We start from the raw sequence: 57,811 nt of genomic DNA, 5'->3' as shown, positions 1-57,811 counted from the left end.
AAATGACTAGTGATGATAAAGTAATGATTATAACAACGTGTTGTTCGTTTTATAACATTGATAGATGTAAATGTATAACAATAATACTACAAAAAGGAGGAACAAAGAATACAACTATACAGGAATAAAGTTTCTACATATCACTGGAATAAGCTAGTATCAGAATCTGAATTTGATTCTTTTTTTTGTGTGTGTGTGACGAAGATCAGCTCTGAGCTAACATCCATGCCAATCCTCCTCATTTTGCTGAGGAAGACTGGCCCTCGGCTCCGTGGCTTAGTGGTTAAGTGCGCGCGCTCTGATGCTGGCGGCCCGGGTTCGGATCCCGGGCACGCCCCAAGGCACCACTTCTCCGTCCAACCCGAGGCCGAGTCCCACGTACAGCAACTAGAAGGATGTGAACCTATGACATACAACTGTCTACTGGGGCTTTGGGGGGAAAAAAATGAATAAATAAAAATCTTTAAAAAAAAAAAAAAAAGACTGGCCCTGAGCTAATATCTGTGCCCATCTTCCTCTGCTTTATGTGGGATGCCGCCACAGCATGGCCTGACAAGCGGTGCGTCGGTGTGTGCCCGGGATCCAACCCTGGGCCGCCAGCAGCGGAGCGCACGCACTTAACCACTACACCACGGGGCCAGCCCCCTGAATTTGATTCTGATAAGTTAAGATGTATATGGTAGGGGCCAGCCCGGTGGCGCAAGCAGTTAAGTGTGCATGCTCCACTGTGGTGGCCCTGGGTTCACCGGTTCAGATCCCGGGCACGCACCAACGCACTGCTTGGCAAGCCATGCTATGGTGGCGTCCCATACAAGGTGGAGGAAGATGGGCACGGATGTTAGCCCAGGGCCAGTCTTCCTCAGCAACAAAAGAGAAGGATTGGCAGATGTTAGCACAGGGCTGATCTCCTCACAAAAAAAAAAAAAAAAAAGATGTATATGGTAAACCCTAGAGCAACCACTGGAAAAAAAAATAAAAAAATATAGTGGAAACATCAGTAAAGAAATTAAAATGCTACATTAGAAAATATTCATTTCAGGCCGGCCCCATGGCTTAGCGGTTAAGTGCAGCGCTCCGCTGCTGGCGGCCCGGGTTCGGATCCCAGGCGCGCACTGATGCAACGCTTCTCTGGCCATGCTGAGGCCGCATCCCATATACAGCAACTAGAAGGATGTGCAACTATGACATACAACTATCTACTGGGGCTTTGGGGGAAAAAAAAAAAAGAATATTAAAAAAAAAGAAAATATTCATTTCATAAGCAAAAGAAAGTAGTAAAAATGTAACAAAAGAACAAAAAAGACACAACACATATAAAAAATAAAAAGTAAAATGGCAGATGTAAATGCAAATATATCAATAATAACATTAAATGTTAATGAATTAAATAATCCAATAAACAGTCCGAGATTGTCAGACTGGATAAAAAATATGATCCAACTATATGCTAACTCTAGGAGACATACTTTATATTCAAATATACAAAGAAATGAAAGTAAAGAATGTGAAAAGATATATCATCCACACAATAACCACAAAAAAGCTGGAAAGGCTAGAATGAAATCATATAAAAACAAAAAAAGGTTACTAGAGACAAGAGGGATATTTTATAATGATAAAAAGATCAATACATCAGGAAGATATAATAGTTACAAACATATATGCATCTAATAACAGACCACCAAAATACATGAAGCAAAAACTGGCAGAAACAAAAGGAGAAATGCTCAACAATACAATTTGGAGAATCCAATACTCCACTTTCAATAATGGATAAGACAACTACATAGATGATCAACAAGGAAAAAGATGACCTGAACAACACTATAAGGCAACTACAGTCATGTGCTGCATAATGACGTTTCAGTCTACAACCGACCACGTGTTCAATGGTTGTCCCAAAAGATTAGTACCATATAGCCTAGGTGTGTAGTAGGCTATACCATCCAGGTTTGTGTAAGTACTGTAGAGAAGGAAGAAATTTTCTTCTACCCTTCTAGGTTCTTCTGGCTGGTCTAAGAATTAAATTGACATGAGACAGATTAACAGGAGAAAAAACTTTAACAACATGTGTACATGGGAGAAACCCAGGAAAACTGAGTAACTCGCCAAAACGGCCAAAGCCCTCACCTTAAATACCATTCTTAGCTAAAGACAAAAGAAGATGTTGGGGGTGGGGAGAGTCAGGGACTTCAAAGGGAAGAAAGGCAATTCACACGTAGGTGAAAAGGAAGAAATGTTTGGAAAACAAGTGTTTGGTCACACAGTAACAGAAGAACACAGAGGGGAGGTCAACAAACAGGCTTTTCTGGGTTCCTTCCTGTTTACCACCTAGTTCATGTTATGCTAAAGCAATAGCACGCTTCCTGAGACAGGTTTTTTTTTTCTGAATTCTTTTAGGCAGCCAAGGAGGAGGTAACAAGAAAAACTTTCTGAGTCTTTTGTTTCTTAAAAATAATCAGCCTAAAATCATCTTCCTATTGAAAAGACACATTTTGTGGTGGCAAATTTTGTTCCCCTTCAGTACACTCTATGATGTTTGCAGGACAATGAAATCGCCTAATGATGCATATCTCAGAATCTATCCCTGTCGTTAAGTGACGCGTAACTGTAGATCCAACAGACAAGTATCAAATACTCCACCCAACAACAAAAGAATATACATTCTTCTTAAGGGAAAATGGGACATTCTCCAAGATAGACCAAATGTAGGCCATAAAACAAACCTCAATACATTTAAAAGGATAGAAATAATTCAAAGTATGTTTTCCACCACAAAAGAAAGAAATTAGAAATCAATAACAGGAAAAAATTGGGGTAACCGGCAAATATGGGGAAATTAAACAGCATACTCCTAAATAATCAACGGGTCAAAGAAGAAATCAAAAGAAAAATCAGAAAATACTTTTAAGATGAATGAAAATCAAGATACAACATACCAAAATTTACAAAATGCAGCTAAAGAAGGGCTTAGAGAGAAATTTATATTTGTAATGCCAACATTAAGAAAGGAGAGAAATCACAGACCAATAACCTAACCTTCTACCTTAATACCCTGGGAAAAGAAGAGCACACTAAACCTAAAGCAAGCAGAAGGAAGGAAACAATAAAGAATAACAGCATCTAGAAGGATGTGCAACTATGACATACAACTATCTACTGGGGCTTTGAGGGAAAAAAAGGAGGAGGATTGGCAATAGATGTTAGCTCAGAGCCGGTCTTCCTCAGCAAAAAGAGGAGGATTTGCATGGATGTTAGCTCAGGGCTGATCTTCCTCACACACACACAAAAAAAGAATAGAGCAGGACCGGCCCCGTGGTGTAGCGGTTAAGTGAGCGCACTCCGCTGCTGGCGGCCCAGGTTTGGAACCCCGGGTACACACAGACACACCGCTTGTCAGGCCATGCTGTGGTGGCATCCCACATAAAGGGGAGGAAGATGGGCACAGATGTTAGCCCAGGGCCAGTCTTCCCCAGCAAAAAGAGGAGGATTGGCATGGATGTTAGCTCAGGGCTGATCTTCCTCACCAAAAAAAAAAAAAAAAATAGGGCAAAAATTAATAGAATAGAGAATACAAAAACAACAGAGAAAATCAATGAACCAAATGCTGGCTCTTTGAAAAGAGCTACACAATTGACAAGCCTTTAGCTAGATTGATCAAAATAAAAACAGAGATGACTTAAATTGCTGGAATCAGAAATGAAAGAGGGGACATTACTATTGATTTTACAGAAATAAAAAGATTATAAAGTGATACTATGAATAATTGTAGGCCAAAAATTTGATAAATTATATGAAATGGACAAATTACTAGAAAGACAGAAACTACCAAAACTGGGTAAAGGAGAAACAGACAACCTGAGTAGATCTGTAGCAAGTAAAGAGACTGCATTAGTAATCAAAAAACTTCTCACAAAGAAAAGCCCAAACCCAGATGGCTTCATCACTGAATTCTACCAAATATTTTAAAAAAGAAAAAAAAAAGGAATTAATAATGATTCTTCAAAAATTCTTCCAAAAAATAGAAGAGGAGGGGACACATCCCAACTCATCTTATGGGACCAGTATTACCTTTATACCAAAAACAGACAAAGATTTCTTTTTTAAAAAATATTTTTTATTTATTTATTTATTTTGAGGAAGATTGGCCCTGAGCTAACATCTGTTGCCAATCTTCCTCTTTTTCTTTTTTCTCCCCAAAGCCCCAGTACATAGATGTATGTCCTTCTAGTTCTTCTATGTGGGACGCCGCCTTAGCATGGCTTGATGAGCAGTGAGTAGGTCTGTGCCCAGGATCCGAACCGGCAAACCCTGGGCTGCAGCAGTGGAATGCGTGAACTTAACCGCTACGCCACCAGGCCAGCCCCAAAGATCTCTTAAGAAAAGAAAACTACAGACCAGTATCTCTTATAAATATGGTTGCAAAAATCTTCAACAAATGTAAACAGCTAAAACAATAAAACTCTTAGAAGAAAATATAAGACAAAAGCTTTACGACATTGGACATCATTAGATATGACACCTAAGGCACAGGTAACAAAAGGAAAAATAGACAAATTGGAATTCATGAAAATTTTTAAATTTTGTACATCAAAAGACCCTACACACAGAGTAAAAAGGCAACCCACGGAATGGGAGGAAATATTTGCAAATCACATGTCTGATAAGGGATTAATATCCAGAATACATAGAGAACTCTCAAAACTCAACAAGAAAAGAATCAACCCAATTCAAAATGGTCAAAGGACTTCAATAGACATTTCTCCAAAGAAGATATATGAATGGCCAATAAGCACATGAAAAGATGCTCAACATCACTAATCCCTAGGGAAAAGCAAATCAAAACTATGATGAGATACCACCTCACACCCATTTGGATGGCTACTATCAAAAAACAGAAAACAACAAGTATTGACAAGGATGTGGAGAAATTGGAACGCTTGTGCACTGTTGGTGGGAATGTAAAATGGTACAGCCCCTATGGAAAACAGTATGGGGCTTCCTCAAAAAATTAAAAATAGAATTACCATATGACCCAGCAATTCCACTTCTTGATATATGCCCAAAAGAATTGAAAGCAGGGTCTCAAAGAGGTATTTGTACACACATGTCATAGCAGCATTATTCATAATAGCTAAAACATGGAAGCAACCCAAGTGCCCACTGACAGATGAATGGATAAGCAAAATATGGCATATACATACAATGGAATATTATTCAGGCTTAAAAAAGAAAGAATTTTTGACATATGCATCAACCCGGATGAAGCTTGAGGACATTATGCTAAGTGAAATAAGCCAGTCACAAAAAGACAAATACTATATGATTCCACTTATGTGAGGTACTTAAAGTAGTCAAAATCATAGAAACATAAAAGTACAACAGTGGTTGCCAGGGGCTGGGGGAAGGTGGGGAACAAGGAGTTATTGTTTAATGGGTACAGCATTTCAATTCCGCAAGATGAAAAGAATTCTGGAGATGATGGTGGTGATGGTTGCACACAATACGAATTTACTCAATACTACTGACCTGGACACTTAAAAATGGTTAAGATGGTAAATTTTATGTTATGTGTATTTTAACACAACAAAAAAATTGGAAAAAAACACAAATTCATTATCTTCTCCTCAAAACCTTTATACCTAATATATTCCTTACCTCTGTGGACGGCATTACTATCCACCCATTCCCTCCAGCTAAAAGCCTCCTGGACCACACCACAGCCCCCTCCCCCCACCCGGGCACATTCAGTGGGTCATGGAGTCTTGATGACTTCAGAAAGACACTCAGATCCACCTCCTGCTCTGCTTCTGCTTGGTTCAGGCCCCTATCATGTCACACCTGGATTACTGCAATAGTTTCTGCACTACCACCTGAGTTATTTTTGTGAAAGGCTAATCAGATCCAGTATTTTTCTGCATAAAAACCTTTACTAGCTCACCACTGCCCACAGGATAAGCATAGCTCTCTTAAAGTATGCTCCATCTAACTTTCCAGGTTTAGCTCCTACCACCTCACACTAGGCTCCAGCTGCCATTCCCTATTGTCACACATCCTGACACCTTACCATCTGTTACACACAGTTTTCCCGTTGTCTAGAATTAACTTTTTCTGCTTCTCCATATAGAGAATTCTTTCTTTCTTTTTTGCTGAGGAAGATTTGCCCTGAGCTAACATCTGTTGCCCAACCTTTCTCTTTTTTTGTTTTTTTTTATGTGAGCACCACAGCGTGGCCACTGACAGATGAGTGGTATGGGTCTGCACCCGGGAACTGTACCTGGGCCACTGAAGCAGAGTGCACCAAACTTAACCACTAGGCCACTGGAGCTGTCCCTAGAGAATTCTTAACCATCCTCCAAAGCTCAGAACCGATGTCTCCTCCACTTATAGAACTTCTGTGAGTCTCCATTCTAAGACATTTGGTTGCTTCTTCCATCAGTCAATCATAATAATTGAGGGCAAACTATGTGCCCTAATACAAGATACTAAGGATGCAGTAAACAAGACAGGCCCTATCAGTCTAGTGGGGAATAAAAATTAATATACAAATAATTAGAAGCCTGTTGAATGCTATGAGGGTGAAGTATGGGAAACTATGGAATATAACCAAAGAACTTTGCCAGAAGCTATTAGGAAAGGCTCCCCTGAGGAAACATATTTAAACTTTAAGCTGAAAGATAAGTAGGAGCCTGGAGGCAAAGACCAGTGCTTATTCATCTTCACTTATGCAACTGATATTTATTGAGTGCCTATTCTGGGCCAGGTATTGTTTTAGACACTTGGGATAAATCAAGGAACCAGATTCAATATCCCCTACCTTCCTAAAGTTTATATATTTCAGTGATTACATTCTATTTCATTTATTCATTTACTCAATAAATATTTATTGAGCTTACTCTGTCAGGCACGATGCCAAATGGTAAGAATAAAATATGACTAATACACAAGTCCTTGCTTAAGGTTATTGTCAAGCTTATTCTAAATTTATACGGAATATAATTGCCAAGACAATCTTGAAGAAGAAGAAAATCAAAGCTTTAGGAAATACACTACTAGACTTTAAGATGTATTATAAAGCTATAGTAATTAAGACAGTATGGTTTGGGCACAAAGCTAGACAAGCAGCATTTTGGTACAGAATAGAGAATCCAGAAACAAACCCACACATTTATGGACACCTGATATATGACAAAGTTGATATCTCAGCGCAGTGGGGAAAGGATGGTCTTTTGTGTGTGTGTGTGTGTGTTTGTGTGTGTGTGTGTGAGGAAGACTGGCTCTGAGCTAATATCCATTTCCAATCCTCCTCTTTTTGCTGAGGAAGATTAGCTCTGAGCTAACATCTGTGCCTATCTTCCTCTATTCTGTATATGGGATGCCACCGCAGCATGGCTTGATGAGTGGTTTGTCGGTCCGCACGTGGGATTTGAACCTGCGAACCTCCGGGCTGCCAAAGCTGAGTGCGTGAACTTAACCACTATGCCACCGGGCTGGCCCCAAGGATGGTCTTTTCAATAAATTATGCAGGATCAAATTAATGTCCACGTGGGAAAAAAAATGGATCTTCATCTCTACCTCACACCACACCCAAAAGTCAATTCCAAATGGTTTTTAATGTGTAAAAAGTAAAACAATAAGTTTTCAGAAGAAAACATAAGAGACTATCTTCAAAACTTTGGAGTAAGCAAATATTTCTTAAACCAGATACAAAAAGAACTCGCCATAAAAAAAAAAATAGGAAAATGGACTATATTAAAATTAAGAACTTCTTTTCATCAGAATACATAATTAGAAGAGTGAAAAGTCAAGCAGCAGACTGGGAAATGATATTTTAGTATATGTATATATACTAAATATATATATATACATATATATACACACATACGTATATACACACACACAGAAAGGATTTGTATGCAGTGTCCTTTTGCTTGAAAGGAAAAAAAAGGTAGATAATCCAATAGAAAAATGGACAAAAGCATTAAACATACACTGCACAAAAGAGGATACCAAATGGCAAATAAACTTATGAAAGGGTACTCAACTGCATTAGTCTTTAGAGACATGCAAATTTAAACCACAGGTAATTTCATTACATATCCCCCATCTTGGCTAAAATGAAAAAGACAGACAATATCAAGTGTTGGTGAGGATGTAAAACAACTGCTGATGGCAGTGTAAATTGGTAGAACTATTTTGGGAAATTGGCAGTTTCTACTGAAGTTGAACATATGCATACCATATGACCCAGTGATTCCAATTCTAGGTGTATATGTATCTGAAATAAGTACCAAAGTTCATCAAAAGACATACAAGGGGCTGGCCTGGTGGCGAAAGCGGTTAAGTGCATGTGCTCTGCCTCCGCAGCTCGAGGGTTCGCAAGTTTGGATCCTGGGTGCACACCGATACACTGCTTGTCAAACCATGCTGTGGCAGTGTCCCATATAAAATAGAGGAAGATTGGGCCGGCCCTGTGGCTTAGTGGTTAAGTGCACGCGCTCCACTGCTGGCGGCCCCGGTTCGGATCCCGGGCGCGCACCGATGCACCGCTTCCCCAGCCGTGCTGAGGCCGTGTCCCACATACAGCAACTAGAAGGATGTGCAGCTATGACATACAACTATCTACTGGGGCTTTGGGGGGAAAAAATAAATAAATAAAATTATTAAAAAATAATAATAAAAAATAAAATAGAGGAAGATGGGCACGGATGTTAGCCCAGGGCCGGTCTTCCTCGGTAAAAAGAGGAGAATTGGCATGGATGTTAGCTCAGGGCTGATCTTCCTCACCAAAAAAAAAAAAAAGAGGTGGTCTAGAATGGTCTCACGATCTGGTTGTCCTCAGGAGAAGACAAGCCCCACTGCACAAGTACCTTTCAAGCCCCTGCTTGTGTCTTTTTGTTTTTTATTGAGAAATAATTGACATATAACATTGTCTCTGCTTGTGTCTTCTTTGCTAATGTCCCATTGCACACAGTAAGTTACATGGCCTAGAGTCAGTGAGGATAAAAGGGTATGTACATAAGCAGATGTACTTCTTTGAGGGACATTACTGCAACAATTTAGCCCAGCCACTTCCAGGTTATGTGACAATGGGCAAGTCGCCCCACTGAACTTCATTTTTTTTCTTATTTTTTATTGTGGCAAAATTCCCATAACATAAAATTTACCATCTTACCCATTTTTAAGTGTACAGTTCAGTGGTATTAAATACAGTAATAATCTTGTGCAGCCATCACCACCATCCATCTCCATAACTTTTGTCATCGTTTTTAAAAAAATTATTTTATTGAGGTCATATTGGCCTTTTTGAATACCATATCTACTCAGGCAAGGGAAACAAAAGAAAAAATAAACAAATGGGACTACATCAGACTAAAAGTCTTCTGCAAGGCAAAGGAAACCAAGAACAAAACGAAAAGACAACCCACCAACCAGGAGAAAATATTTGCAAATCATGTATCTGACAAGGAGTTAATTTCCAAAACATATAAACGCAACTCACGCAACTCAACAATAGCCTAGTTTTTATGCATCACCATACATACGTGCCCCTTTACCCCCTTCACCTTCCCCCACCTCCTTCCCCTCTGGTAACCACTAATCTGCTTTCGTTATCTATGTGTTTGCTTATATCTTTAAATGAAATTCTTTCGTCTGAAGGAAAATGAGCCAGATGGAGACATGGAACTGCAAAAGAGAACGGAGAACACCTGCAAGGGTGCTAAGCAGGTAAACGCACACCAATACTGACAGTTTAAGACAATAACAATAATGTCTTGTGGAGTTTAAAACATACACTGAAATAAAATATGTGACAACAATAGTGCAGAAAGCAGAAAACGTTAAACATTTTTAAGTTTCTAGCATTGTTCAGGAAGTGGAGAAAATACTAATTTAGGGTAGACTGCGATGAGTTAAGGATGCATATTATATAATCTCTAGAGTAACCACTAAAAGAATAATCAAATACCTAAATAATTAAATGATAGTTTAAAAATAAAGAATAAAAATAGAATAATAAAAAATAATTTTTCAAAAGAAGGTAAAAAAAGTAAGAGAATAAAGGAACAAAGAACAGATGGAACAAATAGAAAACAAAGAGCAGAATGGTAGAAATAAACATACTATATCAGTATTTAAATTAAATGGAAATGGACTAAACACTAAATAAAAGAAGAAGATTGTCAGACTGGATTTTATTTTATTATTTATTATTTTTTTTTTGTGAGGAAGATCAGCCCTGTGTTAACATCTGCCAACTCTCCTCTTTTTTTGCTGAGGAAGACTGGCCCTGGGCTAACATCCGTGCCCATCTTCCTCCACTTTATATGGGATGCTGCCACAGCATGGCTTGACAAGCGGTGCATCAGGTGCGCGCCCGGGATCCGAACCGGCGAACACCGGGCCCCCGCAGCGGAACACACGCACTTAACCGCTTATGCCACTGGGCCGGCCCCCCAGTTGGATTTTAAAATTCCAACCACATGCTATTTAATTACTAAATATACATGTTATTAAAGACGCTTTAAATATATGGTTATCGAGGTAAAAAGAACACAAAAGAAAAGGAAGGAAAAATATGTACCATGCAAATACAAACAGAAGAGAGCTGGCTTAGCTAAATTAATATCAGACAAAGTAGACTTTAAGATAATTAAGTATTATTAGGGATAAGGAGGGGTATTTCACACTGACAAATATCTAACTGAAAAATATGACCTTTCTATTATGTACATATTTAGAAATGAAATACATGAAGCAAAAAAATAACAGAATCAAAAAGAGAAGTAGACAAATCCACAATCATAGTTGGAGATTTGAACACACCCCTCCCTCAGTAATTGACAGAACTAGATAAAAATCAGTAAGGAGGGCCGGCCCTGTGGCTTGGTGGTTAAGTGCGCGCGCTGCGATGCTGGTGGCCTGGGTTCGGATCCCGGGTGCGCATCGAGGCACCACTTCTCCGTTCATCCTGAGGCCGAGTCCCACATACAGCAACTAGAAGGATGTGCAGCTACGACACACAACTATCCACTGGGGCTTTGGGGGGAAAAATAAAATAAATAAAATCTTTAAAAAAAAAAAAAAAAATCAGTAAGGATATAGAAGATCTGAATACACACTATCAACCATATTGACATAATTGAATATTTATACAACACTATATCCAACAACTGCAAAATACACATTCTTTTCAAATACAAATGGAGCTTTCACCAAATAGACCATACACTGGGCCATAAGACAAACCTCAAGAGAATTCAAGACTAAAATTTTACAGAATATGTTCTCTGATCACAATGGATTACATTAGAAATTAATAATAACAAGGAATCTAGAAAAGCCCCAAATATTTGGAAATTAAGCAATTCATTTATGCAAAGTTCAAGATCAGGAAAAATTAATCTATAATGATAGAGTTCAGGATAATGATTTCTTTTGAATAAGAGGCACAGTGAGCATTCTAGGACTCTGGAAATATTCTATATCTTAATATAGGTGGTTATTCAGGTGTATTTATATATAAAAATTCATTCAAGATTTGTATTTGTACACTTTATGTAAGTTATATCTCAATAAAACAGTAAATTAGAAAAAAAGAGACATTAAATTCCCTAGTACCTAACAAAATATCTAGTTCATGGAGGATGGTTAATAAATGTTTGATGGGGCCAGCCCGGTGGTGAAGTGGTTAAGTGCACACGCTCAGCTTCAGTGGCCCGGGGTTCACAGGTTCGGGTCCTGGGCGTGCACCAACGCACCGCTTGTCAAGCCATGCTGTGGTGGCGTCCCATATAAAGTGGAGGAAGATGGGCACAGATGTTAGCCCAGGACCAACCTTCCTCAACGAAAAGAGGAGGATTGGCATCAGATGTTAGCTCAGGGCTGATCTTCCTCACAAAAAAAATAAACAATAAAATAAATGTTTGATGAATTAAAAAAGGAGAGAGAGATAAAGGATAGAATGAAAAGGTCTAACATATATCAAATACCATTTATGCCCACTAGACTGGCACAAGATAAAGAAATCTGAGTACCAAGTGCTGGAGAGAATGAAATTCAATAGGAATTTTTATACTTTGCTGATGAGAATATAAATTGATACAACCACTTTGGAAAACAATTTAGCATTTAACTCACATACTCTACCACCCAGCAATTCAACTCCTCTGTGAATACTACAGAAACTCCTGCCTAAGTGCACTAGGAAATAAGCACAGGACTGTTAATAGTAGCCTTGTTCAAAATAGAAAAAACGGGAAACATCTCAAATGTCCATCAACAGTAGAAAAGATAAATTATGGTATATTCACACAATAAAATATTATCTCACAGTGAAAATCAATGAACTATAATGACTTAAAATAACATGGATATTAGAAACTTAATGTCAGGTGAAAAAGAGAAGTCACAGAAAAAATACAAACAGTATGATACCATGTTTATGAAGCTCAAATGCAAGCAAAATTAAACAATATATTGCTAAAGCACATATATAATTTTTTAAAGCAAGGAAATTATGAACATAAAATTCAGAATAATGCTTAGGAAAAGGTGGAGTGACAGGTAATGTTCTAGCTTAGTTTGGATGATGAGTTCATGGGTGTTCATTACATTATTATTCTTTATAATTTATATGTAATATTTTGTATGTATTGAATATGGTAATTTAAAATTTTTTTAAATAAGGAAAAAGGCAATAGATAGGCATAGGAGCATGGAGAAATGAGTTGTTACTTTTTCCCGGAAAAAGAGAAGGAATTAAGTAGAATTTCTTCTAGTAGGTGTGTCAGGGGTCCCCAAGCTCACCCCCAAGGTTTGGTGATTCACTAGAAGGACTCATAGGACTCAGCATATAGCGCACTCACAGCCATGATATATTACAGCCAAAGGATACAGAGCAAAATCAGCAAAGGGAAAGGGTGCATGGGCCAAGTCCAAAGGAAACCACGCACAAGCTTCTAAGCGTCCCTTTCCAGTGGTGTTACAAAGGACATGCTTACGTCCTCCAGCATGGAATTGTGACAACACTTGTGAAGTGCTGTCTACCAGGGAAGCTTGCCTGAACCTAGGAATCCAGGGTTTTTATCAGGGGTCAGCCATGTAGGCACTCATGTACCAAAGTTTCAGACTCCCAAAAGGAAAGCAGGTGTTTAGCATAAACTATATTGTTTGCACGATTTTGGTTCAGTGAGCCTCTTTTACATGTTAGAGAATCTAGGAACTCTCCTGAAATCCAAATTCCCAGATGCCAGCCAAAGGCCAACCTTGAAAGGAGGCCTTTCAAAGGACAGCAGTCTCAGGCTGGCCATGTTAACACTTTTCTGCAGAATAGGTAATACTGTGGTTGAAACTTGGGGTAAAACTTGAAGAAGTATGTCTAATGAACAAGACAAGATGGTAGAAGGGCATTCAAGGCAGTGGGAAAGGTATGTGTAGAGGCAAAGAGGTGTGAAAGGATGCCCCAGTCAGGGAACAAACCACAGTGCTGAAGCCCATTCATATGATTGGAGCACAAGGTGCTTGGGAGAGTGTCAGAAGAAGAGGGTGGAGAGGGAAGGAGTCAGACTATAAAGGGTCTCTTACACCACAGTAGGACATTTTAACCTCGTCCTGTAAACAATGGGGAGCCACTGAAGTACCGTAGGTAAGGGAGCAGTGTAATACAGTGCCTGGCTGCAACAGACTGAATGTGTCCCCCACAAATTCATACGTTGAAACCCTAACCCCCAATGTGATGGTATTAGGAGGTGGGGCCTTTGGGAGGTGAACAGGTCCCGAGGGTACAGCCGTCAAGAATGAGATCAGTGCCCTTATGAAAGAGACCCCAGAGATCTCCTTCACCACGTGAGGAAAGAGGGAGAAGAAGGCTGTCTATGAACCAGGAAGCAGGCCTTCACCAGACATCACATTTGCTGACGCCTTGATCTTGGACTTCCCAGCCTCCAGAACTGTGAGAAATAGTTGTTTAAGCCACTCAGTCAACGGTATTTTGTTATGGAAGCCCAAATACTACAGGCACATATGTAGTAGGCCCTAAATAAAGCCTGTTGATTTGATGTGACTCAAACTACTATGCCATTTCAAGATCTATACTGTTTCTTGGCAATCCTTCGGTAGAGATGACAAAGCTTCGTTGGATCATCTTAGTCCATTCTAGATTTCCTTGGATACATTAAACTAGACTAAATCACTCTGATCTATAATCAAATGCACAGATTATTAATTGAAACTGGTTCTAGAAATTATGGAGAAAAGTGGGATTTAGCTGATACAGTCTCTACTAAGATGGAGACTAGAATCTAACATCAATTTATTAAATTATCAGAAAAATATAGATTTCAGAATAAACTGGTAACAACCACAATTTACTATGTGCCAGGCAATATGCTAAGTAGTGTATGGAGATTATTTCAGTTCATCTTCACAACTACCATTTGAGGTGAGTATCATTTTCTCATTTTACAGATGAAGAAGTAGACTCACAAATGTTAAATAATTTACCTAAGGTCACATAGGTAATGAGTGCAGACTGGAGCAGCTGATGTCAAGCTGAGTACCTCAAGCTTTAACTGATGGCCTGTTTATCTCTCAGAGATTATTGTGGTTAATCCCCATCCTGCCTGCCTCAGACATCATTAGCATCTAAGACATTATGGCCATCCATCACACCTCATATGGTTCTGAACATCCACCCATCTGGCCCCAGGGGTGGCCCAGCAAGGTCTGGAATCACAGTCCCTGGGCTGCCACTAGGGTGATGAGAAGCAGCAGCCTTATCTGTTTTCTCTAATTTGCCAGACATGCTCATTTTCTAAGTAGACTGTGATATAGGAAAAGTTGGGAAGCTCTACTTGAATCTAGTCTAATCTTGAATCTAATCTACTTGAATCTAGTCTTCCTCCTTCCCCTCCTTCTCAAAATCCTCTGGACATCCCAATCTATGATCAGCAAATTCATCTGTCCTGGGAAAGTTGCTGAATTAAAACCTGGCACCCCCTGAAAACACTGCTTCCCTACAGCCCTGAAGACACTATAAAATGAACTAGCCTGAGAAGGATTGCAGCAAAGATGTGCTCTCTCAGAGTGTGGCTTTTCCACGGTTTTCCTCAGGAACACCCCTGCTGTTTTGGATCAATCTCAGGTTCTGAGTCAAGCAGCACTTGTTCACGTCCTGTTAGTAAAACCTAGTATATGGCCACTTCTAACAGCCAGAGATGTGTTCGTGGAGCTGAGAAGTAAAAAGCCTCATATGGAGTAACCCAGACACCATCACGATTCCCACAGCTGTGGCTTTGTTGTCCCACCCCATCCACACTAGCCTTAGTTGTTGTATTAATCATGTTTTTTATTTTCTGTATTTTATGATGCTTTGACATCTTGGGGCCTTGTAGACTGGGATGGAAATGCCCCTCTCAGGGTTAGCTAATTCCTAGAGATAGCAAACAACTTACCTTCAAGCATACCTTTCATATGCAAACCAACCAATCCAAAACCAGTAGCCCCCAACCACCTCCTTTATCTAACTCTCACACAACAAGCCAATATTCCCTCTGCCTTACATCATCACCCTAGGGCCAGGTACCAGACAGCTGGGGACTACCCTATAGCCTGGAGCCCCACTGAAATTATCCAAACTAGCCAATCCTAAACTGCTTACCTTACCTCACCCATCACTTCCTGCAGAAACCACAATAAAGGCTCTGGGCCATGCTCTCCCCTCACTCCTTCTGCCTCCTGACCAACACTGTTACTTCTCCATATGGCCCTGCATGGCGTGGCGTGACCCTTTCTTTTGGGAACTGTGCATAATGAAACTTTCAATGACATTGAACTCCGGTGTTATCACTCAGTCACCTCTATAAATTAAATCCTGGGTATAATCAAAACAGTTGTCACTTCTATTATAGTGGGTAACATACTCTCTGATATTACGTATACAGTAGATACTTTCATCTCTAGAGTTTAATCTCCCTGAGAGCAGGAACTGTATTTTACTAAGCTCTTAGCATGCTTTTGAGGGCACGCACACACACACACAGAGTCAGCGTTTATTCAACTGAAATGTCTGTTGAACTGTGGCCAATTCCTGCTCCTTGGCAAAGTCATTTCCCTGAGATTGTGCTTCTCCCATAGCAACAATACACAGTAAAGTATGTTGGAAAGTGGTTCTTATTTTCCACAGGGAAGAAATAAAAAGCCAGCCCCACAAATACAAGGCATCACCTGTACTGTCAGGTCTCAGCAAGGAGTCCAGGCCTGGGCCACTACTGGAAGCACTTACATGAAGACAAAAGCAGAAAACTAGTGACAACGAGGGCTGTTCAGACACTCAGTGCTGTGGCTCAGGACTCTGCCTCAGTGGCACAGGGGACAAACCATGACTGTATTCACTGGAGAATAAATGGAAATTATTTTGAGCATCTAATTGGATTGAGAGTGGGGGGAGAGACTGTTTTCCAGTAACATGTACAGTATCTTAAGTACATACTCCACTCCCAGGATTTGCTCCATTGTGTTAAAAAATATCCTTGTAAATTCTCGGATTTTAACAAAAATGCCCTCTATCCCTTCGGATTTCTTGCTGAATAATTCATGCTATGCAAATAAGGGTAACTAGAAATCTTCTTTGAGATAAATAGGTATAGTCATTGGCTTTTAGGATGGTCATCTGGTGTTTGCAAAAAGACATGGATTTGCAGTCTGAGGACCAGTGTTCAAGCATGGGCTCTGTCACTAATCACCTATACGACCCTGATAATACCTTTACCTGTCTCTGTTTCTTTTTTTTTTTTTTTTTGGTGAGGAAGATTACCCCTGAGCTAACATCTGTTGCCAATCCTCCTCTTTTTGCTGAGGAGGATTGGCTCTGGGCTAACATCCGTGCCCATCTTCCTCTACTATATGTGGGACGCCTGCCACAGCATAGCTTGATAAGCAGTGCATAGGTCCGCACCCGGGATCCGAACCTGCAAATCCCGGGCTGCCGAAGTGGAGCGCACGAACCCTACCACTTTGCCACCTGGCCGGACCTCTGTCTGTTTCTTTATTGTTAAATATGAAAGAATCCCTCATAGGAGAACTACCTTGAGAAATAAATGTTACAATGTCTGTTAAAGGTGCTTCATAAACTGTAAAGCACTACATAAACATTAGTCATCTATTGCATTGGAAGCTCCAGAGCCTGGCATAAGGCCTGACACAGAGCTGGTCCTCAATATTTGTAGTATAAGCTAGTAAATCCCACTGATGAGCCCTGTGATCTCAGGCAAGAAAAATCTCTGTCTCCATCTCTCTTTGGCCTTCTCTGATACCATTTTCTCCCACGTTTACTGGGTTTCAGCCATACTGTTCTTTTTCCTGTTCCTCCAACACAGCAAGCTCACTTCTGCCTCAGGGTTTTTGCACCTGCTGTTTCCTCTGCCTGGAACATTCTTCCCCAGCTCTTTGCATGGACATCCCCTTCTCATCAATCGGGGCTTAGGTCATATGTCTTTTCTTCAGAGGCTTTCTCTGACCACCCTACTGTTCCTTGCAAATCATTCATACAATATGTATTCCTGTTTTATTTTCTCCTTAGTACTTACTACTATCTATTGGCTTGTTTCTTACACTCTCCTCCACCAGAATAAAAACACTCTACTAGAGCTTCCCTGTTGGTCTTATTCATCACTGTATTCCAATGCCCAAATGACATCTAGCTCATAGTAAACTCTCAATAAACACTTGAATTAATGAGATTGAAATAAAATAATTATATTAAAAGCCTCATTTTATATATTACATATTTTGTATGTACCTATGAGGGTCCAGGCTCTACTTCAAGGTCCTGGGGATTCACCTGAGAACAAAATAGACAAAAATCCCTGCTTTCTTGGGACTTGCCTTCTAGTGGGGAGACAAACAATAAGCAAGATAAAAAGTAAAATATATGTCTGACAATGATAAGTGTTAAGGAGGAAAAAAAATAAAGTAGGAAAGGAGAACATGAAGTGTGTGTGGAGGGGTAAAATTTTAGATAGGGTAGCCAGAGAAGGAAATGAGAGACAGAGCCATGAGAATACTATATGGAGGAAATGCATTCCAGGAGGTCAGGGTAACTAGGACAGGAATGAAGGGGTTGGAGGCTAACACAATAGGAGATGAGGTCAGGGAGGTTAAGGGAAGTCAGATTGTGTAGGACCCTGTTGGCTAAACTAAGGACTTCGGCTTGTAGAACAGTGAGACAGTAAGGTGGGAGAATCTGAGCACCGGGGCGTCATGATACGGCTTGTCACAATAGGATTGCTGGGGCTGCTGTGCTGAGAATACCTGATGGGCAAGGGAAGGGACCAGCGAGGACTCTACTACAATAATCTTGGCAAGAGACAGTGGCTGGGGGAGAAGTAGTTACGTTGGAGAGAAGTTGAGGGGCAGGTCTGGGCTGGGGATTAGCACCTGGAACTCAAATGTTATTTATGATTAGCAGTAACAGAATCATAGAGATGGAGTCTCTGCTCTACCACTTACTAGTAGCAAACTCTTGAGTAAACCATTTCTAGGTTCTGGGCCTCAGTTTCCCTACCAGTGAAGTGGAGAAAATATTCCCACATAACAGGGCCTTCATGAGGGCAAAATGAGAAGTGTCAACGGCTGACTGTGAGAACTCTGTGCCAAAGAACGCACGAGCCGGTCCCGGAAGGAAGGGTCGGCTGTGGAACCACCGACTGACTTGCAAAACCACAACACACGCTCGGAGGTCCCCACAGCAGCGACGGAAAACAAACTCCCAGCCCGGCGCCGCAACGCGGTCTGAGAAGCCCAAACCTCGCGAGATTTGTTGGCTACGCTAAGTCCCTCTCCCACTCACATCTCGCGAGACCCAGACTCAAGAGTGGCCATCGGCCGGTTAGGGCTTGCGGGGAAGATGGAGTATCCCGCGTTGGGCACTGCGGAGGCTGCGGACAGCGGAGGGGCCCGGCTGTACAACAGCTCGGAGGAGCGGGAGGGCCGGGAACCGGACGGGCTGCGCTTCGACCGTGAGAGGGCGCGTCGCCTGTGGGAAGCAGTGTCCGGGGCTCAACCAGTGGGGAGAGAGGAAGGTGAGTCCGGGGGCCTCAGAGGCAGGAAGCCCCCTCGCCTGCCTGCCCGTTTCGCCCGGAGTGGGGGAGGCGCGGGGCGGGAACGCGGGCCAGCCGCCGGGCCTCGGGTCACACCCCCTGGCGCCCGGCCCGCCCCTTTGCGTGACGCGCCCCGGGACTCCCTGACTCGTGCAGCCTGTCAGGGCCTGGGCACCGTGGCCAGCTCCCCTGAAAATCGGGGCCGCGGGACCCCAAGATTCAGGCCTCCTCGCGCAGTGGGTCCAGGGCCTTCTCACGCTCAGGCCGCCTTCCTCACCCCCCGGAGAGCAGCTCTTCCTAAACGCGAGGACTGTCATCCCTGTCCACGCCTTCTCGGAGACCCACAGTGCCTTCCCCGCCAGACTTTCCCGGACTCGCCATCGTCCCAGTCTCCAGGTCCTCCCCACCGCTACTGCCTCTTGCCTCCCTTCTCTTATGCCCCACACATCCGAAGGGTCTGGAAAGCTTTCTCCTTACTCCCATGTTCCTCCTGGCCTAGGTGACTGAGCCCTGGTTCATCCCTGTTTCTAGGTGTCTGGTCTCTATTAGCTGGATCCCTTTTCTGAGATGGGGGTCAGGAACCTGAGAAACTGGCCAGGGTACTTGGGCTCCAGCTTCTTTGTATCCCACCCTTGACCCAAAGATGTGGAGAACAGGATACACAAGGCTGCCCTGGGGCGGGGCGGGGGTGGGGGGACACTTCTGGGCTGAAGCTTCCCAACTTGGTCCGCATTTGACCTGGCACTGGCTAAGATGGAGATCGAAAGAGGAGGATGGAAAGAGCTGGCCCGACTTGGTTGTGTGACCCCCTTCACAGTCCTTAGCAGAGCTAGCTGTTTAACTCCAACCCAGGAGTACACAAACTGTCTGGGCTTCTGTGCTAATCCTGTCAGGTAATCTGCAGGGAAATCAGATTTCTCTAAGGTTTATTTCCTTGCTGAACAGACTAATCTTGAAAAGTTTAATATGTTGCTTATGAATTCATTGCCCTGGGATAATATTGAATCTTTAACCACATCCAAGGAAGATATGTTTAAATTTTGGGTGGTACACAGACCTATACCGTGGTATAGGTAAACTTCTCCAGTTTAAAAACTAGTCTAATCTGACTCCTAAATTAATGTGGGGCCCTGTGTCCCTCATACTTTCAAACTTGTTTGGTACAAAGTTCCCTCCTGCTCTCACAATTTTCCTTTCATTAATTTAACGTTCACTGATGCCTGCTCTCTTCCCAGGACTGGCTGGGCATCAGAGCCATGGAGATGAGGAAGATACTGTCCTTGCCCTGGAGGGGCATGTAGTCTAGTCCAGCAAGCAGGCACTAAAACAGTTTCAGTATAATGTAGTGGGTGCGGTGAAGAGGAATGTCTGAGAGTTGGGGGTGCACAAAGAGGAAGTGACTTTTGTCCTTAGGGGACAGGGAAAGCATGCTCTGGACCTTGAAGTAGGGAACACAGCAGCTATGCTCTGAAGAGTGAATTGTTTATGTGTGTATGAATGTACAGTGTCACTTGCCACCCAGTTCATTTCCCTACCCTCCTCACTTCTCCAATGTTTATATGAGGTTTAGGTAGATACCTCTAACACCCAAGTTCTACTCATCTTGGTTTTTTTGTGTGTGTGTGAGGAAGATCAGCCCAGAGCTAACATCTGCCAATCCTCCTCTTTTTGCTGAGGAAGACTGGCCCTGGGCTAACATCCGTGCCCATCTTCCTCCACTTTATATGGGACGCCACCACAGCATGGCCTGACAAGCGGTGCATCGGTGTGCGCCCGGGATCCGAACTGGTGAACCCTGGGCCGCCGCACTTAACCGCTTGCGCCACCAGGCGGGCCCCCTCATCTTGGTTTTTTTTTTTTCCTCTAAGCACTTTCATTGAGTTAAAATTTACGTACCATAAAATTCACCCATGGTAACTGTACAATTCAATGATTTTTAGTAAAAGTGCAGAGTTGTGTAGCCACAATCCAGTTTTAGAATATTTTCATCATGGGGGCCAGCCCCGTGGAGTAGCAGTTAAGTGCGCGCGCTCCGCTGCTGGCGGCCTGGGTTTGGATCTCAGGCGCGCACTGAGGCGCCACTTGTCAGGGCATGCTGTGGCGGCGTCCCTTATAAAGTGGAGGAAGATAGGCGTAGATGTTAGCCCAGGGCCAGTCTTCTTCAGCAAAAAGAGGAGGATTAGCATGGGTGTTAGCTCAGGGCTGATCTTCCTCACACAGGCAAGAAAAAGAATATTTCCATCACTTTAGTTAGTTCCTTTATACTCCTTTACATTAAATCCCCACTCCTACCTTCTGCCCTAGGCAACCACTGATCTGTTTTCTGTCTCTATAAATTTACTTTTCCTGGACATTTTCATATAAACAGAATCATTCAGCATGTAGTCTTTTGCATTTGACTTCTCTGACTCAGCATGTTTTTGAAGTTCAGCCAAGTTGAAGTGTGTATTAGTGTAATGTAGTGTGTAGTGTGTATTCCATTGTATGCACCTTGGTTTTTTATCCCCTGACAGTCTCTGTCTTTTGAGTGGCTCTTTATACTATTCACACTTTAATTATTGACATGGCTAATTTGCATTTTCCATTTTGCTATTTATCTCCTTTCTGTTTTGTTCTTCTCATCCTCCTTTATTGGCTTCTTTTGTGTTAAGTATTTTTTAGTGTACCATTTTAGTTCCTCTGTTGACTTTTTTTTTTTTTTACTTTTTTTAAGTTATTTTCTTAGTGGTGCTCCAGGGACTACAAGATGCATCTTAACTCATCACAGTCTACTTCAAATTAATAATAACTTAATTCTGGTAAAATATAAAAACATTCCTCTACTATAGCTCCTTTCCTCCCCCTGCTTTGTGCTATTATTGTCTTATATATTACATCAGTATATGTTATAAAGCTAAGTATACACTGTCATAATTATTGCTTTATACAATATTGTGTGTTTTAAAGAAACTAAGAGAAGAAATTAGAAAAAAATATTTATAGCACCTTTTATATTAACTCACATATTTACCATTTCTGGTATTCTTTATTTCTTCCTCTGGATTCAGGTTACCATTTAGTGTCACCTCTTTTCACCCTAAAGGGCTTCCTTTAGTATTTCTTGGAAAGCAGACCTGCTAGCAGTGAATTCTCTCAGTCTTTACCTGGGAATATGTTTATTTTGCTTTCATTCTTAAAAGATATATTTTTTAATAACAGCTTTATTGAACCATAATTCATATACCATAAAATTCACTGTTTTATTTTTTTATTTATTTATTTTTTTTGTGAGGAAGATCAGCCGTGAGCTAACATCCGTGCTAATCCTCCTCTTTTTGCTGAGGAAGACCAGCTCTGAGCTAACATCCATTGCCTAATCCTCCTCCTTTTTTTCCCCCAAAACCCCCCAGTAGATAGTTGTATGTCATAGTTGCACATCCTTCTAGTTGCTGTATGTGGGACAGGGCCTCAGCATGGCCGGAGAAGCGGTGCGTCGGTGCGCGCCCGGCATCCGAACCCCGGGCCGCCAGTAGCGGAGTGCGTGCACTTAACCGCCAAGCCACGGGGCCAGCCCAAAATTCACCGTTTTAAAGTGTAAAATTTGTTGGTTTTTAGTATTTTCACAAAGTTGTGCAGCCATTACCACTGTCTAATTTCAGAACATTTTCATCACGCCAGAAAGAAACCCTTTACTCATTAGCAGTCATCCCTGGCAACTGCTTATCTCCTTACTGTTTCTATTCTTGACATCTTATATAAATGGAATTGTATAATATGTGGCCTTTGTGACTGTCTTGTGTCACTTAGCATAATGTTTGAAGGATAGTTTTGCTGGACCTAGAGTTCTTGGTTGACAATTTTCTTCTTTCTCACTACTTTGAATATGTCATTCCACTGCCTTCCAGCCTTCATTGTTTCAGATGAGAAGTTAATTGAATTATTCCACTATACCTGATGAGTCATTTTTCTCTTGCTGCTTTCAAGATTTTCTGTCTTTATCTTTCAATAGTTTTTCTTTCGATAGACGTGTGTAGGTGTAGATCTTTTGGTATTTATCCTACTTTGAGGGGCTTCAGATTTTTGGATGTGTAGACTGATGTTTTTCTTTGATCAAATATGGGGAGTTTTCAGACATTTTTTCAACTATTTTTTTCTGCTTCTTTGTTTCTCTTCTCTCCTTCTGAGATTCCCCTTACATATATGTTGGTATGCTGGATGTGTCCTACAGGTCCCTGAGGCTCTGTTCATTATTCTTCAATTTTCTTTCTCTCTGTTCTTCAGATTGAATATTTCTGTTGATCTATCTTCAAGTTCACTGATTCTTTCTTCTGCCATTTTGAAGCTGCTGTTGAGTTCTCTAGTGAATTTTTCATTACTTTTATTGTACTTTCAGCTTAACTCTGTTTTATACATATTCTAAGTAGGAAACTTTTTAGCACCACATCGTCAGTGCCCTTACATTTGCTTTCTTCATGCCTTTTTTGTTTGATAAAAATTTGAGCTTCTTGAGACCATCAACAATATGGATTCACAAAATAGAAGTACTAAGGCTAAGTGATCTTAATGGGACTAACTATCCAGTTCATTCTTGTAGACCACCCTGCCTGTTAGACTACACTGCTTAACGAGTCTGACCCACAGGTAGATTATATCCAGCCTCCTTTTCCTAGGATCTTTTGTTGTTCACTGCTTTCTAACTATAACTGTATCTAGAAACCCACTACCTCCTAATACGCCATAATAAGCAGGGAAGTAAATAAGTTTCATCTCTCTAAGGACCAACTCTAGTCAATTGATGAATTTCTGTAGAGCTGAGTTAAAGATGCTAAGGCCCAAGGAATAGCAAATCATTCTAGATTAGCAATGTTCACCATTATCTGTAATATAGGAGGTGGTTTAGTCATGTAGTGACCAGCCATTCTGGCCCTAAGTTATCCTAAGGCAACTTAAAGCACCTAAAGTCACCCAAAGACAATTGCAATTTCGATTGAAATGTCATGATCATTTTGTCTCCCAGCTACTACTTCCCCTAAATTTCTTAAGTTTATTAATTATCTTGCTTTCCCACACTAGTGCTCTCTGTTCCTGCTTCACTGAGCCTGTGACAATCAGCCCTGTGCTTCATAATCTAGATCTTTCATCCTCTGCTCCATACATCTTCTGGTTGGCTATAATGTAGATACAAATTAAATCTGGCCAATCAGATGCCTTCTCATAAGATTTAGAAGGCAGAAATGCAGTGAAAACCATATTCCTATGGCTATTGGCTATTGTTGCTCTCAAAAAGGGTCATGGAACTGAGATCTTCCTACATTAGTGTGTTAGCATCCATTCTCCAGCTTCATAGGTTGAGAGGCAGGTTTAATGACAGTGGAAGCTTCTTACTTCCAGCAAGGCTGCAGTGGAGGCTTCCATTGCCTATTGGAACAGTTATACATTGTTCCTAGAGACATTGCTGGAGGCCCAGCTTACTACCTTCAGCCTTTCCAATGATTTTCTAAGTATCTAATTTCCTATATCAAACCTGTCCCAGTCTGGAAAAGTAGTTGGATTAGAGTTGTATGTGGATATCAGGGCAACAGGGATGCACATTCAGGCCACCTTCTCAGAATTCTGGTCATTTGTGTAAGTTCTTTTTCCCTTTGTAAACTTTAGCTTCCTCCAACCTCATGAACCTCTCATGGCTTTTGTGGGTCAGGAATTCAGGAAAGGCTTGGCTGAACAGTTCTGTCTGTGGGTTTCTTATGCAGTTGCAGTCAGATGGTGGCTAGAGCTGAAACAGCAGTGGGATGGAACTTCTAGGCGCTGGGCAGGTGTCCCTCTCTTTGCAGATAGTCTCAGGGCCTCTCCGGGTGGTTTCATTCATGGAATAGTTTGGGCTCCCTCACAGTTTGGAGGAAAACTGCTTGTATGGTAGCTGACGACTTCAAGAGCAAATATTGTCCATTTGGTTCTTTTTTTAAATTTCTGTCTCTGTGTGTCTGTCTATGTTATTTAGTGGTCAGCCAGTGATTCAGTAGAGCTTGTTCTCAAACACCTGGCACCAGTAAGGCCTCTGTCCTCTGCTGTTGTATCTGTGTCTTGGTAGGGAAGCACACTCAAAGTTCGGGCCAATTTAAATTCTGCCCTGGGGCCGGCCCGGTGGCTTGGCGGTTAAGTGCACGTGCTCCGCCCCTGGCGGCCCGGGTTCGGATCCTGGGCGCGCACCGACGCACCGCTTCTCCGGCCATGCTGAGGCCGCGTCCCACATACAGCAACTAGAAGGATGTGCAACTATGACGTAGAACTATCTACGGGGGCTTTGGGGGAAAAAAAGGAGGAGGATGGGCAATAGATGTTAGCTCAAGGCCAGTCTTCCTCAGCAAAAAGAGGAGGATTAGCACGGATGTTAGCTCAGGGCTGATCTTCCTCACAAAAAAATAAATAAATAAATAAAATAAAAATAAATAAATAAATTCTGCCCTGGCTTTTACTTTCTGTCAGGCCCTTTTGCATCTCTCCTCTGCATGTGTGCAGCCTCACTTGGCCAGGAGTATGTGGCTAACTTGGGCCCTCTCATGTCTCCACTGCCATGCAGTCTCACAGCCAGGCACACGCTTGCCCCAACCATGACCACAACCTCAGGCTATTAGAGCTTTGGCCCTTCCTGCTCACCTGCCTTTGAGACCATCACTTCCACCAACAGCATCACTAGGTATGGGTGTTGCCCACGACTCCAAATCAGGTGATTTCCCCCTTCCACAGGGAAGCTGTTGGTTCTCACATCCTGCCTCTTCCTGGCAGAACCTCTGCACTGACTGAGCGTGGGAGAGGATGAGAGCAGTCCCAGATTCCCATTGTTCTTACCCAAAGTTTAACAGGTGTACAAGCATAAATGCTTCCTAGGTTGTTAAGTGCCTTTGGTCAATTTCCAGAGTGCTGAAGTGGTTGTTTTTGTCAGTTTTGTCCAGTTTTATAGTTGCTTTTGTGGGAGAAGATCTCCTCACTCTTTCATAGCTGAAAGTCCTGTCCTGTACTCTTCTTGGTTTATATTCAACTTCACTTCCTCTGTCTACTTCTGAATTTGGAGGATCCGAAGACTCAGTCCCAGGACCTCTTTCCTTTTCCATCTACACTAGGCATTCTCTTCCAGCCCACAGCTTTAAGAATGATTGATATACTGTTGATTCCCAATTTGTATCTCCACCTCTGACCCCTCCCTTGAGCTCCAGACCTGAATTTCCAACTGATTATTTGATATCTCTACCCATATGTCTGATAGACCACTCACATGTTGTTTAACATAGCCAAAAGAAAAGTCTTAAATTCTTCCCCAAAGCTGTCTTCCTCAGATTCTCATCTCATCTGTTCATTTGCTCAAGTTCAAAACCTAGGAGTTATCCTTGACTCCTTCCTTCACCCTCACATCCACTCTAAGAAATTGGATGTCAGATCTACTTCCAGAACGTAATCCCAAGTCCATCCTCTTCTCTGTCTCCATTGCCAACCTGCCTAGTCCAGACTTCCATTGTCTGTTGTCTAGAAGACTGCACCAGCCTCCTCCCTATTTTCCCTCCTTCCATTCCTATCCCCATATAGTCTGCTGATGCAATGATCAGAGTAATCTTTTCAAAACATAGCCATATATTGTTGCCACTCATTGCACTTAGAATAAAATCTATAGTTCATATCATGACTTATGAAGCCTTATATTCGTTCAGCTTGATCTAGTAGGCCTCACACTATCTTTGCAACTTTATTTCCTACCATTTTTCCCTCCTTCACCATGCTCTAGCCACACTGACCTTCTCTCCGGTCCTTGAACATGCCAGACTCATGCCTGCCTGAGAGACTTGGCAGTGTCTCAGGCTGGAACACTGTTTCCCCCAGATCTTCTTGTAGCTGGTGCCTCCCAAAATGGTCTTTACTGACTATACTGCCCCATCATTCTCTACCACTTACTTGGTTTCTTTTCATAGCATTTCTCACTCTCTGTCACTATCTTGCTTTTTTATTTACTTTGTACTGTGTCTTATTTTGATATGGCCCCAGTGCTGGCACATAGAAGGCTCTGAATATGTTTGTGGACTGTGTGAGTGTCCTCTCTGAAGTCAGAGAGGTGCATTTCATTCATTAAGCAGGTATTCACTAAGCCCCTGCTGTGGGTCAGGTATCGTACTAAATACTGAGGACACAAAGTTATAAATGACGTGGTCCCTGCCCTGTTTATTCTTTGGGAGTTAGATTCTGAATATCCTTGAAAAGGAACCCCATCTCCTTTAATAAAACAAAATCCAGCATCTCCAGGCGAGGAAGAGATGTCTGGACTCTGACTCCTGGGTACCATCTTCCTCTCATGGGCTTTGCATTCTAAGGAACCTCTCATCCCCCTTTTAAAAAGCTCTATCCCAGGGCCGGCCCAGTGGCATAGTGGTTAAGTGCATGTGCTCCACTTTGGCAGCCTGGGGTTCGTGGGTTCAGATCCTGGGCACAGACCTACACACCACTTATAAAGCCATGCTGTGGCAGGCATCCCACATATAAAGTAGAGGAAGATGGGCACAGATGTTAGCCCAGAGCCAATCTTCCTGAGCAAAAAAAGAGGAGGATTGGCAACAGATGTTAGCTTAGGGCTAATCTTCCTCGCACAAAAAAAAAGCCCCATCCCAAGGGCTGGCCTGGTGGTGTAGTGGTTAAGTTCGTGCCCTCCACTTTGGCGGCCTGGGCTTCACAGGTTCAGATCCTGGGTACGGACCTACACACTGCTCATCAAGCCATGCTGCTGCAGTGTCTCACATACAAAATAGAGGAAGATGGGCACAGATGTTAGCTCAGGGCCAGTCTTCCTCAGCAAAAAGAGGAAGATTGGTAATGGATGTTAGCTCATGGCCAATCTTCCTCATCAAAAAAAAACGAACAAAAAAACAAAAGCTCTGTCCCAGATGTGTTCACAGACCCACTTCCCTTCGTTTCTCTGAGCACAGCTGAGGCAGGCAAAGTCTTTCACAAAAACTTACCAAGCACTGTGGGAGAAAAGTGGGAAAATAAGAGACCCTAAGGGAACTTTTACAGCCAGACAACAGCCCTTCTGGCCAAAAAATCTGGCTTAGATAAGCTTTAGATCTTGTGGAGTAGGGAGAGGCACTTTAAAATTCCCCACCAAGAACCTCCCTCCAAGGCATCTTGACCACTTTTTGGTCCAGAGTAGAAGATAAAAAACGTGGGCTTTCTGTTCCCTCAGAGTTTTCTGGACTCTGCCCCTGCCTCAGATTATCAAAGTCATGATAGAACTCATGCCTTGGGTAAGATTTTACTTCCTCCCCAAAAGGTAAGGCTTTGTTCTCCAGGGCCAACAATTAAGAGCAGGTTAATACTGTGGTTTCCTGCAGTGTTAGTTTAGATGTTTCAAAGTAAGATCAAGAGCAGTGAGAAAAATTTTAACAGTTATCAAGTTCTAGATTAAGAAATATCATCATAGGTACAATATAGAAAATAATTAATTTGCTCAGAACCACAGGACCCAGTAAAGAATTTGATATATAACATTGAGATTGAGCATGTACTAGGCCAGGCACTGTGCTAAGTGCTTTATATGGAAAACCACAAGGAGAATTCATTCTATGAGATACGTGTTACCAGTACCCCCATTTTATACAGAGGAAAACTGCAGCGTGGAGGTTAAGTAATGTCTATAAAATCACACAGCTAGTACGTAACTGCAGGAGGATTTGAATCCGAGTTGGCATGCGTGGAGAGCCCAAGTTCCTAACTATGATTTGTACCACAAATATTTAACTGGTATTGGATACTAATATTTTATGTTTACTGTATAAGAATAGGATTAATTTACCTTTCCTTGTGAGAATAAAAGGTCATCCGGCAGCATCTTTTAACTGATACTTATCCTCCAAAATTTCTTTTCAAATCTTCTGATTCATTCAAAAGAAAACCAATTTTTAATGTTTCCTTAATAAACAGAAACTCACAGTCTTTCTATAAAAAAAAGAATGTTTTAGTCTTTTCATAACTAACCTCAATATGATTTTCTAACCTGTTCTGTGAGTTTGGTTATAGCAATGTAAATTTAAATAATTAGAAAATGCTATTGATCTTTTAGTGGAGTAAATTTGAAAGTTGCTTTATTTTTAATTCCACAGAAAATGTTCCATAAATAATAAAAAGATAACAGAATGTATTATTACAATTTAAAAAAAAGAACAGTGAGAAAACTATTCCCTTTTCAAGTTTTTCCCTATAGTTACATATTTGGTGATGGATGTTAACTAGACTTATTGTAGTCATCATTTCATAGTATATACAAGTATCGAATCATTATGTTGTACACTTGAAACAAATATAATGTTATGTCAGTTATATGTTAATTAAAAAAAATTTTTTTTAACTTTACTTGGTAAAGAAAATGGGCTTACATAAAATTATAAAGTAAGTAATAGTATGGGTGGTGTGGGAACATAGCATGAGTCATGAAAGCAGTAGGGAAGGAGTGACTGAAGTTTGCCGAGATATAGTAGTATAATAGTATGGCATTCCATTACTCAGTGCTTGCATTTGAGGCAAGGTTCAAAGACGGTGCTCTTGAAGCAGGTTTGTTTTTTTTTTGGTGGGGAAAGATTTGCCCTGAGCTAACATCTGTTGCCAATCTCTTCTTTTTTTTTTTTTGCCTCCCGAAAGCCCCAGTACATGGTTGTATATCCTAGTTATAAGTCATTCTAGTTCTTCTATGTGAGCTGCCACCACAGCACGGCAACTGACAGATGAGTGGTGTGGTTCCATGACCAGGAAGTGAACCTGGGCCACCGAAGGAGTGAGCACCGATCTTTAACTGCTAGGCCATCAAGGCTGGCTCTTGAGGCAGGTTTTAACTCATAGATTTTTTTATTTTCCTCTCTGTAGTGGAGCACATGATCCAGAAGAACCAGTGTCTCTTCACCAATACCCAGTGTAAGGTTTGCTGCGCCTTGCTCATTTCTGAGTCCCAGAAGCTGGCACACTACCAGGTATGCTGTTGTACCTTTAGAACTGCTTTACTTTCCAGACTCAGTGCCAAGCCCTCACTCCTCCCTGACTTGCACAGTGAGGTGTAATTCCTTCTTAGCTGCCAGATGTTGCCTCCGTGCATGTTGACTGTGACTTGAAGATTGACTTAATTTTTCTGAGTCTCATCTCTCCCATCCAAATCAGGATCATTATATTTATATCTTCCCTTGCAGCTTGGTACAGTAAGAAGTATGTACTTTGGCTTTAAATAAACCTGAATCCAAATCACAACTCTGCTTCTCATCTTGGGCAAGAAACCTCACCATCTCAGCCTCAGTTGCCTCATGTAAAAGATAGAAATGATAATAATTTTTTCATAGATTCTTGTGAAGATTAGGTTTGACAGCATATAAAGTGCCTTGAACAGAGCAGGAACTCAGTAAACTAGGTTTCTTCGCCTACCCTCTCCTCCTCAAAAGTTTTTAGGAGGATGAATCAGATGAAAATCTAGTAAGTGTTTTTGAGTGCCTTAGATATGAAATGGCATTTGGCTATCTTTGATCTTTTTCCTGGGTTCTTGCAGAGCAAAAAACATGCCAACAAAGTGAAGAGATACCTAGCAATCCATGGAATGGAGACATTAAAGGGGGAAACGAAGAAGCTAGACTCAGATCAGGTAATCCAGCTGCCATGTTGAGACCGCTCGCTTCCTGATGAAGCCAGCAGGCAGGTTGGTGTGGTGGAAAGAGAGAGTGGGCTTTGAGTCAGACTGACTTGGCTTCAAATCCCAGCCCTGTCATGTGACTTGGGCAAGTCTTATTACTTCTCTGAGCCTTGATTTCTTCCTCTATAAAAACGAGGATGCTAATATCAACTACCTTTGGGCTGGCCCCATGGCTTAGCGGTTAAGCGTGCGCGCTCCGCTACTGGCGGCCCAGGTTCAGATCCCGGGCGCGCACCAACGCACTGCTTCTCTGGCCGTGCTGAGGCCGCGTCCCATATACAGCAACTAGGAGGATGTGCAACTATGACATACAACTATCTACTGGGGCTTTGGGGGAAAAAAGGAGGAGGATTGGCAATAGATGTTAGCTCAGAGCCAGTCTTCCTCAGCAAAAGGAGGAGGATTAGCATGGATGTTAGCTCAGGGCTAATCTTCCTCACAAAAAAAAAAAAAAATCAACTACCTTTTAGGATTTTTCCAAACGAAAATGAGGGAATGTTTATAAACAGCACCCAACACAGAGCCTGGCACATAGGAGGGGCTCAGTAAATGGAGCTATTGTTATGCATTACCACTCATGGTTTGTTGGAGTAGACAAGAAGCTGCCCGGTCACTGCTCCAGAAGAGAAAGTGGAAGGAAGCCAGGCTGCTTGCTTTCTTGAGATCCAGGGAAAAGAGCTGAGTTCAGCACTGGAATGTTTTGAATAAACCAGTGGAAGGAACACCTTTCCAGATGCCTGCTCTGATTGAGATGGAAACACGTTTGCTTTTTGGCTTAGAAATACTGTGAGAATTATGCTGAAACAACCTCAATCCATCAGGGATACCATTATTTTTGTTCCATGAGAGGCTGTGCAAATGTCATAGGATGAGAAGTCAGCAGACTAAGCTCTGCAACTTACTGGTTGGGTGACTTTGGGCAAATCACTTAACCTCTCTGTACTTCACTTATACAATGGAGATAATAATTCTACCTCTTAAGGGTATTATAAGGCAAAATTCCAGGGGCCGGCTCGGTGGCGCAAGCGGTTAAAGTTCGGATCCCAGGCGCGCACTGACGCACTGCTTGGCAAGCCATGCTGTGGCGGCATCCCATATAAAGTAGAGGAAGGTGGGCACAGATGTTAGCCCAGGGCCAGTCTTCCTCAGCAAAAAAAGAGGAGGATTGGCAGATGTTAGCACAGGGCTGATCTTCCTCACACAAAAAAAATAAGTAAAATTCCAGTTCCTAGTGGATACTCAATAAGTTTACAAACTATGCCTCCTATTATAGTGACCACAAGTTTGGAAGGGCCTTACTCATCCTTTCTCCAGATTCACTGGACTCATCCCCTGGTTGCCCTTCTTATGATTTAGAATTCAGAAAGAAAAGATCGACTCTGTGACCCTAGGCAAGTCACTTTACCTCTTTGTGTCTTGATTCCTTTAACTCTCAGGTGGGCAAGTAGTTCAGATAAGATCGCAGGCTCCCCCCCGCAACCCCAACAACAAAGAATTATCCAGCCCAAAATGCTGATAGTGTCTTAGAGTGAATATTTTATTCAGAGATCAAACCTCAGAGAGGCTGGAAGGCCTTAATGTAGGCTTGAAATACATTGTTTTCTGGCCTAATCATAATCAACAAATAAAACCCAGTGATCTTGTTCAACAAACCCTGACTCCTGTATGCCAGACTCCAGCAGGGTGCTAAGGATAGGAAACACAGATGAGTCAAATGGTCCATGCCCAAATATTGCACTTTAGTTCACAGAAAAGCCTCCTAAGCTATGACACTGTCAGTTTAGGGTGACAAGTGGTATGATAAGAGGTCTATTTCATGCACTCTGGGAGTACAAAGGAGGAACAAGATTAATTGTTCCTGGAATACTCACACAAAGAGGCTTGATAATTGTTTACTGAATGATTTTCTTGAGTAAAAGTCTCCCAGAAGAGGTGATATTTAATCTGGTCCTCGAAGGCTAAACAGACATATGTCAGGCAGGAAAGAAAGACCATTTCTAGGCAGCAGAAATGGCCTAAGCAAAGCAAGAAGCAACAGAATAAAGTGGGGAATGGTGAGTAGAGCCTGGGGTGAAGTAGCTGGAGAAGAATCCAGAAAGGTAGGTTGGGGGTAGTGTATGAAGGGGGCCTTGAATGCCCATTTTCCTGTGGGCAATGGGGAACCATTGAAGATTTTCTGGCTGGGCAGTGGCGTGATCAGACCTGTGTTCTTTCTCCTAACCAGAAGATCAGCAGAAGCAAAGACAAGAACCAGTGCTGCCCCATCTGTAACATGACCTTTTCCTCCCCTGTCGTGGCCCAGTCGCACTACCTGGGGAAGACCCACGCAAAGAACTTAAAGCTGAAGCAGCAATCCACTAAGGTGGAAGGTACTGGTTTTCCTGAGTAGTGCTATATCGGGACCCCTCCCGTCCTCAAGGCGCCAATGACAGGTGCTCCCAGAAATGCTCACTGGGGCCACAGACTTGGAGAGATTGAACTGCTTTTAAGAGCCTTTAAAAATAATAAAGTAGGGCTGGCCCTGTGGCTTGGTGGTTAAGTGCGCGCGCTGCGATGCTGGCGGCCCGGGTTCGGATCCCGGGTGCGCATCGAGGCACCACTTCTCTGTCCATCCTGAGGCCGAGTCCCACATACAGCAACTAGAAGGGTGTGCAGCTATGATATACAACTATCTACTGGGGCTTTGGGGGGAAAAAATAAAATAAATAAAATCTTTAAAAAAAGAAAATAATAATAATAATAATAAAGTAGACCCAGCTTCATTGAAATGCACCCTCAAAGTTGTGCTCACCTAACCTCCCTTTCTTTGGTTACATCAGTTTTTCTCTGTAGAAGCTTCTTAGCTCTGAGCTTTTGTCCTGACTAATAATTATTTATAACTCAGGAGTGCCAAAGTCCTCCAGGCCCTGCACACCATGAGAGCATTCTATCTCCTACCTCTCCAACTTATTTTTCCCTCCCAGCATCTACTTTCCCTTTTACCATGTGTTCCTAGTTGAAAGCTAAATCCTTGTCTTTTTGTGTGTGCTCAGGTTATGCCCTGCGCACTTTAATCCTCAAAGCTGCCTGTTCTCCTCAAGACAGGGACTTGCCTTTCAAAGCTGAATACTTCATGGCTGCCACTACTGCCCAGCAAGCTGTGTTTGCAACTGCCATGAATTCATTCCCAGTGCAGTGACTTCTAAAATAGCCCCCTTTATCTTGTCACCACTGGGGCTCAGCCCTCGCTTTCACCTCGTTAACTCCTGACTTTCTGGGATGTTTAACCTCTGCTAACAGCAGTTAGTCAAGAATGAAGGTTCTTTGATCTTTTTTTCATTTTTTCTTAGTAATTTTTGCTTCTCTATTTTGGACCAAGAAGTACACTACACTATCTATAATACTTATTATCTTTTTTTTAATTTTACTTTATTATAAAAACAAGACAGGGCCCAGCCTGATGGGGCAAGTGGTTAAGTGCACGCACTCTGCTTTGGCGGCCCGGGGTTCACGGGTGCAGATCCCGGGCACGCACCGACGCACCGCGTGTCATGCCATGCTGTGGCGGCGTCCCATATGAAGTAGAGGAAGATGCACACGGATGTTAGCTCAGGGACAACCTTCCTCGGCAAAAAAAAAGGAGGATCTGCATCAGATGTTAGCTCAGGACTGATCTCCCTCACAAAAACAAAATAAAAATGACAACAGTGTTTTGGAAGGCTTTGAAGATAGAGTAAAAAATCACTCATAATTATACCCTCTTATCACACCCAATTCTAGTTATTCATGCTGTGAAACAACAGAATATGGACTTTGAAGTCACAGATGCCCAGGTTTAAATCCTGGCACTGCTATTTACCATCTACATGACTTCTTCATGCCTGAGTTTCCTCACCTATAAAATGTTGATAATACTATATACGTCATAGGTTATGAGGATGGAATAATGTATATAAGGAACGTAGAACATAATAGATGCTCAGTAAATAACAGCTGCTATTATTACTATTATCAGTATCATCAAGACAGCCAGTGAGTGGATTCCCTCATAAAATGCAATAGTTGGTCAGGCATCTACCACCTGGAGCGTGTCACTGGCCTTGCTTATGATTTGTTCATCATTAAGTTATACTAGTACTAATTGCTTTTGTTTAAAGTCATTGTACCAAAAAGATTAAACATTAGGCCAAGGGAAACTAGCTTAAGAACAGAACTTTATAAGGTCAGTTATCTTTAGTTTTATATGGACTTATCTTCCCATGAATGGGAAAGTCCCCTGGAATATGCCTGGTCCCAAAGATTCCATATTCAAGAGGTTATTATCCGTATTCACTTTTGGCCTTTGCCCCATGCAGATATGTTTTTATATACTTGTAATCACAGTTTATGTACCATTTGTATCCTGCTTTTTACTTTTCATTTAATTTTGTAGTTTAAGCACATTTCCATGTTATTACATGAGTTTATAACTATATTTCTGAAAGTAAACATTTTTATAATGTAAAAATAATACAAACATGTTAAATAAAATATAGATAAGTTGAAAGAAAAAGTAGCCATAATTTTACCAGTTAGAGATAACCACTGTTAATATTTTGGAGTACTGTTTCTCCTATAATCTTTTGTTATGTGTATGTGTGTATATTTATGTGTATATTTGTTTTATGTATATCTAGATTAAATCCATGTATATGTGCATATAAACATAGAATATTTTAAATAACCTTATTATTTTTATAAAAACAGTGCATACTCATTATGAATCATTCTAGTTTAAACAATACAAAAGGTACCAAGAGGAAAGTAAAATATTACTCAAATCCTACCACCACGAGAAAAACACTTAATATGTTAGTGACGTCTCAAAATACCAGTACACACATATAGATTACACATATATTTTTTAACAATGATAGGATCATATTGTGTGTGTAATTTTCTTTCATACTCTTTTCATTTAATATAACATTTGTATTTCCCCATGTTATTAAATACTTTTTCATAAACATTTTTAATGACTACATAATATCCCGTCATACCACACTTAACCATTATTCTAATGTTGAACATTTAAGTTTTTCCCCCTCCTCTTTTTTGGTATTTATAAATAACAGTACAGCAGACATCCCTGTAAAATACTCTCTGTATTTCAAGCTGTCTGAGAGAAGACTCCCATAGCTCTCATTTTTGTTAGATGTCCACTAAGCGGTTTCTCTAACTTTACTTAACCATTCACCTCTGATGCTTCTCTTCGATATCTTTTACAGAATGACCTTTATGTCCTAACAACCATTATTATCTCTTTTCTGATGTCAGAAATCTACAGTCATTTTAGAAAAGTTGGAAAATACTGAAAAACACCCTTTTACTCTATGCTTTTGGTCTTTTCTCCATGCATCACCAGTATGATGTTTGTTCTTTTACAAAATTGAGGACATAAGAGACAGATTGCTGTATAAACTGCTTTTTTTTCACTCAACACCACATACTGAATATTTTCTCATATTATTAAATGTTTTACAACATGTACATTACTTTTCAAGTGCCTTGCTGAAACAATGATCAGGAAAAATCAATGTGAGGTTCCCTATACTGGAAAATTATTGTGGAAAAAGCCAGCAAGTTTCTTCTGGCTTGCTAAAAATCCTCAAAACTTCCCCCATTGAAGTGGTGCAGAGATGAAAGCATCTGAGCCGTGTGTCTGTGAGTGCTGCTGAGCCCACTCCTCCTCCACCATTTTGGGGGGTTCTAAGCCACATTCTTAGAGTAGTAGTTACTAGGTTGACACCATGTCAGCCACGTGGACTCATTAGGGAGTCGTGGCATCCACTTTATAAGGCAGCAGCAAGTCCTGCGGTCAGCATCAGGACATTTGCTGACGCACAGGAGGCTTACACATATGCCCATACCAGGCTCTGATAACTGAATTCATTGACCAGAGCCAGGAATGTTTTCTGAAGATGAAAGCATAAGCTATAGCCTTCAAGTTTCCCTGCCACCCTCTGGCAGCTTGGCATAGCAAAGAGGGTATGGTCTTTAGAGTCACACAGACCTGGGTTCACTCATTAGCTGGGTGATCTTGGGCCATCTGAGCCTCAGTTTTTCTCTATAATGTGGCAAAATGATACCTACCTCATGGGGTAGTTCTGAGGACCAAAGGAGAAAATATATGTACAGGTTACATAATAAATGTCAATGTCATCATCTTGTCTCCCCAGCTCAGCCTAGAAGGCAGTGTAGTCTAAAAGTCCTCCCTAGTACGGTTGCCTTTTCTAAATGACCCTCCGGGCCCTCAGGCCCTTAATTTCTACATCTGTGCATTGGCTCCCAGCTCTATTTTGGGTACTTTGAGGATGGGAACAAAACACCCAAACCTCTTGTTCCACCTGCTGTGAAGTTCTGGGGAATTCTGAGGGATAAAAAGACTGTAAGCACGTACATCTCTAGACTGTTGTAATTTGGCAACTTGACAGCAGAAGTGCAGAGCCTCCTCAGAATGTGAGAAATCAGGATTCGTGTGTCTAAAGTAGTTACAGCTGCTGAACAAAGTAGCTGGTCTTTGGGCTCCCCCAAATCTTCCCAGTTTTCCCAGTTAGGGAAGGCTTTCATTCTGATTCACACAGGCAGTGCCACATCTGCAAGTGTGATTAGTGACCCAGCCTTTCTTTACATTCAGCATACTCGCAAGCCTGGCACCTTCTGGGTTTTTTTATTGTTTCTGTTTGAACTCTCTCGCCGCAGCTCTGTCGAAACGCCTCACAAACCCTTTCCTTGTGGCCTCCACCTTAGCCTTGCACCAGAATAGAGAGATGATAGACCCAGACAAGTTCTGCAGCCTCTGCCACGCAACTTTCAACGACCCTGTCATGGCTCAGCAACATTATGTGGGCAAGAAACACAGGAAACAGGAGACCAAGCTCAAACTCATGGCACACTATGGGCGGCTGGCAGACCCTGCTGTCACTGATTCATCAGGTAAGGAGGCCCAGCTCACACCCAGAGCTGGATCAGGGCTTGACCACTGGGGCTCCCCAGACCACCAAGGCTATGCTTTTCTGTCTTAGGTCTTCTAAAGCAGGCATTGCAAACTCAAATCCCTGCGGAAGCCAGGCAGGAAATTTAAATAAGTGAAAGAGCCAGGAGGAAATATGGTCAGCCTAAGAGTGCATGCCTCTCCTAGCCAGCTCTAGCCAGTTGTTACCATCTTTCAGTTTTTCAAAAGAATCTAGAAGCCAGAACTGAGTGAGAATTCTTCTGATTTTTAAATGTGCAACTAAATTAAAAAAATTTTAAACCCTGTGTGAGTCAAACCAGTCTCCAAGCCAGATTTGGATCAAGGGCCACCAGTTTGCAACCTCTAATTTAAACTCCCTGTCATCCACATTTCTTGTGTGAAGGCCTTGGCAGCCTCTATCAGATTTTAGAGTGTCCTCAGAGCCCCTCCTCTCCCAGCAGCTGAGGCCTGCCTGTATCCCTGGATAGTGTGATGAAGGAGACCACTCTGACTCAATATTAGCTACCTCCCTGACCTCAAGATGCCAGTCAGTGTCACATGAGTGAGCATTCACCAAAAGTGAGGAGCCCTTCCCATCACAGTAACTACTCAGGGCCTATGATAAGGATGGGGGAGGGGGCGATTATTATTTTCTCTTTCATTCAGTCAGTAAATATTTATTGAGCACCTACTGTGTTCCCTCATTGGGGTAAGTAGTGACCAAGACTGACAGTTCCTCTCATGGAACGTACATGAGCATTTGTATTGGTCCTCAGGGCTTCCTGGCCAAGCCTTGGAGATGCAGCACCAGACAGTCACACTTGAGGCCCTCATGGCATCCAGGTGTGAACAACTTGACCCCAGGGAAGGTGCTGTTCAGAGTCATCTGTACTCTTCCCACGGTCCCAGAAAGGTGAACACCCAGATGCCATACATGTTCCAGACCACAAAAGGGCAAGGGGAGAGATCATGCCTCTCTAACAATCCCCCAAACCCCAGAGCAGCCATACAATGCAGGCCGTGTTTGGACAATACTGACACAGATAAGAAGGGTTCCAAGAAGTGGCTGTGAAGCACGGGGGGATCCCTTTAGCAGGGTGCCAAGGATTGCTCCTCCAATGCCATGGAAGGACCCTGCTTTACAACCTTCTTCAAAATCAGGAAGAGGTGGCTGATGTTTACTTAGTATTCCACATATAGGCAGTGCCTTCTCTTTTAATGGGATTAGTCCCATATGCTGAGGAATCTGGAAACTTCAGAACCAAACTCCTCAGAACCCCACTTCAGGGTCTGCCCTGGTAGCGCAAGCAGTTGGGTGAGCGCACTCCGCTGCAGCGGCCCAGGGTTTGCCGGTTCGGATCCTGGGCACGTACCGACGCACCGCTTGTCAAGCCATGCTGTGGCAGCATCCCATGTAAAGTGGAGGAAGATGGGCATGGATGTTAGCCCAGGGCCAGTCTTCCTCAGCGAAAAAGAGGAGGATTGGCATTGAATGTTAGCTCAGGGCTGGTCTTCCTCACAAAAAAAAAAAAGAACCCCACTTCACAACATGCTCCTGTTTTGGCCTGCGACTGATAGGAACAGCATAGCATCCAGCTGGCACGACCCAGGGTTCTCTTGCAGCTGACCCTCCTTTACTCAGCCCTGCCGTGGTCATCCCCTCATTATCTCTTGTCCACTGGCAGAACTCAGGCACTGCAATGTTTTATGCTGCTTATCTTAACTTGTATCCATTCTGTTCTTTTATTTCAAGCCAAAGCCTCCTTCCTGTATCCACCCTCTTCTGTTTGTCTAAGGCTAAATTACCATAATCCTAGAACTGTAGCCTTGATCCTTTTTTCTTGCTTAAGGCATCTGACTGCTTTACAAATCAGCCAAAATCTTTCATGAAAACCTAGGCAGGGGGGCAAGGGTAGCACATCCCCCTTTGATATTAATATATACAGTATAATTTAATCCCCACAGTATTCCTATAAATAGGTATGATTTTACCATTTCACAAATAAAGAAGTTGAGACTTAGAGTGACTTGCTCAAGGTCATACAGCTGATATGACTTCTTTTTTTTTTTTGTGAGGAAGACCAGCTCTGAGCTAACATCCAATGCCAATCCTCCTCTTTTTTGCTGAGGAAGACCGGCCCTGGGCTAACATCTGTGCCCACCTTCCTCTACTTTATATGGGACGCTGCCACAGCATGGCTTAACAAGTGGTGCGTCGGTGTGCGCCTGGGATCCGAACTGGCGAACCCTGGGCTGCCGCAGTGGAACACACACACTTAACTGCTTGCGCGACTGGGCCAGCCTCATGATATGACTTCTGTGTTGATAAATGACAACATCAGTATGAGTCTCTAGCTCTGTCTTGCTCTAAAGCTTCAATCCTCTTGCCTCCAGCTCTGAGTGTACTTGGCAGGAGGCTTTCCGAGTACACCTTGACCTCCTTCTGACTCACAGAGGTGGGGTGTTGATGTAAGATATGCAGGCAGTGACTTCAACTGACAGGGATTCTGCCTTAGCAAAGGATTTAGGTTTGTTAGCAGCTTGACTTTTTCCTTCTGGCTTCAGTCAAAGCTTGTTTGTTTGTTCACTCATTTGTTCATTCATTCAATCAGTCAGTCATCCTACACTTACTGATGACTGCTATAGTCCAGGCCTTAGGCTAGATGTTCTCACATGTAATTACCTGATTTAATTCTGACAACAACTCTGTTGTGCAGGATTGATTTTCCTCATTTTAGAAATGAGGACATGAAGGGGCCGGCCCGGTGGCGCAAGCAGTTAAGTGCGCGCGCTCCGCTGCGGCGGCCCGGGGTTCGCTGGTTCGGATCCCGGGCGCGCACCAACGCACTGCTTGGCAAGCCATGCTGTGCCGGCGTCCCATATAAAGTGGAGGAAGATGGGCACAGATGTTAGCCCAGGGCCATCTTCCTCAGCAAAAAAAGAGGAGGATTGGCGGATGTTAGCTCAGGGCTGATCTCCTCACAAAAAAAAAAAAAAAGAAATGAGGACATGAAGATCAGAAAGGTGAAGTGATTTGTACTGGGTCCCACACTAGGCAGCGGCAGAACTAGCATTGAAACCCAGGTCAGTTTGTGTGTTGGGTCCAGAGAATAGTTTCCATGGGGCTCCTGGCGAGTATGAGTCAATGTGAGATGACCCAGAGTGTCCAGATGTCTCCCACCAGGGATAGATGCAGCATCTACCAAGCAGATCAAACAAGACTTGGAGTTTGCTTTATCCTCCAGGCTCACATTTCTCACCTTTACCCAAAAATGCCAAAAGTAAAACCTGCATATCATTCAGGCAGCCAAATCCTTCCAGCTGCCCAACACTCAGCATCCCCTCTGGGTTACTGGACTCTTCCTCTGCTTCACCCAGTCACTTTTTCTCCCTACTTAGGGCTTTGCCACCTACACAGAACAGGTCTGCTTTCTCTGCCCCATGCTGATCCCCCAGTTTCTTCAACCCCTATACATAAGACAGGTTTTCAGGTCTTATTAAATTCATATGTAGTCAAGAAATATTTGTTGAGCTCTTTCCTAATATGTGCCAGGCATTGGATATATGGTAGTAAACAAGAGAGGTATTGTCCATGTTCTCATGGAGCTTCAAGTCTAGCAGAGAGGACAGGTATTGAGCAAATAACTACAAGTTACAAGCTTTAGGAAAGGAAACAAATGAGATACTAGGGAGATAACCTAAGATGGGGGAGCAGGGATCAAGGAAGGCCTCCCAGAGGGCAAGGGGACAGTGTGGGGCAAAATGATGCTGGGGAGATGAGCAAGCATCTAGTCATGGCGTTGTGTGTCATGTTAAGGATTTAGGCCTTTATCCTAAGAGCATTGGGAAGCCACTGACAGTTGAAGCATTATTATATCATTCTGGTTACAAAGTAGAGAATACTTTGTAATAGGCAGGAAGGGTAGTGGAGACCAGCAATGAGGTTGTTGTAATAATTCATACTGGAGAAGATAGAAGCTTGGACTTAAGGTAGCAGTGGAGGAAGTAGACAGAAATAGATGGATTCAAGAGGTATGTAGGAAGTAGAATCAGGACTTGGCCATCAAATGTGGGAGATGAAGGAAAAGAAACAGTCAAGGATGGTGCCCAGATTTAGGTGGATAACCAGCTTATCTGGAGTTTAAGATGCCCATGAGATATCTTTTTTGTGTGTGTGTGAGGAAGATCAGCCCTGAGCTAACATCCATGCTAATCCTCCTCTTTTTGCTGAGGAAGACTGGCTCTGAGCTAACATCTATTGCCAATTCTCCTCCTTTTTTTCTTCCCCAAAGCCCCAGTAGATAGTTGTATGTCATAGTTGCACATCCTTCTAGTTGCTGTATGTGGGATGCGGCCTCAGCATGGCTGGAGAAGCGGTGCGTCGGTGTGCGCCTGGGATCCGAACTGGGGCCGCCAGTAGCGGAGCGTGCGCACTTAACCGCTAAGCCACCGGGCTGGCCCGCCCATGAGATATCTAAGAGATGTTACAACGAGGCAGTTGGATATATAGATCTAGACCTCCAAGGAGAGGTCTGGAGTAGAGATGTTGCCATTTTGATAGGTCAGAAACTGTTTAATATTGGTAGTTTCATGTTTTAACCTAATAGGTAGTAATTGAAGTAAGGAGAGTAAATGAGATCCCTTAGAGAGTTTAGAGAGAGAGGAGCTGAGGGTCAAAGATTGAGCCCTCTGGAAACTCTTTCACATGCTACAACATGGATGAATCTTGAAGACATTATGCTAAATGAAGTCAGCCAGTGACAAAAGACAAATGCTCTATGATTTCGTTGTATGAGATATCTAGAGTAATCAAACTTATAGAAACAGAATGTGGAATGGTGGTTGCCAGGGGTTAGGGCGAGGCGGGAATGAGGGGTTGTTTAATGGGTGTAGATTTTCAGTTTTGCAAGATGAAAAAGTTCTGGAGATTGGTTGCACTACAATGTGAATATACTTAACATGAAGAAAACACAAATTTCACTAACCCGGACCTCTCTTTGACATTGCTGAGTTGTATACTTAAAATGGTTTAGATGGTAAATTTTCTATTCTAAGTATTTTACCACAATCAAAAATAAAATAATAAGCCATTCCTCTGAGAACAGGGACAAGACAAGGGTGCCCACTCTCACCACTCTTATTCAACATAGTACTGGAGGTTTTGGCCAGAGCAATTAGGCAAGGAAAAGGAATAAAAGGAATCCAAATAGGCAACAAAGAAGTGAAATTCTCACTATTGGCAGATGGCATGATTTTATATGTAGAAAACCCTAAAGAATCCACTGGAAAACTATTAGAAATAATCAACAACTACAGCAAAGTTGCAGGGTACAGAATCAACTTACAAAAAAAAAATCAGTTGCATTTCTGTATGCTAATAACGAACTAACAGAAAGAGAACTCAAAAAGATAATTCCATTTACAATTGCAACAAAAAGAATAAAATATCAGGAATAAATCTAACCAAGGAGGTCAAAGACCTATACAGTGAAAATTATGACATTGTTGAAAGAAATCAATGATGACATAAAGAAATGGAAAGATATTACATGCACGTGGATTGGAAGAATAAACATAGTTAAAATGTCTATATTACCTAAAGCAATCTACAGATTCAGTGCAATCCCAATCAGAATCCCAGTGACATTTTTCATGGAAATAGGACAAAGAATACTAAAATTCATATGGGGCAACAGAAGACCCCGAATAGCTAAAGCAATCCTGAGAAAAAAGAACGAAGCTGGAGGCATCACAATCCCTGACTTCAAAACATACTACAAAGCAACAGTAATCAAAACAGCATGGTACTGGTACAAAAACAGACACACAGATCAATGGAACAGAATTGAAAGCCCAGAAATAAAGCCACACATATATGGCCAGCTAATCTTCAACAAAGGAGCTAAGAACATACAATGGACAAAGGAAAGTCTCTTCAATAAATGGTGCTGGGAAAACTGGACAGCCACATGCAAAAGAATGAAAGTAGACCATCTGCTTTCGCCATTCACAAAAATTACCTCAAAATGGATCAAAGACCTGAAGGTAAGACCTGAAACTGTAAAACTCCTAGAAGAAAATATAGGCAATAGACTATTTGACATTGGTCATAAAGGAATCTTCTTACATACCATGTCTACTTGGACAAGGGAAACTAAAGAAAAAATAAACAAGTGGGACTTCATCAGATTCAAGAGCTTCTACAAGGCAAATGAAACCAGGATCAAAATGATTAGATAACCCACCAGCTGGGAGAAAATATTTGCAAATCATCTATCTGACAAGGGGTTAATCTCCATAATATATAAAGAACTCACACAACTGAACAAGAAAAAAACAACTCGATCAAAAAATGGGCGGAGGAAATAAACAGACACTTCTCCAAAGAAGATATACAGATGGCCAACAGGCATATGAAAAGATGTTCAACATCACTAATCATCAGGGAAATACAAATCAAAACTATACTAAGATATCACCTTACACCCATTAGAATGGCTATAATCACCAAGACAAAAAACAACAAATGTTGGAGAGGTTGTGGAGAAATGGGAACCCTCATTCACTGCTGGTAGGAATGCAAACTGATGCAGCCTCTCTGGAAAATGGTATAGAGATTCCTCAAAAAACTAAAAATAGCAATATATTATGAGTCAGCTATCCCACTACTGGGAATCTATCCAACGAACCTGAAATCAACAATCCAAAGAAGCTTATGCACCCCTATGTTCACTGCAGCATTATTCACTATAGCCAAGAAGTGGAGGCAACCCAAGTGTCCCTCAACTGATGACTGGATCAAGAAGATGTGGTATATATATACAATGGAATACTACTCAGCCATAAAAAAAGATAAAATCGTCCCATTTGCAACAACATGGATGGACCTGGAGGGTATTATGTTAAGTGAAAAGCCAGAAAGAGAAAGACAAACACCACATGATTTCACTCATATGTGGAATATAAACCAACACACGGACAGATAGAACTGTATGGTGGTTACCAGGGGCAGGAGGGTTGGGGGGTGGGCACAAGAGGTGAAGGGAGGAATTTATATGGTGACTGACAAACAGTAATGTATAACCAAAACTTCTCAATGCTATAAACTATTAAGACATCAATAAAAAGAATTTTTTTAAATAATAAAGTACACTCTGTACGATAGTTGGGAAAAAAAAAAGAAGAAGAAAGTAAAAAAACAACCAAACAAAACACATTGAGCCCTCTGGAATGCCAGTATTAAATGGTAGAGGTCAAACAAGAAACAGCAAAAGAGACTTAGAAGGAGCCACCAGAGGAGAAGAATCAAGAGTGCAGCATGCTGGGGGCTGGCCCCGTGGCTTAGTGGTTAAGTGCACGCGCTCCGCTACTGGCGGCCCAGGTTCAGATCCTGGGTGCACACTGACGCACCGCTTCTCCGGCCATGCTGAGGCCGTGTCCCACATACAGCAACTAGAAGAATGTGCAACTGTGACATACAACTATCTACTGGGGCTTTGGGGAAAAAAAAGGAGGAGGATTGACAATAGATGTTAGCTCAGAGCCAGTCTCCCTCCGCAAAAAGAGGAGGATTAGCATGGATGTTAGCTCAGGGCTGATCTTCCTCACAAAAAAAAAAAAATAGAGTGCAGCATGCTGGGGCCAGCCCAGTGGCCTAGTGGTTAAGTTCGGTGTGCTCTGTTTCTGTGGCCCAGGTTCAGTTCCTGTTCAGGGACCTACACCACTTGTCTGTCAGTGTCCATGCTGAGGTGGCAACCCGCATACAAAAAATAGAGAAAGATTGTTAGCTCAAGGCAAATCTTCCTCAGCCAAAAAAAAAAAAAAAAAGAATGCAACACGCTGAAAGCCAAGGGTGAGGAGACTTAGAAGAAGGAAGGAGTCACCAGTTCTCTCAGGTGCTGTTGAGAGGTCAAATATAATTTTATTTATTTATTTATTTTCCCCCAAAGCCCCACTAGATAGTTGTATGTCATAGCTGCACATCCTTCTAGTTGCTGTATGCGGGACGCGGCCTCAGCCTGGCCAGAGAAGCGGCGCGCTGGTGCACGCCCGGGATCCGAACCCCGGGCCGCCAGCAGCAGAACGCACACACTTAACCGCTAAGCCACAGGGCCGGCCCAGAGAGGTCAAATATGATGAGGCCTCATAAGCATCCATTTTGTCCATTAAATTTATTTTATTTATTTATTTTTATTGAGATAACATTACATAAATTTCAGATATACATCATTGTATTTCGATTTCTGTGTAGATTACATCATGTTCACCACCCAAAGACTAATTACATATCCATCACCATACGCATGTGGGAATCATCCCTCTCGCCCTCCTCCCTCCCCTTTCCCCTCTGGTAACCACCAATCCAATCTCTGTCTCTATGTGTTTGTTTATTGTTGTTGTTATCTTATGTTTATGAGTGAGATCATTCAGTATATTTGTCCATTAAATTTATTTTTTTTTTTAATTTTTTTTTTTTTTTTTTAAAGATTTTATTTATTTTATTTTTTCCCCCCAAAGCCCCAGTAGATAGTTGTATGTCATAGCTGCACATCCTTCTAGTTGCTGTATGTGGGACTCGGCCTCAGGATGGATGGAGAAGTGGTGCCTCGATGCACACCCGGGATCCGAACCCGGGCCACCAGCATCGCAGCGCGCGCACTTAACCACCAAGCCACAGGGCCGGCCCTTTTTTTTAAATTTTATTTATTTATTTTTTTCCCTCCAAAGCCCCAGCGGATAGTTATATGTCATAGCTGCACATCCTTCTAGTTGCTGTATGTGGGACGCGGCCTCAGCATGGCCGGAGAACCGGTGAACCCGGGCCACCAGCAGCGGAGCGCGCGCACTTAACCTCTAAGCCACGGGGCCGGCCCTTGTCCATTAAATTTAGATACGGGAAGCCACATTGGCCTCAGAAACAGCGTGTGGCATGAGTGCGTGCGTGCATGTGTGTGTGTGTGTGTGTGTGTGTGTGTAGTGAGGTTGCAAAGTAATTGAGAGGCAAGAAAGTGGAGGAGCAAGTGTAGACAGGTCTTTTAAAAGGCTTGGCAGTAAAAGGGAGGAGATACAGGTGCTTTTCCAAATAAGCCAGATGTCGAAAAATCAGCTCTAGTGACTTACGCTTCATAAAATCACATGGGTAAACCTGAATATCAAGCATGTAAAATGAAAAGCAGATGAAAATTCATGAGTGGGGATGCTGGACAGATCCGTTTTTTGAAGCACCAGTGAATTCTGCAGTCGCCCCAAATGAAGATTTGAATGTAGTTTACTGATAAGTAAATAGTGTGCTGAGATCTTGTACCTCATAGGGGACGTAGGAGAGTCCAGAGACCTGTGGTGCAGAGGGAGGAATGGGGGCTTCACAGACCAGAGGGCAGATTCCAGCTCTGACCCCAGATCAACCACTTAACCTCTCTGGGCCTGTTTCCTGCTCTGAAAAATGGAGATCATTACCTATCTTGCAGGGTTGTAAGAATGCAAGGACAGAAATATCCAAAATCCTGGCATGGTGCCTGATGCTTAATAGATAATAAGAGTAGGCTGTTGTAATCTGGGCATCAGTAACTCTTAACCATTGGTGGTTGTCACCCCCTCATCAGCCCCAGGTCCCACTCCTGACCTTGGTGGGAGGGTGGTTTTGCTAGTCTAGTCCATTATGCATCTTTTTCCTGTTAGTGTTGAACCATGAATTCTGTCCTTAAATGTCTAAAAAGTACCTGAATTCTGATTGCAATAATTTTCCCCTTAAATGCTTTAAAGGGCTGTGTCTTCCAGGAAGTACCTGAAGGTACAAGGGAAACAAAGGTAGCTGGGAACATTGGCTAGTTTATTGGAGTAGAGGAGATTGTTTGTGTTCTCAGTAGCTGCGGCTGCCGTGGAAGGCTGGTTAAAAGATTCTTTCCACCTCTTTGCCAGCATGACTCATGGAGCCCATATGAGTGAAATAATAACAGTGATAAAAGCTCACATTTGTTGAACACTTAACTATGTGCCAGATGCTTTTATTTGAAGCATTACATTAACCTTATGAGGTTGATACTAATATTAACCTCATTTTATAGGTAAGAAACCTGAGTCTCAGAGAAGCCCCACTTTTACAAATGAGGAAACCAAATCTCAGAGAGGTTAAGTAATTGGCCTGTGGTCCTACAGGTAAGAAACAATAGAGCTGGGATTTGAGCATAGGTGATTTCACTCCAGAGCTGTGAGACTTTAGGATGGCAGATGATTTGAAAGATGTCAGAGCCAGAAGGGCCCTTGAAGTCCTGTGTACAGCTGCCTTTCTTGTACAGCCAGCACCTGGCATGCTAGAATAAGTATGGGCTTTGTAGTTAGCCACATCTGAGTTTGCCACTTACTAACTCTGGGTTCTTATACATGTGACTGTGCCTCATTTTCCTCATCTATAGAATAATGGTAATGATTCTCACAGGATCATTATGAGAGCCAAACAAAATTATATGAAGTGCATGGCCTATATCAGGCACTTGGTAAATAATAGCTGCTTTTTATTATAAGTATTATGGTTATAAGTTGTGGTATAATTTGTTTATAGTTGAGAAAAGCTGAGAATCAGAAAGGGGAAGGGATTTAGCCAAGGTCACATGAAGGCAGAGCCAGGAATCCAGCCCCATATCTTGGCTCCTGACCCATGCTCTTTCTGCTAGACCATGTGGAGAAAGGCCATTTTGCCATTAGAGCAGCCCTGGTGGTGAGACAGGGTGTCTGTGAGCCCCATGGTAGAAAGACAGATTGATTTTCATAACAGGTGTTCTCATTTGTTATTGCAAGCTGGAGGAAAGTGGCACCTTCCTGGAGATCTCTCAGTGAAAGGCATCCTTAATGAGGCCACTTAGCACAGTCAAGATGGAAAAGAGTAACACCAAATGTTACCTCTTTGTTCTGTCAATGTTTTATTTACTCAGCAGATAACTACTATGGACCAGGCTCAATGCTGGGACTGGGGGCACAGAGGGGAATAGGGAGGTTCCCCATCCCAAGGAGCACATAGTCACACAGCATGTGTCCCCTGAGCATTGAGGCCTCTGGGATTCTCATCAGGGCCAACCATCTGACCTCGTCCCAGCGATCCGTCCTCAGAAGGGCATTTAGACACACTGTCAAAGGTCCCTTCTTATTGGATAACTAAGCATCTTGACTTTTATGTGTGTTTCAGCCGGGAAGGGCTACCCCTGCAAGACGTGTAAGATAGTGCTGAACTCCATAGAACAGTACCAAGCTCATGTCAGCGGCTTCAAACACAAGAACCAGTGAGTAATCATCCTTTGAAATTCAAAAGTCTGCTGCAGGAGCTCAGGGCTCCTGAATCAGAACAAAACCATGTGCTCCTTGGATAAAATGGAACTCTGGAAGCCTTTTCTCAGTCAACAGAGGAGAAATCAGTTAACAGAAAGAAATGTCTCCTCTATAAGTTTTTCTCCCGTCTGCTTCTCCCCATTCTTTGGACCGCTGAGCTGAGGGTTTTGGTAGAGAAGCATAGACAATTTCCTTGGTGATCTCCTAAAACTACTTGGATTACTTGGATTTCCTGACTTTTAGCAGTCTGATTAGGGAAGCGTTTTTTTCCACTGACTTGAAGACCCAGTTCTTCCCTGCCATCAGTTTTGTGGCAAGAGCTCCCTCTACAGGCCAATACCAAATATGACCATGTTCTTTCGTTCATTCTTCAAATACTTATTGAACACCCTCTGAGTGGTCTCCAGGACAGACCCAGCCTGTCCCTGCTCTCATGACTTTACCTTCTTATAGGAGGAGACAAACAATAAGCAAGTAAACAACCAATAATTACAAATTATGATAAGTGCCTTGAGGGGAATTGGTAAACAGAGAGTCTTCTGTTCATGATAATGTTGAAAATGACTAGCATTCTTTGAGCCCTTGTTCTGTTGCTGGCCATATGACAAGCAAATTCTCTCAGGTAGTCCTCACAGCAACCCTGGGAAGAAGGGATTATTATTTTAATTTTACAGATACAGGCAACCACCATTCAGAGTGACCCTATGAGGCAGATCCATAATTCAGACAGGCTCACAGCATGCTCCTCCAGGACACCATGCTGACAAGGAGGTTGTGGCGCTGTGTGATACGAAGAGGCTGAGCCCCGCCGGGGGAGGGCTCACATGGTTCTTTCCTCTCAGAAGGGAACTGTGAAGTGTGGACAGTGTGTCACAACATAACCTTCTGAGGTAGAAATTATCGCATTTTACAGATGAGGAAACTGAGTTTCAGGCAGACAAGTCGGCTGAAGTGATTGCTTTGACTTTAGGGTTGGTTCTGCATTGCTCACAGAACCAAATGAATTAAAGGTGGTGGAAACACGGAGTGTTGGAGTCTAAAATGTCCTTGGTCCTCTCTGCTCTGCCTGAAGTCTCTTCTCCCACACTGCAGCAGATCTTCCTCTTTATTTGTAGCTATGTCTTTAATCAGGAGGACTCGTGAGGCTTCTCTTAGATATGGACGTGAGACAGGCCCCCGCAGCCCAGCCTGGAGCTCACTCTCGGGTCAGCATGCCTCCCTTGCAGCTTGCCTGGTGGCAGTTTCAGCAGACAGCCTGGAGCCAGCCAGAGCCCTGCCCTGGGGCTACCCAGACTTGAAGATGCTAGTGTTGTCTACTGTTTTCTTCCCATACTTCCCAACTGTGTGACCTTGGGTGAGTCAGTAAACCTCTCTGAGGCTCCAATTTCTTTTCTGTAAGGTTATAGCTACAATTTGTTGAACACCTAATTCAATCTCATTTAATTTGCAGCAGCAGCTCTGACTTAAGACCCCCCTTTTACAACCCAAGGAAACCTAATGTCAGGTAGATTAATGACTTACCCAAGATCACATAGTTACTTGGAGTTAGACCCAGGATTCAAACCTCTTTGACTCCAAATTTTGCTCTGCCACTTCCAAATGGAGTTCGTTATCCTCACCTTATAGAATGACGTGAGAGTTAGAGATAATATATGTGAAGTGCTAGTACCAATAAAAGGAGCTATGAGAGATAAGCTTTCATTCATTCCACAAATATTTATTAAGCACCTATTATGTGCCAGGCCCTTTTTTGGGCACTGGGGCTACAGTAGAAACCAAGACTAATGCTGTTCCCTGATCCTTTGAATCCCCCTCTGGTGATATAATCAGATCCTAAACAAATCTATAAACAAATAAAACAATATCAGATGGTGCTAGGTGCCCAGAGAGTGGGATAGAGAGTGACAGGAGAGCCACTTTAGACTTGATGTGAGGGGGAGAATGGTCATTCTGTATAATCCAGGTCATGTAGGGCCCTGTAGGCAGAATAAATGGTTTGGTATAGCAGAAAGACATGAGCTGCAGCCCTGAATCTACCACACTTAAAAAAAGTTTACTATGGGTGGGTACTTACACTTTCTGAACTTAAGTTTCCTCGTATGTAAAATGGGGGTGCTGTTCCCCCCCTTGCACAATTGCCATGAGGATGAAATAGGATGCTGGAAGCAAAGCACTCAACATTGTGCCTAACTGGCAGTGGCCCTAAATAAAGGAGAGCTGCCCTGCTTATAACTTCAAGGCCCTGGAAGAGCTGTACTAGCATTAGCATAAGCTTCCTGGAGCACCATCACAACCACCACAAACTAACTTTGTGCCTTTGTTCTTTCTCAAATTACAGGTCACCAAAAACAATGGCATCACCCCTGAGCCAGATTCCAGTGCAAAGGCAACCCATTCAGAAAGACTCAGCCACATTGGAAGACTAGAGGTGTTTCTGTCCAGCACTCCAGGTTGAGCCAGCCATGAGCCACTTTCCTGTGACCGTGGTCAGCCCTTGGCTCCCTCTTCCTCCTTTCTTACATCTGGAGAATACAGAGGCCTGGGGCAGGAATGGGCCACAGACAGCCTCTGATTGGTCCAGGCAAATCCACCCCTGCTCCTCCCCTTTAGAATGGGCCCTGCAGGTCAGGACAAGGGAAGCACAGATCTTGAGAGGACTTGGGATCTCAAGTGGTAGTTTGGAGGATGGCCTTTCCCCTTCCCTAGCCCCTGTGGGCCATATGTCATGAGGCCCCAGGCCTGTCTTTTCCTCTGCAGGTCAGTTTTGGACCAGTCCCTGCAGCTAAAGAACCGAGCTCTCCCTAGGCTCTAGGCATCTCCAGTGAAACCTGGAACTTTCATGCCAGACCTTAGCCTAGGCAAGAAAGGGCAGATGGAAGTGGCCACTGCAGGGAAGCTAATGTGACACCTCCCAGAAAGTGTGGGCTTTTCTGACCCTGGAACCAGATGCTGGCCAGTTGTATAGATTTCTGTTCACTGTGAAGTCTCCTTCTGGAGCAATGACACAGTCCTGGCAGAGCATTGCTGTCCCTCCTGCCCCTTTTCCACTGTTTCTGAATGGTGCTAAGGATCTGCAGCAGCTGAGGCCAAGCAAGAGCTGGAGGAGGCCTCAGTACCTAGTGGGATCCTGCTCCAATGGGTGTCTCTCCCCACCTCCATCAGAGGTGTTCTGACCCAGGGTCATGTGGGAAAGTCCCCACGTACAGGTTTCCTTGATGATTCTGTGCCCTTAAAGGCAAACTGCCTTGTGCCAGCCAGCTCAGAGATTCATTGCTGCCCTTCGGCCCTACTAGCCGTCTCCTTCCCCTTGTGCAGCAGACTACCTGCCCAGGTTGCTGTGGTGCTAGCCCTCCCCATCATCCACCAGGAGATTCCTGGGTACCAGGGAGCGGAATGAGGCCCCCAGGGAAAGAAAGGAGAGCTGGTACAGTGAGGAAACAGATATTCCCCAGGCCCCAAACCTAGCTTTCTCCAACTCTGCTGTGTTTTATGGCCTGGGAGTTCACTGGGAGTGGATTTTTCCTTGTAACTTTCAAACAGGAATTCCGGGGAGTGGCACCATCAGAGGTACCTCTTCACTGGGTCAGAGAAGCCACTAGCTGCTCTCATGGCCTTCTCCCCCCTCCCTATCCTTTCGCCTGTGAAATGCCTTTACGTATCGTGTGTGGTTGTGTGGGTGTGTGCTTTTGCTCTCTCTCAGTCACTGAAGCATTTAAATAAAGAATTTCTCTCATGAGCCAAACTGCAACTTAACAGACCTGGGATTTGGGGCCATATTGCTATTGGATCTAGTATGTGTGTCTTGACCCCTCACCCTACTCAGACTCCCAGGGCCCTAAATACTGATCTTAGGACTTAGGACAGAGACAGACATCCAAACTGCTTGGCAACCCTGTGGAAGTCTTCCCAGGTGCCCTAAAGTCAATACTACTTCATCTGCTTATCCACCTCCCCCTGTCACAGAGGGCCTCATGGAGGCCTTTAGAAGGTTTAAGTTGGGAATCAACTTTGTTTGAGTGGATCATTCTGGCTGCTATGTGGAGAAGGAATGTAGGAGATCAGGAAAAGAAACAGAGAGGGAAGCCAAAATGGAGACTGTATCCAACATGGCTCTCCCCAGGTCAACTCCTTCAGGGCAGAGACCTAGCCTCATTCGTTTCTACTTTCCTAATGTCCAAAGTGGTATGTCATGAAGTGTGTGTTGAATGACTGAATATGGGTGCATAGGAAGAGATGGCTTTTTCCTGCTCAGCTCTTACACAGCGATAGGTTTGTTCCATGAGACTTATAAGCCTAGTGATTCTTAGAAAAACCTCTTCTATGACCCAGAAATGAGCTAGGAAAGGGTGAGTGATGGCCTCAGGAGCCCTTTGTTTCAGACAGCCAGGTCTGAGGAAGGTGCCTAGGCAACCTCAGCTCCCATTCTTCCCTCAGCAAGCTGTTCTGGGGTACCTCCTCTTGGCCAGCTGGAAAGGCCCTACAATGGCCACCAGGCTGGGTTCTCAGCTGTTAGCTTCCAAAACCCAGACTGCCTCCAAAATTTCTCCCGACTCCTTCTACCGCACCCAGGATGTTAGAATTAGCCCCATCTGTGAGGCAAGGAAGTGAAGGGCAGAGGGGTGGGTGGGCTGCCAAACCATGAGCCCTTGGCTTGCGAGACTTCTTAGTCTGAATTCAGGAGTCCCTGATAGCTGTGTGTCCAGCCCTATTGGTGTGGGGACACAGGGATGAACACTTTCTTGCCCTTAGGCAGTTCACACACTGTTAAAGATCATTATGGTGATGGTCACAGTACAGGGTGCTGTGGGAACACTCAGGATGCAGGCCCTAATTCGGCCAAGGGTATGAGAAAGCTGGAGAAGTTGCGAAATGAGCATTTGATCTGCGTAACAACCTTCTGAGCTAGGTGATGATATTCCATTTTATAGAGAAGGAACAAGGCTCAGAGAGGTGCAGTGATTTGCCCAAGCTCTTGACACTAAGAAGTGGCAAAATGGAGAGTGGAATCCAGTTCTCTAGATTCCTAGTCTAGAACCCTTTCCAAATAAGGACTAGCGTCCTTCCCTCATCCATCTGGGTGACCCTGGGCCTGCCTCACCCATCTCCTGGCAGCGCCGTGGACCCACAGAGCAAGCAGCCACTCAGGGCAGGGGCAGCAGCAGCAGCCGTCACAAAACAGATCGGACAAAGCTCAATGGTTATTTTATATCCCAAGCCCCCCGTACCTCTCATAATTTTACCCAAGATTCCCAGTGTATTAGACTCTAGTTATAACTAAGAAACTTAAATCAAAGTGGTTAGCTAAAAAGAAATTTATCGAGCCAGCCCTGATGGCCTAGCTGTTAAAATTCGGCGCACTCTGCCTTGGTGACCTGGGTTCGGTTCCCGGGTGTGGAACCACACCACTCGTCTGTCGGTAGCCATGCTGTGGTGGCGGCTCACATAGAAGAACTAGAAGGACCTACAACTAGAATATACAACTAGGTACTAGGGCTTTGGGGAAGGGAAAAAAAAAAAGATTGGCAATAGATGTTAGCTCAGAGCAAATCTTTCCCAGCAAAAAAAAAAAAAGAAATTTATTGATTCACCTAATGAAAAATCCCAGTACAGGGATGGCTAGATCCAGGTTCTGACACAGTGTCATCAGGAAGAATTTAATCTTGCTCTACTTTCCTCTGTGTGGCCTCTCTCCAGACTGCAGACTCGCTCCAGAAGGAAACAAGATGGCCACTGGCAGCACCAGGCTTATATCCTGATATATTGGCAACTGCAGTGGAAAGAACATCTTTTTCTACTAGTTTCAACAAAAAATTCTGGGACTGACTCATCCAGCTTGGTCCTGTTCCCTTCTCTAAGCCAATCACTGTGGCTAGGAAATGGTACTCTGATTTGGGGCCTGGGAAGGAATGAGCTCCACCTAAAACACAGAGAGAGAGAGAGAGAGATGTCCCTGAAAGAAGGAAGTGTGGGCTCCTTCCAGACTAAGGGAGAAGAATGGATGTGGGTAGGCAAAAATAACTGTTGTCAACCATACCCAGAAATTCTTTATTTAACCATTTCTTTATTTTTCCCTAACTTTTTGAGATACAACATACATTTAGTAATATGTGCAAATTTTGAGAGTTCAGTTTGATGAATCCTCACATGTCTACACATCTGGACAGTCAGTCTCCAGATCAAGATACAGAACATTGTCAGCTCCCCAGAAGGTTCCCTTGTTCCACTTCCTAGTCAGTATCCCTGAGAAGTAAACACTATTTTGACTTCTATCACCATAGATTAGTTTTGCTTGCTCTTGAATTTTATAAAAATGGACTCAAACATACATTCTCTTGTGCTCAATATTATGTCTGTGAGATTCATCCATGTTATTGTGTGTATCAGAAGTTCAATTTTTTCCTGCTCTGTAGTAGTACATTATATTCTACTATTGATGGACAATTGGGTTGTTTCTAGTTTTGAACTATTATAAATAAATCTGTTGTGAAAAATTTTTTATGTGTCATTTGGCATGCATGTCCACACATATACCCAGGAGTGGAATTGCCACATCATAGGGTAGGTGTATGCTTAGCTTGTCTAGATACTACCATAATGGTTTTCCAAAGTGGTTCTACCAACTACATTCTCACCTGCAATGTAAGAGAGTTCCAGTTGCTCCACATCCTTGTCAGCACTTGGTATTGTCAGTCTTTCTAATTTTGGCCATTCTGATGGCACTCAGGAATTTGAACCCAAGGGTCCTGACTTCATATCAGGGCCCCTCTTTCTGTGAGCACCCCTGAGATCAGGTTTGAATTTCTCTAGCCTGGAATGGTCTCAGATGTCAGTGCCCAGGACCCGTAATACACAATCCAGCAGGTAAACACCAGGGGGAGCGCCTGCCTGTGGCTCTGGTGGCCAAGGAAGGTCTCATGGAGGGAGAGGCGTCAGCCCTGGAGAGGCAGTCTGGTGTAGAACTCAGGCTCTGAATTGGGCAGCCAGGGCAGATCCCAGCTCTGCCATTGCTAGGCTGTGTGATCTTAGTTAGTTGACCTGTGCCTCAGGGTGAAGCATTAGTACCTACCTTACAGGGTTATTTTGGGAATTAAAAGAATAGATAACATATGACACAATTACAGTGCCTGATACATGAGAGATGCTATGTAAATGGTGACTGCTGTTGTTTCTGTTATCAGCCTGAAATAAGCTCTGGGGCTCCCTGGGGAGGTGAGTCCACAGCAGAGGATTCTGGCACAGCCCCCTGTATTAACACTCAGTGAGTTATAAAATGCTAGAAACAAATCAATCTGATGGAGGGGGAAGAGGGGAGGCAACATGTTGGCCAAGGTGGTTCTTCCCTGGGCTCCAGCAAGAAGTCACCTTCCACTGCTAGGGAACCTCTGCTAGGGAACCTTATTGTCTGCAGCCAATGACACCTGAGGAGAAGACGAAATGGAATCATGCAGTAAAGCTCTTAGCCCAGGGCTGGATGCAAAGCAAGTGTTGGGATGTAACAGCCCCTCAGTGCAGACACAGAGCTGTGTATGTATCCATATAGCAGCTGTGAGGCATGTCATGGGGGACACTGGCCTGGAATTCAGGGTCCCTGGGCGTTGGTCTGAGCCCTGTCACCAGCTTCATGTGACCTGAGGCCTTGATATTTTCTGTGAAGTAGAAGTTGGAAAAAATCACTGTTCCCCAGAGTCCTGAAGAGGTGGTGATGGGCAGTTAGGAGTTCTTCCCAAAGAAGGTAGAGAAGAAAGCTCTTCCCTCTCGGCAGCCCCTGCCAGATGAAGTGCGCACCCCTAACCAGACCTTCTGATTGGCAGTCACTAGTGTCAAATACAGTAGGAAAACTCCCTCTGACCATGTGGCTATCTAACAGCCACACCTACTCTACCCTGTGCCAAGCCCACATTGCAGAGAAAGCAGTCTCGTCCCTGCTCTGGCACTCCCAGGCTCGCTGTCCTCCACCAATGCTGCTGCATCTGTCCAGGAGCTTCAAAATGCGCAAGAAACCTTATGGTTCTGTAAGTGGGTCAACTCTAGTGCAATAACCCCTCTAGCCACTAGGTGGAGGACGCTCCTTTTTTGCTAGGCAAAATAAACCAGCACTGGGACCTTACTGTTTGATTTGATGCCCGAAAGAATAGGATGACTTCCTGAGCCCTATATTTGATAGTTCATTTAGCCCTCAAGACAACTTGAAAAGGCTCAGTTCACAGGAGAGACTCAGAGGCAAAGTCGCGCAGAGCTTACGCAACCAAGAAGTAGCCAGGAGAGATTCGACTCACATGCTCCCAAGTCTTTCTTAGCACACCTGCTATCTCTACTTCCAAAGGTGGGCTCCCCCTTCAGGAGAACACTTCTGTTTGAGGGCTGATTTAGTCGCCTGTCTGGGAGCACACCTGATGTCTGGCCTGTTCATCAGCCTTTCTTTTACTCTTTTCCCTTGGGTAACATCTCTGCTCCATTTTTAGACCCTGTGGTTCTGAGAGACTGACCCCTCCCCCTGGCTCTAGGGGTGAACCTGTGACCCAGGCCTGGGCAATCAGAATCATAAGTCTGGAGCTGTTAGTAGCTAACTTTGCTAAAACATAGGGACAATCTACCTGAGAATTAAGGCAACACAGAGGAAAACCGAGCTGAGAGATGAGAAAAGACTGATTTCTGATGAGTACCTGGATCCAACCATGCTGAAGCTAATACTCTCAGGACTTTTTAGTTTTGAGTTAACAAATTCCCTTTTTCCTTAAG

General features: G+C 43.1%; 1 protein-coding gene across 17 annotated transcripts; it reads left to right on the top strand.

The window, feature by feature from the left end:
* Positions 1–18,855: 18,855 nt before the first annotated feature.
* On the top strand, positions 18,856–55,566 carry ZNF346 (zinc finger protein 346). Of its 17 annotated transcripts, XM_087429361.1 has the most exons (9): positions 18,861–19,082; positions 19,387–19,446; positions 19,609–19,623; positions 29,973–30,076; positions 30,640–30,732; positions 33,005–33,149; positions 37,549–37,734; positions 48,933–49,026; positions 51,411–55,566. In XM_087429361.1, exons 1-9 carry the CDS (start codon positions 18,908–18,910, stop codon positions 51,496–51,498), a joined length of 960 nt encoding a protein of 319 aa, XP_087285487.1. In that variant the 5' UTR covers positions 18,861–18,907; the 3' UTR covers positions 51,499–55,566. The 17 variants fall into 17 exon arrangements, 16 of the variants coding, with proteins under 16 accessions (XP_087285484.1, XP_087285479.1, XP_087285477.1 ...); XM_087429351.1 differs by lacking the exons at positions 19,387–19,446; positions 19,609–19,623 and adding an exon at positions 50,204–50,426 and having other exon boundaries at positions 18,859–19,082; positions 33,008–33,149; positions 37,501–37,734; positions 51,411–51,532; XM_087429352.1 differs by lacking the exons at positions 19,387–19,446; positions 19,609–19,623 and adding an exon at positions 50,204–50,426 and having other exon boundaries at positions 18,860–19,082; positions 51,411–51,532.
* Positions 55,567–57,811: the final 2,245 nt, after the last annotated feature.

The sequence above is a fragment of the Ceratotherium simum genome, chromosome 4 (genome assembly GCF_057802395.1).
Source record: "Ceratotherium simum simum isolate JZ-2026a chromosome 4, ASM5780239v1, whole genome shotgun sequence".
Classification (NCBI taxonomy): Eukaryota; Metazoa; Chordata; class Mammalia; order Perissodactyla; family Rhinocerotidae; genus Ceratotherium; species Ceratotherium simum.
This window is presented reverse-complemented; position numbering and strand designations above follow the sequence as displayed.

What these genes read in the sequence shown, in the direction of transcription:
- ZNF346 (XM_087429350.1), top strand. Translation starts at nt 18,908, where the DNA reads ATGGAGTATCCCGCGTTGGGCACTGCGGAGGCTGCGGACAGCGGAGGG. An exon ending in ACCAGTGGGGAGAGAGGAAG is followed by an intron (nt 19,083 to 29,972) that starts GTGAGTCCGGGG and finishes TCCTCTCTGTAG; the next exon opens with TGGAGCACATGATCCAGAAG. An exon ending in TGCTGTCACTGATTCATCAG is followed by an intron (nt 37,735 to 48,932) that starts GTAAGGAGGCCC and finishes TGTGTGTTTCAG; the next exon opens with CCGGGAAGGGCTACCCCTGC.